This window comes from Chiloscyllium plagiosum, unplaced genomic scaffold (genome assembly GCF_037043375.1).
Source record: "Chiloscyllium plagiosum isolate Xiang-an unplaced genomic scaffold, Cpla_swu_hap1 HiC_scaffold_39, whole genome shotgun sequence".
Lineage (NCBI taxonomy): Eukaryota > Metazoa > Chordata > Chondrichthyes > Orectolobiformes > Hemiscylliidae > Chiloscyllium > Chiloscyllium plagiosum.
This window is the reverse complement of record NW_028270177.1, coordinates 9087579-9148526: the sequence shown is the minus strand read 5'-3', so window position 1 is coordinate 9148526 and position 60948 is coordinate 9087579. Positions and strand designations below refer to the sequence as shown.

Genomic DNA, 60948 nt, shown 5'->3' with positions numbered 1-60948 from the left:
AGACGGCCATGCCGCGTTGCAGCAGAGAAACTGTTGCGTAGTTACTGGGTTCTGCATTATTTCTGTGCCTCTAGCGCGGCGCTGGAGCTCGGCAGAGAGCGCCTGTGGGCAGTAGGTAAAACCACTTGCTTTATTTGATAATTTGCATCGAGAAGTGAAAGGTTTTGTGTTGTGGAGTTTGCAATTTTTAATGTTTTTTTTCTGAAAGAAATGTTGCGATTAAGATGGCGCCCGGGTGCTCACGTGACCCACTGTTTTTTTTGTTACATTTGTTGTCGGATTCGATGGCCGCTGCGTATGTCCCGCCCGCTGCCCCGCGATGCTGACTGGGCTCTGGCACCTGTCAATCAGTAGACAGACGGGCCCATTGGTTAGCCCAGCTGTCAATCAGATCTCAGCCCTTCTCATTGGTGTGTCGCTCTACTGAGTGTTTCCCGCCCATTAGGTTTTTTTTTGTTTAATTTTCTTTCCCTCTCTCTTTGGGCTTGTAGTTAAAAATTGAGCGTGACGCACATTAAAATTTATAGCATTTCATTTGCTCCTGTGCATATGTTCAAAAGTTGCAAAAATGTGCACACGTACCGTTTTCAATCATTTGAAATGTTCACTCTCTTTTTTAAAAAAAGTATTTTTCACAATGATTGGACAATAAGGTAATTAAATTTTGTGCATGCTAATGAAGAACCATGCGAGAAGGACGTTGACTCTTGTGTGCCTCATGACATGACAATGCCCTTCCATTTTGTTGTGTACAGTAAGCGACTGTTGCTTGGGTGCTATGCTGTGTTATTTAGATGACTTGCATTTAATGTGTAAAGATATATACTAAGCGACTTAATTTGCTCTTGATTTGAGGTTGGATTGATTTTTTTTTTATATTTATTAAACAACGCCACGTGTTGGGTGTTGTGTTTCGGTCCCTTCTACTTACTTTGAAAGAATCAGTGTTAATGATTTTACGAAGCTGTTAACAACGTCTGATTGCTGTCAAGTTTTTAAGAAATTATTTTCGATCCCGTATATTTCTCAATTCGATCAATGTACATTTGCAAAAAGCTGAACTTCTGACAGCGAGGAACTTAGTTGGCTTGACCAGAAGTTGTACTTCTGTACGTGTAAAGTGTTATTATAGAGGGAGAAAGAAACATTGCTTTTTAAATACTCCAGTTTTAACTGAGCTTTTGAGGGGGGATAAGATTTTTCTTCACCCATATTAAAAGACGCCATTTGCCACCATGCTTTTCCCTGTGAAGGGCTATTAAATGCATTGAAAAAGCCTAGCTGCAACCGAACTTAACAGCTTGGAGCTCCCGCCCCGGCCTCTGCTTCCGTCTTTTTATTGGGGGATGTCCTGAGCTGGAGGGATGCTACTCGCGGACCGGTACGTCCGTCAAGGCAGCCTTGTCCCCGCCCCTCTTTGGAGTTAGTTATCAAGTTGGGTTGGCTGGGCGGTGTAGTGGCGTTAGTCTGTATTACAAGTGGATCTTTCTCCCTGTGTGAAACAGCATTTTGGTGACCAGAGCGTTTGTCTTCATATTGTAAATCAGCCTTGGTGGCAAAGATGGATATGCCGAAAAGAATTAATTTAGAGCTACGGAATAGAACGCCTTCAGATGTAAGATTTGTCCAAAAGAAACTTGTAGACTTTTAAAAAATATGTTGTTTAGATTTTTTTTAAGAGGAGAAATAGTTGTTGTGGGGTCCTGTCTGTTTATACATGGAGCAGTTAGCATACCTGCTCTCCCAGGAATCTGGTTGCAAATGTATTAGAATATTCTATTTTTATGTTTGTATATTTATTTATTTGCTCTTTTTAACTGCTAAATTTTGTTAGTATCATCATGGACTGTAACCTCAGTTGGATTGGATGAAATGCACCAAGAGTTTTGCAAGTGTCTTTGAAACTGATTACTTAATATTGCTGGTGCTTGGCAAACTTTCATCTTTTTTTTTAGAAAAAGTGAAACGTTTGAAGTTTGCAAAACGCGTGAAAAGAACTTGAATAATAAAGATACATGGAGATATTCCAGTCGGTGATCAAGGGAGAATGGGGAGCCATATTTGCAACTTCATAGTCATGAACGCGCCCATTCTCGGATATTTTTCTAAATTACAAAGTACTCCAATGATAGACAACAGTCCGAGGTTAACAGGACTGTGCGGTTGAGGTTAATCCCATGCTTGATTTTTCTTGAGGTATTTACGCTTCCCGTTTATTTTAACTTTGGAAATAAAATCTTTAGAATGAGCGAAAGACCTTGTGGGACAAAAATAGTTGCTGTTTGACATGAATCTCTGCATTACGCGCGCATGAGATCTTGGTGTGGATCATTTTGGCTACTGTAAAATATGTTTAAAATGCACAAGAGACGCGGAATTTAAATTTTAAACCTGCAAATTTCGGCTTCCGAAAGATTTTAAACTCGAGTAATCCAGACTGGAACAAAAACTTGGTTTTCTCTCACTTGATCTGGTTATTGAACTCGTTTTTTTTCCCAAAAAAATATCTTAAAGGGGGAGGCTCGTCTATTTAAATTACCGATTGCATTGAAAATATTATCTTTTTCCTAGAATGTTTGCGGGGTAGAAATGATTGCATTTTTCTTAATAGCTTGATCTTTAAATTATCTGCCTGTGGCCGTGATATCCAAGCAGGTTTCCAATGGGAGGGAGGGGGGAGAGAATAGCTGCGCGTTACCTCGTTGATGTTTTTGTAACGTTGGTACACTATCGCCGAAAAAACAGGGCAGGCTGGGTGTAAGAGTTAAGCGGGCAGTTTAAGCGGTATGTATGTTTTTCTAAATTACGAGATTGTTCAACCTTTTTTTATTTGGAGGAGGGGGCAGAGAGGTGAGAGACGGAGCAAGGTAGGGAGAAGTGCTAACGATTTAGGGGGGGAAAAGCCACAATCCTCTTCGGTGTCAGCGACACAGCCTTCTGAGAAATCGGGGCCAACTTTGGAACTTTGTACCGCGTTGGCAGGACCCGAACCAGCATTAAGTAGGACGGCCGCCATTTTATTCAGGGCTTGGAAATAGAAATGAAGAACATAAATACCGCGCTCTTTTTATTTAGAGCTTTCTTTATAAATTTTAACCCGGAGGGTAGAAGCGGAGGGACGACTATAGGGACCGGTGTGTTCGGCTCTCTGTAGGGGCTACGGTGGAGCCCGGCGGAAAAGATAACGAGAGAAAAACGATAACGGCCCCCCCCCCCCAAAAAAAAATGCAAGGACGAAAATACAGTAAGCTTGCGTCATTGGGGAAATTGAGCCCATCATTTTTTTTTCTTTTTTATTAACCCGGCTTGAAGAAAATTAAGATATGGGGAGGGAAAGGGAGAAGATCAACTTTAACTGGGGGCGGGGGAGATAAACATGATCCGGGAGTTGCTGCTTTGTGACCAGAGGAAGAGAAGGCTGGAGGAGAGCTGAGGGTGGTGGCTGTTGTTTTTTTTTTAATTGTAAAAGTCAAAGCTGATGTTTAAAATCATGTGAAATCGCAGTCCCAGGTAAAGTTTGCCTCCTTGCTTTGGCCGGGGTTGCCATTTTGTAATGTAGCAATTGTGTGGAAGGCGATGTAACAATTTGCGGTGTCGAACGTTCCAATTTGGAACTCTGCAACTTCGCAACATTCGGCGTTCTATCAGGAGCAGCCAGCAAGCAAGGTCACCAAGGGTCCTCCCTCCCCTCTCGTCCCCATCCTGTTTTGGAGGAGGTGGGCTCGTTGTATAACCACCTTTTTTAAGTTGCTGTTATGGGGTGGTGCCTTTTCTATTCTAGGCATGTCTGTGTGGATTTTTTGCTCATGTTTAATAATTTGTTTTCTTACCCCCCCCCCCTCCCCAAAACAAAACATTGTGTTGTCAGTGAACGTATCTGCAGATCAGGCTGCTGGGTTGTGCTGTGTGTGTTGTTTTTTTTTTGGAGGCGGTGGTGATTGGTGGCCTGCGTGTTTGATTATAGTTTTTGAGAATTGTGAATCCTCATTCCCTCAGCCTTGGGAAAGGGATGAGACTCGGACACGTGAAGCATGAGCCACGCACGCCCCTGTGAGGTGTCTCCTTCCGAGTTTGTGGTGTTTCGTTTAGTTCCGAATTTTAATCCCACATTACAATAGGTCAATTATCCATATGTTCGGATGCTATAATGCATATTTTAAACCAAGAACAGGCCGTATTGCCTGCAATTTGGCACGCTGGTTACATAACTCAGCTCCTACATTCAGATTTTTCGCGTTTTGTGTTTTTTTTTAATTTGTATTCTGTTTAATTTTGTGGTCGCTAAATTGTTGGCAATTTGTCATGGGATGTTTAGTGTACCCACTCCAACGTCACCTAAGTGTGAATTACTGTTGCTGATGTAGACAGTATGAGGAGTCAACTTCGTACATTGGGTTTAGGATGCAAATATAAAACACAGGATGTACATAGCGCATCATTCTACATCTGGAGAGAAAAGACTAGTTTGAGATTTTGGCTAGTGTCCGTTTTATTCTGCAGTAACTTGCCACTAACTGGAATGGAGAAAGTAATTTCAGAACAGTTTGTGGTGATCAGATGTACTGCTCAAATTGTGATCTTACTGAGATTTTTTTTCTGCTGAGATTACCCCACCTTAATTTTTATTTAAAAGTAGTGTCAATGCTGGGAAAATGCTTTTATATATTTAAATACATTAGCATTCAGCACTCTATTATGGATCAAGGTTTATGTGCCTGTCATTACTTTCTGTCCAATAGAGTCCATCCTCAGATGGACTTTCATGGGAGTAGTGGTAAGTTTTTTTTTGAGTTGTTTCGGACAGTGCTGTTGATACCAGACACACTGTACTGGGGCCATTTCAAATAGGGTTGCCTTTAAAATGTTGGGGTTGTGATCTGAGACACTCATTTGGCCTCTGTAGAGCTCCAGCAGCAATTGTAACTTGGTTTTCTCCTCTTCTCCATGCTCTCTCTCCATCCCACTCCCCCATCCACATGAGTCTCACGGAGGTATCAACAAATTGGGATCTCTGTTACAATATTGGATTTCAGTGAACCCATGTGTTGCTATAATCAGTGCATTACAAACTGATGTCTTAAAAAAAATCAATGGGATAGAATTGTATACCATTAAATTCAGAAGTGTTGAAAGTTAGAATAGTTATGTTTTTGGAGGCAAGATCAAGCCTTTGTATATTATTGTTGCATCTTTTTATTACATGTTCTAGTAGATCTTTCACATGTAATGTTTTCTCTTTGGTATGATGTGTTACCTAGATCGAGTGTAGCTTGTGTATTGCATTGGCTTGATACTATCGCAGAGACTTGCACCTGGATGTTTAGACTATTATGAAACAGGATGTGGAAGTGTTGGGCCTTGAGTTAGGATATCGATGTACATATCTTGACTTGCCTCCTAATTAACGATTTGATTAGTTGGCCTGTGTGGAAACCATCCTAAAATGATTATATATTTTAAGTTTTTAAATCCCGTGGCCAGTTGGTGGATCTCTTTCCTGATGAGGTTACGATGTTGTGTGGCAGTCTATTCTGAAGCAGCAAACCTGACCTGACTGCAATACGTATACGTTAAAATGAAATGAGGTAATGTAACAGAATATTTGGATGGATTGGTAAAGGTATGTCCTCTGGGAGATGGAACACTTTCCATTTTGGGAACTTGGTGTCAACATTGAGCAGCAACTAACACTGTCTTTTTGCTGCTTAGCTTGGGGTAAAGCCACATTGTTTCAGAAGCACTGACTGTGCACCTGTATTGTGACATTGCCAGTTTCTGGTTCATCCACCACTGTGGTCTTGTTCTCCAAGAGGTCGCTGATTTTTGGTACAGAATTGCATGAAACTAAAGTCAGCCTTTCACCCCCCCCCCCCCCCCCCCCCCCCCCCCAGCTGATCTGTGCTGCAGACACTTGGCAGACTGGGCAGCATCTCTGGAGTGAGAAATGGGGGTCATGATTTCTGGTCAATGATCTTGCATCAGGGACGCTTTTTAAGTATTAGGATATAGCTCCAGAAAGATAGGGACTCATAGTGAAGGGGTGGATGGGGGTTTGCAGGAGGGAGTGTTGATGTCCATGAGTCTGAAGTTTGTGATCCTTCTCTTTTGAAAGGAAGATCAAGTTTGTATCTTAAAAACAAGGAAAAACAAAATGTAAACGTGCAACAGGGCAACTTTGAGGTTGGATCAGTTGGCATGCCTGAGGGAGATGAGATTGTTTAATCACATGCGTGCACAAAATGTTGGACTGCACCAGGAACAATAGACCTCTTTCTAGGAGAGAACCCTCTGACCATGCAAAGAAGTGGCAGAAGTCTAGGTTTGAATCCAATAGGAATTTGTTGAAGCCAGTGACAATTGCCTGTGAAAGAACTGTCGCTGTAAAAACAGCTGGTTTTTGGATTATCATGTCATCACATAAACCGGGAAATGGAACACAGTGAACAAGGTGGAAGAACCAAATGCAGTCCCATCAGAAAGAAAAGTGATGGTGAATTAAACCAAAAGCAAGATGCCATGGATGCTGGAAATTGGAAAGGAGACCAGAAACTGATATCCTTATGTGAGACGCCTCCCATTCTGCTTGACCTAACCCTATGGCCCAACCTTAAAGGTATTGCCTAATGGCTTGTTTCCATGCTGTAGGGAGTCTAATCTAACTCTTTTTGCCTAACTCCATTTGCCTATCTCATTTCCTTTTTAAATGTGAAAAGAATCTTCGAAATAACTTGAGTATATTTGTGATTGACTGACTCTGTCAAAGTATATTTTGATCACTCTGATGTGAAGTTCTTGTAGATGCTTCATTTTGTTTTAAAGATACCATACAAATACTGGTGTTGTTGTAATGTGAGCTTGTTGACCTTAACTTGAACCTATCCCAAGCAATGCATGTGGACTTGGTACTCAACAAGTTTTGAATTCACACACTGTCTGTGTGAGGTTTGTTTTTGATTTGAAGGGCGCTGGTAAAGGCTATTCAATATTAGAGTCTAATATTAGAGTCATTAACGTAGTTTTGATACAGCCATTTAGAATTGTGCAATCATTTTCCAACTTTCTTTAAAAATCTCTCAAATGCAGAGTTTAATGTCTGGAAAGCAATTTTTTTTGGTCTTGCATTCCAAAGGAGCTATGCTGTAACTGAGAGTGACGTGTTATCCGTTCCTTAGCTGTGTTGTCAGCTTTGAATGGTAGTTTGCATTTACATAGTGCCACCTAACAACATACAACTTAATTCAGAACAATGTTAAGCTGCAAAAGGTGGCAGTTGAAGAGCTGGGCTTTAAAGAGCCTCTTCAGGAAGTGTTCCTGAAGAAGGGCTTATGCCCGAAACGTCGATTCTCCTGTTCCCTGGATGCTGCCTGACCTGCTGCGCTTTTCCAGCAACACATTTCCAGCTCTTCAGGAAGCAAGTAAAGGGAGTGGCAGAGGGGTTAGGGAAAGAATTTCCGAGCTCCAGGCCTAAACAACATGGTCACAAGCAGTGAAGTAATGAAATTTGGAAAGTGTTCAAGACAGGATTTAGATCGGAATTGTGGTGGTGCCTTAGAGTTGGAGCAAAGCTATGGAGAAGGTGAGCGTTTTAAGATCAAGATGTTGTTTGACAGGAAGCCACTGTAGCAATCTGATCCCAGATGGGGATGACTAGGACCCCAGCACCCTCTTGGTGCCAGGCAAGTAGAATAGGTTTGTTTGAAATCTCAAGCTTTTGGAGCACTGCTCCTTCGTCAGAAGGTCCGGACTTCACCTGCCAAAGGAGCACCGCTCTGTAAGCTTGTGATTTCAAGTACACCTGTTGGGCTATCACCTGGTGTTGTGATGTCTGACCTTGTCTACTCCAGTCCAACACTGGCATCTCCACATCACCTGCTAATGCAAGAAGGGGCAAGGGTAATGTTTTATTTCACCCCCTCCCCCACTGAGGCTACTAATAATGAGCAAGTTCAGAAAATGTGCCCTGAGGGTCAACATTTGAGAGGGTTGGATGGGCTCCCCTCAAGATCTGCAAAAGGGAACACTTCAATCAAACCAGCAGATGTATTATGAGTTTGAGTGCAGACCTTGGGTGTCAAGAGTGAACTGTTCAAATGCCATTTTGCCTCTTTTTAAAACAAAAATTCTCATTTTATGTATGTTCTTTGTGCTGCTTGTTGACAGTTCACAGAAGTTATTTTTTAAGCTCCAATCTTGCTGAATTGCTTTTCAATTAATTAAACTATTTACCCTGAATGTATAGTTGTTTCGACCTCCACATAGCATCCACTTGATACTGCTAGCTTGAAGTTTTGTCTCTCCCACATGCTGGATATGATTGGTTGAAACTTTACACTGGGGTGGGGTAGGTGTTTTAGAACCTGATCAAAAATCCAGTGAAGGCAATGGTTGTATTGTGGAAAGGTTACTGAGCAAAAGGATTGCGGTGTAACTTTGGATATTGCAAGGTTTTGCTTTTAACATCTTTTAATTTAATCATCTTCATATCTATCCATGGTCTGGCTGCCACTCCCTATCTATAATTCTCTAAGCCCACAGCCCCTCAGAGATCTCTGCCTCTAATTATAGCCCCTTGTAATTTCCCAAACGTCATTGTTCCACCGTTTGGAGGCCGTGCCTTCAGGTTTAGTCTTACAGTCTCACTGTCCTTTTTTTTTCTTCTGATAAAGACTCTTCCTTTCTAATCTACCTATCCAAGCAAGCTTTTGGCTCTGATCTTTTTAATTTTTTTTATGTACCTCAGTTTCATGTTCTGTAATGCTCGGAGTGTCTTTTAGATTTTTTTCACATTAGTAACACTCGATTATTGGCAAGAAAAAAGATTGTGGAGTGTTACCTCATAGTTTAGAGCTGAGGCAGTAGATGGTGTTTGGAAGATGGGCCAAATGGCCTGATGAATTCTTCTTCTGGTCTGATCAGGAAGTTAATCTTGCAGGGTGGGTGGGGTGGTCATGTCGGCTCTCGATACTTGATTTTTAAAGTACAGAATTAATCCAGTGCCAAATCTTTTGAGCCCTGGGTTCATTTAGTATCTGGACATCCTGATAAAACCACTTCCTCAGGGGAGGTTTCCTTCAGAATAACTGTGTCTTTGCACACTGCTGTGGAAGAGGGTTTGTGTGAATTATACATTGTTTGAAATGAGTGAAATGGTGGATTTTACCCTGCAGCACTTACAAGTTGGAAATGATCTTAGAGAGGGGTTGGGTGATGGGGTTAAGGATCTGCCCATACAGTTGATTACAATCTTAGGGTTTATCAGTTTCCCCTGGCTACTTTTGAGGACTGAAACACTTTTTGGTCTACGTGGTGATTCTCCTAATTGGTCTTTGGAATTTTGCAACTTGATGTGGACTTGAGGATTTAGTATGTCCATTCACTCCGTGACTGCTATCTCAGGCTGTGTTTTAAATCCACTTTGCTGTTAAGGGCTCAGGGTTTTATCAACTTCTGCAGCAGTGCAAGGGCAGGCATGGGTGTATCACTGGGCTGCATTACCCTACAGTTGCTTGAACACACATGCCGACTAACGATCAAAACAGAATTCCTGATGAAGGGCTTTATGCTCCATGTTGATTCTCCTGCTCCTTGGATGCTGCCTGCCTCTTCCAGCACCCCACACTCCGCTCTGATCTCCAGCATCTGCAGTCCTCACTGTCTTAAACAGAGTTGCAGATGTAATCCCTGCGAGAAAATGTTCAAAGTCTTGGAAGATATCAACAAATGAACTAGACCGATCACGGATGTGACAAACTAACACCTAGTGTGGAAGATGATGGTTTGATTTTCAGAGCAAAGAGGGAAACCTTCTTTCTGACAGCTGTTTAATATTGAGTGTAGATTGGCCTGGTCTGTGATAGCAGTAGTGTGCACCATGTAACCAAGTCAAACATCCTGTCGCGATCCTTGAATGTCTTATTGAGCAAAATCTGACAATCTCTCAAAAGCAGGTTAGGAAGTGCTTAGTCAAACAGGTTTTGAGGAACTGGTTAAAAGGTGGGGGGGGGGGGGAGGGAATTATGTCTTTAGATGGTCAATAAGCGACAAAGATGATGTGGCGATTATACTTCAGACCTCTTGCCTTTTTTCCCCAAAGGGCTGAAGGGGCTTGTGCTGACTTTAGGGAGTGGAGGAGACTGGAGGTGATTTGAAAAGTTGTGATGTTTAAACTACCAGCGTAGTGCATTAGGGTTGGGTAGAATGTACAGTCTGGAGAGACTTCTGAGCCAGCTCTTCTGCTTGTTTTTTTTTAATGGCCAACCATTTCATTCAGTTTGTTGCGTGGCCATTTGCTGGGGCGCGTGTTTACCTAAAAAATGCTGTGTCTCTGCTGTTCAGATTATAAAACAAAATCTTGTAAACTCTGCCAAGTAAGTTTGACGGAGTGCTTTGTTTTGAATGTGCTGAGCCTGGGTATGAATCTGACCCAGACAGAGTCTCTTGCCCGTGCTGCTGTTGGGAGCAAGGGTCCTTTGAATCCAGACCGCCCAGAAATTCACCGTTCTTGGGCATGTGCCAGAGTTTAGGCATTTTAGGGGAAATTGTGGGAGAGGTGGAAAAACCATCTCCGGAATGTTGGTTCCAGCAAAGCCGGTGTTGTGGAAAATTATTTATCTCAAACTCTGCAAATGCAGCTGTCTCTCTCTGTTGCTGTAGTTGAAATGATCAGGTGGGAAGCTCCCTTCTTTACAAAAGGTTGTGATGTTCAGTTGCCAAATACCACACTTTTTTTTAAACTTTGCCCACAAACACACACTCCCAAATATTTTTAGTTTCCACTTGTTTGATTCTTTCCATATGTAATAGTCAGAACAAGGAGTTCTGGAGATGGGGTTTTGAAAAAAGTGCTGTAATGATCGGCTTCCTTTGTTACAAAAATGGGAGTAAAAACCTCGTGGGAGTCACTTCACCCATTGATGAAATTTTGAGAGAGTCAAATTATCTGTGGTTTGTAAATATGGCATAAAAGATTGTGTACCTGACAGCTTTTACAGGGATTTAAAAGCTGTTTTTCCAAACCCGTCTCTATCGTTTGGCCTGTACTGTCTTGGAGCCAGTGGGGTTGAGTCCCTAATTACTGTTAACAAGCTAGAATTCTGTGTATACAGTTTTAAATATGTCATTTTGGCAGATAAATTAATACAGGCCATTAGGTTTCAGTTTGAATGTTTATTGCTGTTCAGCCTTTTTGAAAGTTTAGTCTAGAAGTGTAGGTATTTGGCAATTGAAACATTGAGCTACTTGGTTGCCTGGATTGGTTTTGTGTAATATAACATCTCTGAGCAGGTTGATTTTAAGAAAATTTGTAATGGGGCTCTTGTGGCACAGTGGTAGTGCCTGTGCCTCTGGATTATGAGGACTGGGTTTAAATGCCCCCTCCAGAGGTGTGAGATAATACATCTCTGGGTTGATCTTCAGAAAATATCTTCAGGATCAGCTGCAGGATCAAGTCATGTGATCCAACTGGGCAGTAATGCTGTTCAAACCTCATTAAAGCCTCTCGTTCTCCTCTGTACCTTGTCTAACCCCAGTAGTATGCATTACTTAACATCAAAATACAGAAAACCGATAGTGATCCTTTATGAAAACAAAAATGGTTAGGCTCTCTACAAAGCTTCTGCATGGAGCTTTGTGATGTGGGTCTGCTTGGTGGTATCTCACGAGTAGTGATAAACGGCTCCCTTTCGGAATGGCAGGCAGTGACCAGTGGGTACTGCAGGGATCAGTGCTGGGACCACAGCTTTTTACAATATATATTAATGATATAGAAGATGGTATTAATAGTAACATCAGCAAATTTGCTGATGATACAAAGCTGGGTGGCAGGGTGAAATGTGAGGAGGATGTTAGGAGATTACAGGGTGACCTGGACTGGTTAGGTGAGTGGACAGATGCAGTTTAATGTGGATAAATGTATGGTTAGCCACTTTGGCAAGAACAGGAAGGCAGAGTATTACCTAAATGGAGTCAAGTCAGGGCAGTACAAAGAGATCTGGGTGTTCTTGTGCACCAGTCAATGAAGGCAAGCATGCAGGTACAGCAGGTAGTGAAGAAGGCTAATAGCATGCTGGCCTTCATAACAAGAGGGATTGAGTATAGAAGTGAAGAGGTTCTTCTGTACAGGGCCCTGGTGAGACCACACCTGGAGTACTGTGTGCAGTTCTGGTCTCCAAATTTGAGGAAAGACATTCTGGCTATTGAGGGAGTGCAGCGTAGGTTCACGAGGTCAATTCCTGGAATGGCAGGACTATCTTATGTTGAAAGATTGGAACTACTGGGCTTGTGTACCCTTGAATTTAGAAGACTGAGAGGGGATCTGATTGAGACGTATGAGATATTAAAGGATTGGACATTCTGGAGGCAGGAAACCTGTTTCTGCTGATGGGTGAGTCCTGAACCAGAGGACACAGCTTAAAATAAGGGGTAGGCCACTTAGGACAGAGATGAGGAGAAACTTCTTCACCCAGAGAGTGGTGGCTGTGTGGAATGCTCTGCCCCAGAGGGCAGTGGAAGCCCAGTCTCTGGATTCATTTAAGAAAGAGTTGGATAGAGCTCTCAAGGATAGTGGAATCAAGGGTTATGGAGATAAGGCAGGAACAGGATACTGATTAAGGATGACCAGCCATGATCATATTGAATGGTGGTGCAGGCTCGAGGGGCAGAATGGCCTACTCCTGCACCTATTGTGCTGGTTTACAGTCTCTGGGACAGGAGGCCACCTTGCTTGAGTTCAGAGATTTATGGGTTGAAGTTGTGATTTAACCCAGATTGATGCTCCTGGTGCTGTACAGAGGGAGTTGGGGAATATGATATTAAACTGAGGGTCTCCTTGAGTGAACGTAAATCATTCACGGTGCTATTTGCCTAAAATTAGGGACGTTCCCTGCCCCAGACAATACTCATCCGTTGACTGATGCCTGAAAGCAAAATGCCAAGCTCTGACCATGTTCAGAGAAGCCTTGCTGTGCTTGCATCACAATAATAACTGAGCTTCAGAAAGACTCTTTGGCCTTCTCTATCTCTGTCACTGACCGGTCTTCTCTCAAATCAGTAGGCAAAATGTATTTTTAAAGCACATTCTGAAGGAAGGTGCTGAGCTTTATCCTGCATCTGACCAAACATTTGAAGGTAATATGGAAGGGCTTATGAAAAGTTCTGGTAAAGGGGAGTGTTCCAAATTAAAAGTCTCCCTACTAAGTTGGGATGAGGGGACCAGAGTTGCATCCTGTAAACTCCCAGTTGCTGTAACCTGGTGCTAATTGTTGGCGACGTGGATCCCATCTACCTAACTGTTCATGGGTGACCTGTGAATTCTCCAATGCCTGCAGTCAGCTGCTCCAAAATTAGTGTTTGAGTTGACAGTCAAACTTCCGCAATCCGCATGGCGAGCAATTGGGAAGTGGGAAATGCTATTTTGTTTGGGATAGGAAGAGCTTGTTATTGCTCTGCCTGTTGTAGTATTACTGAGCCTCTGAAGCAGTTTCTGTTAAATCAATACATTCTGTTCTATGTCTTGATGCTCATGTAAACAGATCATAGGACTGAGCTGCCCCAATAACTCATCTGCATTTCCAAACCTGACTAAGGAAGTTTAAATGAGTAAATAATAGACCATGCAAATGACGACATCACCCCTACTTTTAATGTGACCACCTCCAACAGGTGCTCTACAGAACATTACCAAATATGATTTGGTAAATGAGCCACTTAGAGACAGGTTAGGGCCAAAATGGATGTATATGGTAGCCTTTTCAGAGACACAAAACGAATTTAAGCAACTAAGGGGTACACTGAGAAGCAGCAGAGTGGTTACAATCTACGATCTGTAAGAGGCCAGGTGTTGTTTGTTAGCATGCTCGGGTGAGGTGAGGTCATTCAGTGATCGGAGTCCCAGAATGGGAGGTTCCTGGCTGAGCACTGAAATAACATTAAAACTAATAAGATGTAGAAAATCTGGAGTAGGTCATTCAGCCCTTTTTTTTTCATATTGAAATGTGGAGCAGGCTCTATCGCACTCAGCTTGTTCCCCCTCCCCTCTGATCCCTTTTAACCTCTAGTGCTATATCCAACTCCTGGGTGAAACCCTACCATGTTTCTGATCCTGTTTTCTGTAGTAAGAAGTTCCACAGAGCTCTCTCTCTCTCTCTCTCTCTCTCTCTCTCTCTCTCTCTCTCTCTCTCTCTCTCTCTCTCTCTCTCTCTCTCTCTCTCTCTCTCTCTCTCTCTCTCTCTCTCTCTCTCTGGGTGATGAATTAATTTTGAGGGCAATCCCAGTGATGTAGTAACTTAGAAAAATAAACTAATCCACTCATTCAGAAATATTATTACACCACCTCCTGAAGTGGGTGGGACTTGAACCCAGACCACCTGGTCTATGGGTAGGGACACTACACGAGGGATGTAGTATGCATCATGAAGGTAGACCAGTCACTGGGATAGAAAACCAAGGCAGGATGATTTAAGGACTGTCACATCAGCCATGATCTCATTGAATGAAGCAGGTGGGCGGCACGGTGGCACAGTGGTTAGCACTGCTGCCTCACAGCGCTAGAGACCTGGGTTGAATTCCCGCCTCAGGCGACACGTGATGTGGAGTTTGCACATTTTCCCCGTGTCTGCGTGGGTTTCCTCCGGGAGCTCCGGTTTCCTCCCACAATCCAAAAATGTGCAGGTTAGGTGAATTGGCCATGCTAAATTGCCCGTAGTTTTAGATGTAGGGGAATGGGTCTGGGTGGGTTATGCTGCGGCGGGTCGGTGTGGACTTGTTGGGCCGAAGGGCCTGTTTCCATACTGTAATGTAATCTAGGTTTGATGGGCTGAATGGCCTACTGCTATGTCTTATGGTAGGTGGAGGAGTGAGGATGAACTGCCAGCTTTCACCCCCATTGGGGGGTGGGTGTGTGTGTGTACACAATGGGTATCAAATGAGGCTGGGGAGCCATGCCTGTAGTGTGTGGGTCCATCCTCCCCTCCCTGGGTCACAGAAGCATGCCTCTGAATATGAAGGTGAATTTTTGAGTACTGCAGTGTCTTTTGTGTGAACTTGTTCCTGGCTGCTGCCTCTGAAAGGTGATGGTGACTCTTACTGAAGTGTGACTTTGTGAACATGGACTTTTAAAGCTTGGGAGGGCAAGGTAATTTTTTATTTGTGTAAAAGCTCTTTTGTGGTTAATACTACTTATTGCAGCCTCTTTTGGTTGGATTTTCTGTTTTAAAGGGAGGCTGGAGATTTTTTGCAAGACTGGCTGTACGGGGAGAAGCCACAGTTTAGAGTGTGGTTGTGTACTGTGCTATCAGGATGTCCATTTCATAATACGTTGGGACATGAAATGTTTCTACATAATCTTGCAAATCGGATTGTTGCAACCTTACACTATTTGACTTTAGTTCCATTTTCTCTATGGCCTTTGCATAACATTCATAACCCACCAGATGCACATCATGCTTGATTGATATATTTTTGTTGTTTTGCAATGCTGAGAGCTAACTGGTTCTATCTCGCCTTCAAGCCTTTAGTCATTTATACTCATGGTTACTCCTCCACAAATAAACCACCTCCATTCCAGAATCTTTGGAATTCTTTTATCCTGTGGATACTCCATTTTGAACAGAGAATCCCTACAGCGTGGAAGTAGGCTCTTTGGCCCATCAAGTCCACACTGATCCTCTGAAGAGCATCCCACCCAGACCTACCCTATCCCTGTAATCCTGCATTTCGCATAGCTAATCCACTCAGCCTGCGTGTCCCTGGATACAATGGCCAATTTTAGCATGGCCAGCCCACCTAACCTGTACATCTTTGAACTATGGGAGGGAACTGGAGCACCCGGAGAACATGTAAACTCCACAGAGTCACCGGATGCTGGTATCGAACCAGAGACCCTGGTGTTGAGAGGCAGCAGTGTTAACCACTGAATCGCTATGCTGGCCAAAGTATGCTTCAAATTGGTTAGTGAAGGGAATGCATGTGAGATCAAATAAGAAAGCCCTGTTTTATCTGGGGGATAAACCATAATCCTACTGGGTGATGGAGTAACCATGAGGGTCTTTTTATATTTGGCTTTTCCCCTCTAGGTGTTAGAGATCAAGAAAATGTTACTTTAGAACATGCTGATAAGAATTTGAGAAGGTATTTCTTGGTTACTCTGTACAGGGTTTCTACTGGGCTATGTTCATAGATTTCCATAAAGTTGATAGTCCTTCTAACACCACTGTTTTCCACCTCTCCCTCTTGATCATTGCTTCTCACATTAATATGGTTTTACCTGTTTATCCTTGAGAAATTTGTTGTTCTTCGTGAGCATCTCCCTGGGCTGTCAAGGTTTGAACAGAGTTCTTCATGGCTGACTTGTCCTTTACTGAAAGTTGGTTTGAACTAATGCATCTTTTAACTATCACTTGTTTGCCTCAGCCACTGCTACGCGCACCCAGTATTGCGTGACTTCTGGTATATTTATGAAAATGCATCCTCGATGTCAGCCGGACCTCCTGCTGGATCACATTCTCCCCTTCACAGTCGATGGGTTGTAGCTTTGAGTCCCGCTTCAACACTTTAGGACTGACACATGACTGCAGACATGAGGACTGCAGATGCTGACAATCAGAGTTTGTGTGTGTGTGTGTTACTGGAAAAGCACAGCAGGTCAGGCAGCATCCCACATTCCTGATGAAGGGCTCCGGGCCAAAACATATGTTTTCCTGCTCCTCTGATGCTGCCTGACCTGCTATGCTTTTCCAACATCTCATTTGCAACACGAGTGCAGTACCAAGTGAGTGCAGCACTGTTGCTAGCTGCATCATTTTTGGATGAGGTGTGAAACCAAGACACTGTTTTCTCCTCTGGGGGGCGTAAAAGATTGCACAGATTCCAGATGAGCAGGAGTTCTCCCTGGTGTACTGACCATGCTGCCATTGGCATCGCTAGATCAGATTATCTGGTCATTAATCGACATTGCAGCTTTTGTGAGCAAATGGACTCCTGTGCTTCCAGCACTAAATAATATTTCCCTGGCTGTAGAAGACTTTGTTTTTTCTTCTTTCCTTTTGATCATTCTATCTACTGAAAGTACCGATCCAGCTAAGTGAGATGATGCACTTGGACAGGACAAAAGGCAAGGGAGAGTATGATGAGCAGTAGGAAGTACTGAGGATCAGAGGGACCTTGGTGTGTATGTCCACTTGTCCCTTAAGGTAAAAGTCGTGGTGAATAAAGTGGTTAAGGCAGATTGGATGCTTACCTTTTATTCACCTAGTTTAAGAGTAGGGAGGTTTCAATCGTTCTGTATAAAAAGATGGCTAGGCCACAGCTAGTGTGATGTGTGTAGTGTTAGAATCCACGTTTGTAGAAGGAACAGGATAGCACTGGAGAAGGTGCAGAAGAGATTTAGGGTGTTGCCTGGGCTGGAGAGTTTTGGTTATGCAGAGATTGGACAGACTGGGGTGGCTTTCCCTGGAGCAGAGAATGCTGAGGGGTGGGGGAGGGTCATAATTTTAAACATTTCATAGTGGGGGGAGAGGACATTGGCAAGAATAGGCTTTTGCCTCTGTTGAAGGGATCAGTGACCAGGGCATAGATTTAGGTAAGGGATAGGGAGTTTAAAGGGGATGTGAGAAAACAGTTTAGTCGCTATCTTGCCTGTAAAATCAGTAGAGTCAGCCACACTCCATAATGTTGAAGAATGATTGGCCGTGCACTTACAGTGCCAAGGCTTTGGGGCTAAGTGCTGGAAAATGGGACTGGGACAATTTAGATCTAAGGAAAGGTCACTCAACCCAAAATGAGTAACTCTGATTTCTCTTCACAGATGCTGCCAGACCCACTGAGCTTTTACAGCAGTTTCAGTTTTTCTTTAGAATAATTAGGTTGTTTTTGATTTGGCACAGTTTTGATGGGCGAAAGGGTGGTTCTGTGCTGTAGACTTCTAACTGGCAGTTTTGGATTATCCAGGATATATAAATCACATTGATCTCACTACAAACATTTAAGTTCCATTTTCAGTTTAAAAATGGTGTACCTTCAACTTGCATGTCAAGAGAATTCAATAAGGAGCAGTGGCAAATGGATTATCAGAAATTCTATTCTGTGTAGGTCCCAAAGTTGGTAAAAGCACCCACCCCAAAATCAGGAAATAATTAATTCACAAAAGTGATTTAAAGATTTCATTTGCAGTACTCTATGATGAAAGCAAAGTAGTGCAGATGCTAAAATCTGAAATGGAGAGCGGGCAGGTTGGGCAGCATCTGTGGAGAAAGGACTGCGTCAATACTCCATGTCAATACAAGTCCTCTTTGCAACCTGAAGAGTTCACACTGGTCCATACTTGCCCTTTCGCTGTCTCTCTGAGCTGCTAGGCCAGCTGAGCTGCTCCACTTTTTTCCACCCTGGAGGAAAAGTATTGGCATAAAATTGACATGCTTCATGTACTGCAGGAAGCCAAATCTCTGTCTGAGGATCTGCCGCGTTCATACTCAGCCAAGGAAGAATTTTTTTTGAATATCTTGAATGTTTTCTATCTTGTCGTCATCAGCTTGTAGTTCACTGCTGGGCGCTTTGACCATTTTGAACTGCCTAGGATTATGAATAGTAGGCAACATTTCTCTTTCTTCCCCCCCCCCCCCCGTGCGCACAATCAAGAATTTGGTGACAAACTCTCTCTGGGTTTGGCTGGCTACCTTGGACAGCAGTCCATGTAGTTCCTTCAATAACAGAATTGCAAACTTCATCTGCTTACTACTTCTGTGTAAACTATGATACTCCTTTTTTTAAATAAGAGAAGGATGTCTATTTAAACTTATGACTGAATCTGATGGAAGTTTCCATTACTGAACCCACAGTGGCAAACGGTCAGGAAAAGGGAACCGCACTGGTGAAGAAAGAAGCTGCTGAAAGTATTTTGTTCTCTTCAATTAATTTGTGGGACAATATTCTCCTTGTCATGTACCAGTGTGTGTCTGGAGTAGGTGGGGATTTGAACCCAGATCTTCTGGCCCAAAGTAAGGGACACTACTGTTGCACCACAAAAGCCCTTGTCCTTTTATCTCCTTACGTTTCTTCCTTACCTTGCACTGCTGTTGTGCTGAGGTTGTAACACCTAGAAACTATAATTATGCAGGGAAAACCATGTAATTGAGCCAGCTGGCTTGCTCCACTTGACATCTGCTTGATTCCACGATGTATACGGTATTACTGGATAGTACCAGATTCTAACTAATCTCTCTCCCCTCTACATTAGTTGGTTCTGGTTTGAGCAAATTATTTTTAAAATTGTACAACAAAGTTACAGATCAGCTATCTTGTGCAGCTCAGAATGGCATTAGTTACCAGCTGCCTGGAATATTGATGACTTCAACTGTGTTTGTGCTCAATGTTTTGCAAACAGGTTACAGGAAGTCCGCAAGATCTGTAGGGTCAAAGAGAAGTGCAAATTTCTGTTGACTTGAAACGTGGGGGCATGTAAAGGGCCACTTCTCTAACCTCAAAGCGTCTTGTGCTGTTCTATCTGAGCATTTGTCAGTAAAATACCTGCTAAAGTCTTTCCTTCTAGGAACTAGAGTTTTTAGTTGAATTCTGCTTCTGTCTTCCCAGGTGAAAGAACTCGTGCTTGACAACTGTCGCTCGAATGAAGGCAAAATTGAGGGCCTGTCAGATGAGTTTGAAGAATTGGAATTTCTTAGCACAATCAACGTAGGCTTATTGTCCGTCGCGAACCTACCAAAGTTAAACAAGCTAAAGAAGGTGGGTAAAAGCCTTCTGGCTGCTTTGATATCTTCTATCTTTATGAATGGCATCATACCTGGCACACCCCAGGGTGATATATTATTGGATGGGTTTTCTTAAAGACTGACACCTGAGACTGTTTGATCACTAAACGTGACCCGTGCCCAATTGATCATTAGATGTGTACGTGGGTAGCCCTGCTAGTCAGTATCCCTGGAGCAGATGTGCGATTCCACTGGTGAAAGTGCGCTGGTTTGCTTGGTTTAAACTTGAACACCGCTGGTTTTTAATCCTCATTTCCAGCAGTCTCTATAACTCATTAAATACTAAATTCAAAGGTGTCTAGCATTCCCCAGTTTGTTTTGTTCTTTTGAAGGTGGGTGTTTTTATTTACCTGTCCATTGTTGTCCTTGAAGGTGCTGGCACGCTGCCTTCCTGAACCGCTGCAGTGCATCTTGTCGATGGTACACACTGCTTGTACTGAGTGTCGGTGGTGGACGGAGTGTTTGTGGATATGGTGCCAATCGAGTGGGCTGTTTTGTCCTGGATGGGGTCACGTTTCTTGTGTTGGGGCTGCACCCATCCAGACAAGTCGGGAGTATTCCATCGCACTTCTACCTTGTAGATGGTAGAATCTTTACTGTTGATCCTGTTTCTCACCCTTCGTACGTCAGTCATGTTAAAGTCTCCATGTTAGGGCTGTGCACTCTGATTTTTGAGATGATGGTTTAACCTGAGTGTTACTATGCCACAGTTCAGGGAGATGTTGAGAAGGAGAATTCTTCATGTTGACCTCAGGAATTGAAACCACGCTGTTGGTGTCACGCTGCATCACAATCCAGCCAACTGAGCAGCTGTGCACATACAGTAGAACATGTTTTTTCCATATTTCCATGAACGTTGTGTTACCAAAGATGTTGTTACTTGCAGATATCAAGAATAGCTAAACTGCTCTATCAGATTTGCTTCTTGTGTACATGGCTAGTCTTGATTTTTATCTTTCTCAATCTCAATCTCCCTATGGTCTGGAACTCTGGTGGCGATAGGTTAAAGCTTTTGTGTTAATTCTGGAGTGCCATGCCAGGATATAATTGATACCATTCGGAGATTCCCGTTTTCCAATGTGCAAGAGAGGTCCAGGATCAAATGTGTAGACGTAGTGTTGAAATGGAATGCCCTTGATGGACTGGACTGAATACACCTCTCCTCCCTTACTCCCTGATTTTGGTTAAAGTACCGATTTCCCCCAGTTTGTTAGGGCTAACTCTGCGTGTTTAATGTTTGCATATAGCTCGAGCTAAGCGATAACAGAATCTCAGGCGGACTAGAAGTTTTGGCAGAAAAATGTCCGAACCTCACACATCTCAACCTCAGCGGCAACAAAATCAAAGATCTCAGCACAATAGAACCTCTGGTGAGTATCCTGCTCCAAGTTTCCAACTGATTTAGAGCTGAAACCTCCATTGTATTCACACACCCATTTACGGTGGGCTGTAGCTATTGATCTGTAAAACTATAAATACTATTGTCACAAACTTGTCAGATTTCTGGTTCTCAATATATTTTAATTCTCACTGGATGTTTCTCCTTTTGATTCATAAATCCCCTTGGGTTATCTAACTGGTAGGGTGAGCTTTTTTTTTAAGAAAGCTGATTTTTATGATTAAGGTAACAGCGCAAAACATTACAGATGAAGACTGTTATAAAGAAACCTATTACAAACATTCAGCTGGTCTTGCAGCATTTGTGAAGAGAGGAACAGTCAATATTTTTGGGGTCTGCATGACTCTTTCAGAAGTCACTTCCCTCTCCATAGTTGCTGCCGGACCTTGAGTTCCTTCAGCATTTTTTGTTTTTATCATTTTTTTTTAGAAAGAGTACCAACCTCCTTTTTTTTTTGTTGTTGTTCTTGTTAAAATCTCTTCTTCAACAAAACAGACTGCATGTTTAGATTAACACTTCTTCCAAAATTAATGTCCTGGAGTTTCAAATTTATAAAATTTGTAGAAGTCTGCTTTGAAAACAGTGCAGCGTTAATAACCATATGTAATGGTTTACTTATGAATGTACAAATTAGGAACAGATATAGGCCATTCGGTCCTTCAAACCTTTTCTGTCGGTCGGTAACAGCGTGGCTGACTAGTTTGTGGTCAGTATTCCGTATTCCATTTTGCCCCTGATAGCCCTTCCATTAGGCAAGGGAATCGTAGAATCTCCACAGTTTGGGCGCAGACCATTTTACCCAACGAGTCCACACTGTCCCTCTGAAAAGCATCCCACCCAGGCCCACCACAGTAAGCTATCAGTATAATTATGTGTTTACCATGGCCCCTCCACCTGACCTGCACATCTTTGACTGTGGGAGGAAACCGGAGCACCTGGAGGAAACCCACACAGACGCGGAGAGACTGTGCAAACGCTACACAGTCGCCCAAGGCTGGAGTCAAACCCAGGTCCCTGCCTCCTGAGGCAGCAGCGCTAACCACTTCGCCTTCCCAGAATCAATCTACATCTGCCTTAAAGATATTCAGTGACTCTTTTCCACTGCCTTCTGAAGCAGATGATTTCAATATCGCGCAACCTTTTTAGGGAGGAAAACTATTTCCTCCCCTCTGTCCTAAATGAGTAACCCCAGGCTTATTTTTGTTAATTGAAACTTTTCTAAGTTGGTGTCCTCCTGCAGAGTTGACTCCATATTCCTTGGAGCTTGCTGTTAACTGGTGGCACCAGCATGTAGCTCAAAGAGCAAGCTGTTGGAGGGAAAGATCAGTTAAGACTGGGGTTCACGCATGTCATGGGATCAGAAGTAGGACATTGGGTCTATTATCCTTGTGCTGGCTCACTGAGTGAGCTAACCATTTGGGTTTGGTGACCTGCAAATTGGTCCATGTTGAGATTATTTCAGTCAGTAGTTTGATCATTTGTTTAGGATTGTGTCATTTGAACCACTCAAGAATTTGGAAGGAAATTTTCATGGGGTCCATGAAGCAGTTTTTCAAACTAACTTTTAACACTGGCTGCCTTACTATTTGAAGGATTTGAACTGTGTGTCTTGTGATCCAGATTCAAACCTAAGCTTTCGTGGGCTTTCTTCCTTTATCCTCTCCCTTTCCTGCCCTCCCCTTTTTGTAACTTACAGAAAAAATTGGATAACCTGAGAAGTCTAGACCTTTTCAATTGTGAGGTGACAAACCTCAACGATTACAGAGAAAACGTCTTCAAGTTTCTCCCGCAACTGACGTACCTAGATGGATACGATCGTGAAGATAAGGAGGCACCGGACTCGGACACTGAAGCGTATGCGGAGGGTGTAGATGACGACGATGATGAGGAAGACGGTACCTCCCAAGATTTCTGTGATTTTAAACTCCTTTCTTCCTTGTTCAGTGTGTTGCTGTGACCTGTCCCCAGTTGTTTTTTCCGCTGAAGGAATTGGCTTGTAATTGGGTGTGACTCCATACCCACCATTGACGGACCGTTTGGAGCAAAGAGGGAAACAGGAAACCTCTATCTGTCCTGTCCAATATCTGATTGTTTGTTTCTCTCTCGCCCACCCAACAGTACCATTGTCGTTGCCCTCCTGTAAGAAGGATATTACTAAATTGGAGAGGGTGCAGGAAAGACTTGTATGGGTATTGCTGGAACTGGAAGGTTTGAGTCATTAGGAGAGGCTGGGACTTTATTTTTCCCTGGAGTGTCGGAGGTTGAGGGTTGACCTTTCAGAAGCTGCTAAAGTCATTAGGGGCATAGGTAGGGTGAATAGTAGAAACCTTTTCCTTGGGGTTGGGGAGTTCAAAACTAGAGAGCAGAACTTTAAAATGAGAGGTGAAAGATTTAAAAGAGACTTGAGGGTCAACTTATACAGAGGATGGTTTGTGTATGGAATGAACTGCCAGAAGTAGTAGATGCAGGAACAGATACAACATTCCAAAGACATTTGTGCAGGTATACGAATAGGGACGGTTTAGAGGGATGTGAACCAAAAGCAGGCAAATGGGATTAGTTTAGTTTGGAAAACTTTATTGCTGTGGATAGTTTGGACTATCCATTCATTGCCACAGAAGCTGGTGGAGACCAGGTCATTGAGTATGTTTCAGACTGAGGCTCTTTAGTAACAAAGGTAATGGGAAGAATGGTGTTGAGAAACGTATCAGCTATGATTGAATGGCGGAGCAGACCTGATGGGCTGAATGGCTTAATTTCTGATGTTGTCTTATGACTGAAGGGTTTGATTCCATCCTCTGACTCTATATTTTAATCTAGGTGCAAAGGTCCCCTCTAACCCTGTAGGCCTTTAGAAAAGCTCCACACATCCAAAGTCCCCTTGAGCCTCTAAATGTTACTTCATATAAGGCTGGAATAGTTTGTGTGCACACACAACTTTGAGGACCAGAGCCTAATTTGCCAGAAATGCTCAGCATGTCTGGCAGCAACTGTGGAGAGAAATCGGCGTTAAATGTTTTGGATAGAGTGGCCCTTCCTTACCACTGGATCCGAAACATTAACTCTGAATTCTCTCTGCAGATGCTGCCTGACCTGCTGAGTTTTTCCAGCAGCTTTTGTTTTTGTTTCTGATTTAAAATGTTCGCAATTCTTTTGGGCTTTTGCTGTTTTTTTTTAACAGGAACTGTTCTTGCCCTGAACAAAAGGTGAGAAGAGCAAAGTTGAAGATGATCTCGACAGTGTAGTTAAACATAAATCAGTAAACATTGAAGGGCCTGTTTCCGCACTGTGTAGGGAATCTATTCTAATAATGTAGGGGAATGGGTTTGGGTGGGTTGCTCTTCAGGGGGTCAGTGTGGATTTGTTGGGCTGAAGGGCCTGTTTCCGCACTGTATGGAATCTAATCTTAAAAAAAAAACCCCAAGCAAACAACCAGTTTTGATTTCCATCCGATATGGAGGCTACCCTATTTTTGTTTAAATGTGGTGCATCAAACAAGCTCCATCCCAATAGCAAAGTGAAACTCTAATGGAGGAGCAAGAGGGGTTTAGTAATATCTCCCTAGACAGCAACATCAAGGAGCACATGGTTGCTATGTCTTCCAGCAACATCCTGTGTCCCGTTATGATGGAGATGGTGGGGGGGGGGGGTTGGCCTCCCCTCTGACCCCAGGGTTTCAGTATCCCATCCTGTTTCCACGGTAACCACTGAAAAATGGAACAAACCCTATTCACTGATTTGCTGCTCCTCTTGTCAGCTGAACATCCATAAGGTCAAACAGATGGCCCAAAGGTTTCAGCCTCTCTCTGGCCCAGTGCGTCTGGATGTCCTGTCAAGCATCTGCTGGCAACTTTTTTTTGTTTTTGTGTGGCTTTGTCAGCGTGAAAACTTGTAATTGGACTGACTGGATTCTGGAATCGATCCTTTGTTTTGGAAAAAAAAAAGACAATGTACAGCCCATTTATTTAATGCCTTTTGGGTAAAATAGCAAGTTGATACAGATCTATTTACACTGGAGAGGACTGCCTGTAATCTGTATCAGAGTCTGATGTTTTGCTTCAATGCTTTTTGAGGTTTTGATTTTGACTAGTAGTGCTCTGTGTTAATCTGCTTGACTACAGTTCCATTGTGTGCTATATGACTATCATTAGACCGGTTAGTGACTGGTTAATACATCAATCATTCTACAGTGTACCGTCAGACAAAATTAAATCTCTTCATATTACAGACAAGTACAGTTTGAATTCCCTCTTGTTGGGAAATTTTCAAATTTAAAACAATCTTGGGAATTGGATGGGGAAGAAAGTGAAAAGGGGTTGCACTGAGCAGGTGATTTTGTGTTTTCTGTTTGTGTAGCAATAATTAAGTTTATCGCAAGTTGCCTGTAAATCTCATTTAATACTTTCATAAATCCTAACCCCCCCCCCTTAGCTTATTGAACCAAACATGCAGTTTTAAAACATAGATGCTATGAAAGCTGCAAATATGTTTAAAGCTGCTGTAATTGCTCAGTTGTCTCCTGGGATCTGACGTTTAAGAAATCTGTTTATTGTTGCATCACTATCCTAGACCAAGCGACAGAGTTTGTCAAATAAACACACCCAGCTTTGGAGTGGTTACAGAAGCAGATTTTTTTTAAAGTATTTGTTGAGAAGCAGTACATTTTGTGTTCTCCCAAGTTGCTGAACTTCCAGCATCTAACAATATGTAAAAACGAATGAGCAGAGGTGTTAAGTTACACAGTTGCCTCTCCTGGGTTCTCCTTTTGTGTTAGTTGGTGTCTGGGGCTTAACCAGTGTTCCAACTGTACACACGACTGGGGAATCTTCACACCAACAAAATATATTTTTTTTCCTTGTTGCATCCAGCTGGCGAATTTTAGCCTTTTTTTTTGTGCAATGATTTGTTTTTGCTGAGAGGTGAACTTGTGTAGGGTCAGTCAGTGACCAGCTACAATATTCAAATCCCACAGTTGGACCACTTTGCGAGAAAAATGAATCGCTTGATGAGACTTGTTTCTCAGTTGTTTGTTCATTTGTAATCTCTGCTCGTTTAGAACTTGCGTTCTGTTGAGCTAAAATGGAAATGAAGTCTCGCAGGTCTTGTTCGAGCGTAGTCTGTTACCACTCCTCAATTGTGTACCAAAGGACAGAACTTGCCTCTCATCTGCATTGTTGGATTCCTGTCTGTGGGCCATTGCAGAGTCTGGGAGGAATCCTGTGGGTGTTAGACTGTCCCATTTGAGAGACATTCCCTGAGCTATAGGCTGGGCTCTTGCAAAAGTGTTGCTGGGGAGATGGTTTTGCAGCTGATTTATTTCACTCTGTCCAACTCTTGGAAAAAAGCCCTCAGCTATGTAAAACAACAGTTCGCTTTTTCGACTGACTGACTGACTTACAGGATGTAGTCCCCCTCTGGAAAGTCCAACATGTATTCCCTGTAGTCGGCTGCCCTTGTAGGTGGCGGTGTGCTGTGCCGGGAGCAGGTTCCAGGAGTTTGACAGTGACTGTGTTTCCCAGTCAGTGTGTGTGGCTTGAAGGGGAGCATGCAGGTTTCTCCCGTTCACCACCTCGTGCTGCATGCATGTTCCTGGTCCCTCCTGTTGAAGGAGGCTTGTCAAGTTGCTGCAGTGAATCTTATCAATGATGCAGGCCTGTCATTGAACTCTGTCCCACAAGCAGTGATATGGTGATTTGGAGAGTGCAGTCTGATAAGTGCCTAGTCTCCGGTCTTGTAATTTCAGACATTTTGTGGCAAGTCACTTGAGGGGAGAAATCTAGAACTGATAGAACATGGAGCACTACAGCGCAGTACAGGGCCTTAGGCCCTCAATGTTGTGCAGCCCTGTCATGTTAATCTGAAGCCCATCCCACCTACGCGGTTGTTTAATCTTCCCCATTAAAACTTGACTGACATGAGCTCAGCTCGAGATTTATTTGTCAATTTGGCTGTCCAGTTGAAACTTTTTTTGGGGAGGTGTCACGTTGGATGTTTCCAAATTGTGTTCTATTTATTTTCTGTCCACAATCTTTCCTAAATGAGGTAAGGGGGAGGAATGTGAGTCTGAGGAATGGTTTTGTTGTCTGGTTCAAGTGCAATGGGCTGAGGAATGACAGATGGAGTTTAATTTAGATAAATGTGAGGTGTTGGATTTTGGAGGGGCAAAGCAAGGCAGAACGTAATGGTAGGGCACTGGAGAGTGTTACTGAACAGAGACCTAGGGATACAGGTGCATGGTTTCTTGAAAATGGAGTCACAGAGCGATGAAGGTGGTGTGTGGCAGGCCTCATTGGTCAGTGCACTGAGTGTACAGGAGGTGGGATGTCATGTCGCAGCTGCACAGGACATTGGTTAGGTCACTTTTGGAACACTGCATTCAGTTCTGGTCTCCCTGCTATCGGCAAGATGTGTTCAACTTTTGAAAGGCTTCAGAAAAGATTTCCAAGGATGTTGCAGTCATTGGAGAGTTTGAGCTATAGGGGGAAGCTGAATAGGCTGGGGATTTTTTTTCTCTCTGGAGCATCGGAGGCTGATGGGTGACCTTTTGAGAGGTTTATAAAATTCACGAGGCCAAGGTCTTTTCTCCTGGGGTCGAGGTGTCCAAAATCAGAGTGCATAGGTTTAGGGTGAGAGGGGAAAGATTTTAAAAGGGGCCTAAGGGGTGGCAACTTAACACAGAGGGTGGTACGTGTATGGAATGGGCTGCCAGAGGAAGTGTGGGGGCTGGTACAATTACAACACTTAAAAGGCATCTGAATGGGTATATGAATAGGAAGGGTTTGGAGGGATATGCTGGCAAATGGACTAAATTAGGTTAAGATATCTGGTCGGCATGGACAAGTTTGACCGATGCTGTATCACTCTGCTGTATGATGTGATTACGGATAGATTTTGAAATCTGCCTTCTGTGTGGACTCACTTGACCATAATCATTATCAATAATTCATTCTGACACAGTGAAGTCTGCAGAACCAGATGCTTGACCCAGTTTTGAGAATTTACGACAGGGTCCCAATTCTCAGTGTCACAGTCGTGACCAATTAGATCATGTGCATAATTTCCCACATTCTAGAAACATTTAGAATATCATAATCTCCATTGTGGATGTATTGTCTTACTTAGAAATTATTGTGTTCCTTTTATGTGTTGCATTTAATTGAATTCCTTTTTTTTCATGTTTTAAAATGTCCAGAAGTTGACGAAGTGGAAGATTATGATGAGGCAGTTCAGTGTGAAGAGGATGAAGATGAAGAAGGGGAGGAGGAAGAGGAAGATGAGGATGAAGAGGAGGAGGATGGGGAAGAGGAGGAAGAGGCGCTCAGTGTAGAGGAAGAGGTATGGTTTGGTTCGAAGAAACCCTGGCAATTGCGTGGCATCAGTGTTTGAGGAATTACCACATCAGTATCTCTCACCTTAAAGGCTCTTTTTGGGATGTAGTTAAGGCGCTATGTAAATGCACTGTCCTGCTTCGGTTTGGATTGGATTGCGTTCATTTTCTGGTTGAGGTGCAATGTTGGGCAAATACAATCCGGTCGGGTTGGGTCACGAATCTGACCAAAGCAAGACCTTGTTTAATCCACCCAAGTCACCTGTCTGTGATGGCAGACCCTCGATACCTGCTGTATTCATCAATGCGCCTGACGTTGTCAGCTTTCAGTGCAGTACCGAGGGAAGGCTGCACTGTTGGATGGAACTTCTTCAGCCTGAGCTGACGTTTGTCCCCTAGGGTCGATTTAAAGTGTGGAGCTGGGAAAAGCGCAGCAGGTCACACAGCATCAGAGGAGCAGGAGAGTTGATGTTTCACGCTGGGATCTTTCATCACATCGACTCTCCTGATCCTCTGCTGTTTGACCTGCTGTGGTTTTTCCAACTCCACACTTCATTTTGTAGATCTGGCAGTCCTCGCTATCTCCAGTCTATCCCCTAGAGTAAATGTAAAAGAAATCCACAGAACAGGGAAGTTTATGCCACTTCTTTGGCAGATAATCCTCAATCTCTATCACTACTGTTTTTTTAAATTTTATTTCATTACTGCTTTGTGGGAGATTGTGTCCAAGTTAGCCAACAAACTGTACTTCGAAAGTACTTCATTGGGTGTAAAATGCTAAGATGATTTCATGAAAGGAGCTATATAAATGCAGGTTATAACTTTATGCATCTTGAGACTTGGAGCAATTTGATAGACAGTAAAGTAATCTTTGACGCTAACTGACTTCTTGAGCTGCAGTGTTCTGCCTTTGTACAGGCTCAGTCCTGATGAATTTCCTTTTAAAAGTAGCTTGTGCCCTAACAGGAAGCTTTACTTGTGTACTCTCGCCAACCCATTGTCCCCTTGATCATCAATGGTCATGCCTGGACTCTCTGACTCCTTTTCATCTCTCTCACTTGGCCTCCGATGTCTCCTCTTTCTCCCTCCCCATGCAGCCTGCTCCCCCTCAAATATTCTCTCAGATTCATAATTTTTTTTTTCTCTGCCTTTCCATCACTCTTTTTTTTATATTTTCCCAAATTCTGTGACATAACTTGGAAGGGATAAAACTATTAAGTTATTTCACACAATTTAGGAAATATTGCCTTGTATGATCATTTTACGTACTAAATCCCTGTGCCCCCAGTTCCCAGATTTCGTGGGGATGTTTTGGCTACACGTTTTTCAGGGCGGCCATGATTGTTTATACCAGTTGGCCAACCATGAATTATCCCAGGATGTAATCTGAAAGTTGATGTCACAGTACTGAGTGTAGATTCTCTGAGGGAGGGCACTTTGGAAAGACAAGCAATATATACATTATTCTTCTTTTTAATAAAAAAATACTTTTACTAAAAGCTCAAGACAAGGAGCTACGCAGCTTGGTGCAATAGATGGCATTCCTTTCAGCCCACAGGCAAATCTGAAACCTCGGCTTGAAGAACGCACTCGTTCTGAGCTGCTGAAACTTAATTCCATGACTACCTGTATTTACATAGCATTTTTAACACTAAAGTGCCCCAATTAGCATGAAGGAGTGAGATCAAACAAAGTTTGGCACGGAGCCATGTGAGCTGACACTGGGGGGAAATATCCTAGAGGTGAAAAGGTTGAAGCAGTCAGTTAAGGAGAGGAGGGGGGGGAGAGAGAGAGAGGCACATTTAGACAGATGAAGGCATAGCCAGCATTGAGCTATGATTATTTGTGATGTACAAGAGGACCAGGTTTCATGGAGCACAGACTTGGTTCTTTGAGGGGAGGCCTGACTACTATGGCCAGCAAAGTGCATCCACTGGATTAAATCTAAAACTGTCATTGAGACTGTGTCTGTCTGTAGTTACCATGACAGCATTGGGCTTCTTTCTAGAAGCTCATAAAGAGACGTTCTGGAATGGAGAATTCTGATCCTCCACTGGCTTTGTGTATGCTTGAGTGGTTGTAAAAGTGCTTGGGGTGAAAGATATAGTTTGTTATAAAGGCTCCGCTTTTCCTAAGCAGTTTGTTTACTATATTGCTATGCTGGAGAAAGTGATTCAACTCTCATTGGGAATAGACCGACAATTTGTAAGAGAGTGGAAATTGTTCTTTGGTGCTATGTAAATATGGCTCTTAGTTTTCAAACTAAGGAGAAAGAATGGTGGTTCAAAAAGCATAGCTTCCCTAGATGAAGACATGCATTTTTCTGAAGTCTACAAATGTTTTCAATACTTTGAATATGTTGAATCACTTTTAAAAGCGCGCATTGCTGTATTCCTGATGAAGGTCTTTTGCCCGAAACGTCAATTTTTCCTGCTCCTCGGATGCTGCCTGAACTGCTGTGCTTTTCCAGCACACTCTAATCCAGTATAGAATCTGCAGCATAGACAAAGGCCCTTGGAGTCTATACCAGTGAGAAACACCCACCTAACTATTCTAATCCCATTTTCCAGCACTTGTCCCATAGCCTTGAATGCTACGCACCGCAGGTATGCACCTAAAATATTACAAAAGTATTGAAGGTTTTTGCCTCTACTACCCTGACTAGGCAGAGTGTTCCAGATTCCCACCATTCTCTGGGTGAAAAATCTTGCTCCGGCATCTCCTCTTAAACCTGCTCCTGGTCATTGATTCCTCTTCCAAGGGTAAAAGGTTCCTTTCTGTGCTGGGACTGAGGGCAGCCATTTTGTGCACAGCAGTGAGGAATCGCCATTTTGGGTGAACATGTTGATGATCCTAGGATCCCTTTTTTACACTCCGTTATACTCCTCCGTTAGAATCCGGTCCAAAGGGGAGAACCTCTCCGGCAGTGCAGTGCATACTTTGGACTGGGTGACCATTGGCTGTGCCTTCCATTGCTTACGCCTTCAAGCTTGGAACTCCTCCTTCCCCCCCCCCCCCCCCCCCCTGAATTTCTCTACTGATTTGAGGGGCATAGAGAAGGTGAATAGCAGTGGTCTTTTCTCCAGGGTGGAGGAGTTCAAAACCAGGGGGCATGTTTTTAAGGCGAGAGAAGAGTGATTTGAAAAGGACATGAGGGACAATTTTTTTTTTTTTAAAACGTGGTTCGTATGTGGAATGAACAAGGACACAGCCTAAATCCAGGCAGGTGGGACATTTTAGTTTGGGAACATGGTCAGCATGGGCTGGTTGGACCAAAGGGTCTGTTTGTATACTGTGTGACTCTTTGTTCCTCCCTTGAGCTGGTCCTTTACAACGGAGTTTCTTCACAATTTGCTGTTCTGAGTATCTCACTCATGTTTGCCACATTTTGTTTGACAGCATTACTGTGAGGCACCTCCGTCGATGTGCTTTGTGTTGCCTAACAGAAATGCATTGTACTGCTTTTTCACCCAGGAATGAGCCTCTGTGTCTCAGCCTTGTTACAGGCAAGAATGTTGCCAATTTCTGGTCAGTTTGAGCAGCATATTCTATGGTCTGTTGTTGCCAATTGACAAGAGGGTTATCTTCCTCTTTATAGGAGGAAGAGGAGGAGGATTTCAACGATGGAGAATTAGACGAGGAGGAGGAGGAGGATGAACAAACAGGTAAGTATCAGGAACTCCTGCTCTGTGTCCTCTGGTTGAGTGTTCCTCAATGCTATGAGGTGTTTTTCCTGATCCATATATTCTAATACTAAGATATACACACTGGTAATGTACTGAACCAGCTTGGGTATCTCCCCTCGTGGTTTTAAAGTAGATTGAGGCATCGTTGATTTTAAAATCAACAAAGGAGCTCATGGTAGTTTAATCTGTGCAGCTAGTTTTACAGTCACTTTATTACACGTGAATCTGACTCCATAACAGGATCGCAATTCATGGTTTTGTCAGACCTTCACATCTAAAGACTTGGTATTATTTACAGGAGGACTCTTGGGGGAGCTGACTGGGTAGGTGTGAAAAAGCTGTTTCTTGTGGCAGCATCTAGGACATCATCTCTGAATAAGAGATTTCTTGCACGTTTTAAGACAACTGAGTCAGATGTGCAGTACGGAAACAGAACCTTTGGTCCAACTTGTCCATGTTGACCAGATATCCTAAATTTAATCCAGTGCCATTTGGTCCATATCCCTCTACACCCTATTCATATACCCATCCAGATGCCTTTTTAAACGTTGTTCGTGTACCAGCCTCCTCCACCACCTCTGGAATCTCATTGCATACACTTACCACTTTCTGCATGAAAAAGTTGCCCCTTAGGTCCCTTTTTTAAATCTTTATCCTCTTGGCTTAAAGGTACGCCCTCTAATTTTGGACTCCTGGGGAAAACATATTGGCTTTTCACCCTATCCATGTCCCTCATGATTTTATAAAATCCTGTAAGGTCACCCCTCAACCTCCTGATGCTCCAGGAAAAATAGCCCCAGCCTGCTCTTCAACTCCCTGGAGTTCAAACCCTCCAATCCTGGCAAATCTCCTCTCCCAGAGGATGGTATATCTGAAATTCTTGACCACACAGGGCTGTCGTTTAAATATATTGAAAGCTGAGAGAGAGACCTCCTAATCATAAAGGGAATCTCGGCGTTATGGGGAAAAGAACGGGAGTTGAGGATAGTCGAGATGAACCAGAATCTTGTTGAATGGTGAAGGTGGGCCTTGAGTTTGAACCTTGAGCTCCGAGCTCAGTGATAGGATATTACCACTGTACCACAAGATCCCTGTCTCCTTCTTGGACTCTTAGATTTTGACTGATTAAAGGAATCAAATATTCAATGACCCTGCTTCCACTGCTGTCTGGAAAAGTGTCCTGTGTACTAACCACCCTCCTGAGGTTGAGGGTGGAGGAAAGAGCCTCCTCTCCCATTTTAAATGGAAGAACCTGTATTTTTAAACTCTGTAGTCCTAGTTTTAGTGTCCCCCACCAGGGGGAGCGACCTGTCCGTATCTGTTTCTGGATTAGTGGTGCTGGAAGAGTGGGATGTCGAAGAGATGCGTTGGAGGGCATCTTTAACCACGTGAAAATGGAAATTGCGGTCTCTAAAGAAGGAGGCCATCTGGTGTGTTCTGTGGTGGAACTGGTCCTCCTGGGAGCAGATACGGCAGAGGCGGAGGAATTGGGAATACGGGATGGCATTTTTGCAAGAGGTAGGGTGGGAAGAGGTGTAATCCAGGTAGCTGTGGGAGTCGGTGGGTTTGTAAAAAATGTCAGTGTCAAGTCGGTCGTCATTAATGGAGATGGAGAGGTGTCAGAGATGGTCCAGGTAAATTTAAGGTCAGGGTGGAATGTGTTGAAGTTGATGAATTGCTCAACCTCCTCGCGGGAGCACGAGGTGGCGCCAGTGCAGTCATCAATGTAGCGGAGGAAGAGGTGGGGAGTGGTGCCGGTGTAATTACGGGAGATCAACTGCTCTACGTAGCCAACAAAGAGACAGGCATAGCTGGGGCCCATACGTGTGCCCATGGCTACCCCTTTGGTCTGGAGGAAGTGGGAGGATTCAAAGGAGAAATTAAGGGTGAGGACCAGTTCGGCCAAACGAATGAGAGTGTCGGTGGAAGGGTACTGTTGGGGACGTCTGGAGAGGAAAAAACGGAGGGCTTGGAGGCCCTGGTCATGGCGGATGGAGGTGTAGAGGGATTGGATATCCATGGTGAAGATGAGGCGTTGGGGGCCGGGGAAACGGAAGTCTCGGAGGAGGTGGAGGGCGTGGGTGGTGTCTCGAACGTATGTGGGGAGTTCCTGGACTAGGGGGGATAGGACAGTGTCGAGGTAGGTAGAGATGAGTTCAGTGGGGCAGGAGCATGCTGAGACAATGGGTCGGCCAGGGTGGTCAGGCTTGTGGATCTTGGGAAGGAGGTAGAACCGGGCAGTGCGGGGTTCCCGGACTGAGTTTGGAAGCTGTGCGTGGGAGATGGATGCTGCCTGAACTGCTGTGCTCTTCCAGCACCACTAATCCAGAATCTGGCTTCCAGCATCTGCAGTCATTGTTTTTACCTTGTCCGTATCTGTTACCAAGTCCTTCAAGACCTTGCATCTTTCAATAAGATTGTATCTCACTCATCCAAACTCCAATGGGGAATGGGACCAATGAGCTTAACCTGTCATCATGGAGGAGACTTCTTCATTCCAGGAATCAGACACTGAGTGAGCATTTTCTCTGCACTGATTCCAATGCAGTTGTGTCCTTCTGTCAAGCAGATCAATGCTAACTGAAAAATCTACCGTGGTCAGTCTGTCACAACCATACAGGCCAAAGGGTCACATGTTCTCCAGTTGAACTATTACTCACACCCCCTCACTGTTGACCTTTTCCGGCATTGAGTTTCCTGAAGTGTTTTCTTGACTGAAGTGGCCTGTGATGTCGAAGCAGTTGTTCAAGGCACTAGACAAACCAAAGTATGAACTACCAAAAGAGGTGGAGGCTGGTACAATAATATTTCAAAGGCTTCTGAATGCGTATGTGAATCGGAAGGATTTAGAGGGATGTGGGCCAAATGGGGCTAAGTCAGAGTCATAGAGATGTACAGCATGGAAACAGACCCTTTGGTCCAACCTGTCTCTGCTGACTAGATATCCCAACCCAATCTAGTCCCACCTGCCAGCACCAGGCCCATATTCCCTCCAAACCCTTCCTATTCATACCCATCCAAATGTCTTTTAAATGTTGCAATTGTACCAGCCTCCACTAATTTCTCTAGCAGCTCATTCCATACACGTACCACCCTGTGTGTGAAAAAGATGCCCCTTAGGTCTCTTTTGTATCTTTCCCCTCTCATCCTAGTTGGGATGTCTGGTCGGCATGGATGAGTTGGACCAAAGCATCTCTTTCCATACTGTATGTCTCTGAACATGTTTTGAACTTGAACCAGATACCTCAGAGGCCAAGGGTGGTAAGGATTGAGAGCACCCAAAGGTCCCTTTGAATAAAATCGTTCATTTCCCCTGGGTTGCCTCCAGATACATAACGGAGCCTGTGTCCTCTCGAGAAAACAACTGATTGGAGGGAGACTAACTAACTGTCTGTCACCTGAATGGGATGTGGATTCAAGAGGTAATCCTGAAAAGGAAGTGGGATATATGTGAAAGACTTTGTTCCTGATCTCTCCTCCTTCCTTCCCCTATTCTCCCCTCAAATAGGGATCAAAGGACAGAAGAGGAAACGAGATCCTGAGGATGAAGGCGAAGAAGATGACTAAATTTTGGATGTTAACCTACTGTGATTTTGTTTTTATCTTTTTTTTTCGCTCCCTCCCTCCCCCACCCCACCCCAAATTCCCTCCTGCCCCAATGTTGCTGTGGGAATGATGAGCTGGAGGAAAACTCCTGTTACTGCTGCTCAGGGATGTTTAATTTTTATTTTTATTTTCGTTGATGTTTGGTATTGGTGAGTTTGGATGAGTTACAAGTATGGGCAAGGCCCAACATTGAGTCATATTGTCTCTTTTTTTTAAACAAAAACTGCAATGATTTTGGGTGGGTGGAGCAGCCATTAAAAATTCATATCCGACATCATTGCCACAGCAACATGTACCAAATGGCACATTTGAAATGCAACAACAGAAGAGGGGGTGTGTGTGTGTATTTACTGTGCTGTAAATGGCTGCCACTTTTGGAAGTGAAGCTGATTTAATTTTCTCCCTTTTTTGTGAAATGCCTCCTTCCTCCCCATCACTCTGTTTCCCATCTTGTTTCTCTCCCCTGCCCCCAGAATCCTTCTCTCAGACCCCATTGGTGTGAATCCATGTTTTTTTTTCTAAATGGTGACCAAATATCATTCATCTTGCCCACATCCCATGTCCTACACACCCATATTCCTCATCTTGTCGCTCCCCTCCACCCCCCCCCATTCCCCATCCTGTCTTTCCTCTTTCTCAGCACCATTCCCCATCATGTCACTCCTCTCCAACCCAGTTCCCCGGTCCTGTCCCTGCTTTCCCTACTCACACCCAGTTTCCCATCCTAACCTACAGCTTGCCTTCTGAAAATGGCACCCATTTGAGTTATAGTCCTAATCAATGATTGGTAGTGTAATACAGTTGTAATAAACAAAAATTACATTTGAAACTCTGTAACCCAGCAACTGTGTACTATTTTTTTTTTGGGTCTGTAAAATATAACCTGATACCATAAAGGAGGATTTATTTCCTCCTTGAGCTGTACACTTTGACTTTTTTTACCAGCCTCATTATGCAGAAGAATAAATCTAGCACGTAGTGTTGAATGGGCATGTTTTCATACATTCGAGGGCATCTTACTAATACAGAATTGTATTTTCTTATCTTGGTGAAGTCAGTAAAATTGACTTGGGGTGGGAAAAATGCCTAGTGAATGTACAGAGTTTTACTTTCATATTTGGGGTGACTGTATTCCTAGTCAATATTTCATCTGTACAAAAGATCACCACAGTTTTTTCTCAGCAAAGCCAAACCTTTAGTTTTGTGTCTGTTTTTTGTCATTCAACAGTTTCAATAAATCCTTTTTTTATATACAATTTTTGTGACTTCTTTTGAATACTAGGGCTGCCATCACCAAAGGCTAGATTTCAACTTTCTCCTCCAAGGTTCAAGTGTTCAGAGACCAAAATTGTGTGGGTAGGGTGTGGTTTTTTTTTGTTTAAAAACAGCAATTTGGAATGTATGGTCCTAACTGGGCTCGAAGTGAGTTCAACAGGTAACACCAAAAGGGAAGTGGGATAAATGCTGGAAGTTGGACTAAAAATGAAGGATAATGGGCAGAGCTTGGGAAGGGTAAACAGTGTCTGTGGATGATTGGAAGAGCCCCCCCCCCCCCAATAGATGTACAATGGACAGAATGCCCTCCTTTTATATTGCATGCTTGAGATATTGCACTAATGACCTCTTTCCAACATCAGGAACACCGCGTAGCCTGAGTGATGTTGGTAAATATGGAAACGTTCTATTACTTTCAATCTGAGTTAGATGTGAGTGACAAATTCTTCATCCAACACCTTACGCTTAGCCATCCTCAATCTCATCTGCCGCACTAAGTTCACCTACCTCCATCGACACATGATTTTCTTTTTTAAAGAAAAAAAGTGATTTATTTGAGATAAAGGTGCACGACACTAGTACAATGCACTTACTGACCATCTATGATGATCTCTTGTTAAGTGATCAGTAACGGGTGAAGCAGTTTTAGGTTTGGATCATATTTGTTTTATCTCTGATAGTAACTTGCACCCAATCGACCAGGCACCTACCTGGGGCTGAGCAAAGATAATTTTGTTTTGAGGAAAATAGAGATCAGGAACTAGAGCTGACAGTCACGTTCGAGGGCGCTAAGGCTTGCATGAATTTGGTTAGGTGCCTTTAAGAATATTGTGAATTAGGATATTGCCACATTATAAATCAAATTTTGAGGACTCTATGGCACAGTAGTAGTATCCCTGGTTCTGGATCGGGAGACCTGGAATCAAGCAACTTCAGACAAGTACGGTAATTGACCCAGGTGTATACAAAGATAAAAGGTGCAGATTTGTGAGAGAGATCACGCCTGAGAGAATTCATTTTTTTCAGTAGTTGGAGGGTTGTGGGTATCACTGGCTGGGCCAGCATTTATTGCCCATCCCTTTGTTCTCCTTGAAGGTATGGTGAGCTACCGTCTTTGACTGCAACATATTGAACAGCTCGTCCTGTAGAAAGACTCAAAATGCTGTTCAGGAGCGAATTCCAGGATTTTGATTCAGAACAGCAATTATATTTCCAAGTCAGGAAGGTGAATGGCTCTGAGGGGAACTTGCAGGTGGTGATCTTCCCATGTATCTAGAAGGACAAGGGCAATAGATGGAAGTGGTCATGGGTTTGGAAGGTGTTGTCTAAGGATTTTGTAAATAGTGTACACAGCAGTTAGTGTTGGTGGATGGTGTGGGTAAAGTGACAATCAAGCAAGTTGCTTTGTCTTGGATGGTGTCAAGTTTGAATGTTGCCTGGATGGGTGTAGCTGCAGCAAGTGCAGAGTAATCTATCACACTCTCGACTTCTCTTGTAGATGAACAAGTTTTGGGCAGTCAGGGCGTGAGTTACCTGCTGCAGGATTCCTAGCCTCTGACCTGCTCTTGTAGCTGCTTTATGTGGCAAATCCAGTTGAGTTTCTGTTTAATGGTAACCCTAGGATGTTGATAGTGGGGGTGTTTAGTGATAGTCACACAACCAAATGACTAGGGCAATGGTTACACTATCCGTTGAAATGATCTTCACCTGGTATTTGTGTGGTGTAAATGTTACTTGCCACATATCAGCCCAAGCCTGAATGTTGTCCAGATCTCTTATTTAAATGTGAACAGTTGATATCTGAGGAGTTGCAAATGGTGCCAAATATTGTGCAATCATTGGCGAGCATCTCCACTTCAGACCTTATGATGGAGGGCATGTCATTGAAGCAGGTGATGATAGTTGGGCCTAGGACACTACCCTGAGGACCTCCTGCAGAGATGCCCTGGAGTTGAAATGATTGACCTCCCAACAACCGCAACCATCTTCCAATGTGCTAGGTATGACTCCCACCAATGGGAGAATTTGCCTCCTAATACCATTAATTCCAGTTTTGGTGTCACACTGTCAAATGTGGCTTTGATGTAGAGAGCTATTTCTCTCACTTCACCATTAGAATTCAGCTCCTTTTGTCTGAGTGAGCCAAGGCTGTAATGCGGTCAGGAGCTGAGTGGCCCTTGTGGAACCCAAACTGGGTGTCACTGAGCAGGTGCTGCTTGATGTTGATGACACCTTCCATCATTTTGTTTGAGAATAGACCAATGAGGTGGTAATTGGCTGGTTAGGTTTGTCCTACTTTTTATGCATGGGACATAATTGGGAAATTTTCCATTGCTGGGTAGATGCCAGTGATGTAACTACTGGAATAGTTTGGTGAGGGCGGTGGCAAGTTCTGGAGCACATATCTTCAGTCCTGTTGGTGGAATGTTCTCGGGGTCCATTTCCTTTGCAGTATCTAGTGCTTCCAACAGTTTCTTGATATCGCATGGAGTGAATCAAATTGGCTGGAGACTGGTATCTGTAACATTGGGGACCACTGGAGGAGGCCCAGATGGATCATCCACTTGAAACATCTGACTGAAGATTGCCACGAAAGCTTAAGTCTTATGTTTCGCAATGATGTGCTGGGCTCTTCCATTATTGAGGATGGGGATATTTTGTGGAGCTCCTCCTCCTCCAGTGAGTTGTTTAATCATCCACCACCATTGACAACCGGATGTGGCAGCACTGCAGAGCTTAGGTATGGTTAGTTGGTTGTGGGATCGCTTAGCTCTGTCTATCACTTGTTGCTTATGCTGTTTGGTAACTTCAGGTTGGCACCTCATCTTCAGGTATGTGTAGTGCTGCTCCTGGCGTGCCCTCCTGCACTCTCCATTGAACCAGGGTTGATCCCCTGACTTGATGGTAATGGTTGAGTGAGGGATATGTTGGACCAGGAGGTTACAGATTGTTTTTGAGTACAATCCTACTGCTGCTGTTAGCCCACAGTGCATCATGGATGCCCAGTCTTGAGTTGCTAGACCTGTTCAGTTTGTCTCATTTTACATGGTGCCACACAACATGATGGAGGTTATTCTCGATGTGAAGGTGGGAATTCATCTCCACACGGACACTGCGGTGGTCACTTTTACCAATACTGTCATGGACAGGTACATCAGCTAGCAGTTTGGTGAGGATGAGGTAAAGCATGTTTTCCAAGTTGGTTCCCTCAATACCAGCTGTAGATCCAGGATAGCAATTATGTCCCTTTATGACCTGACCAGACCAGCCCAATCTATGGGACTGCTGCCGAGCATTGAAATCCCCCAGCCAGAGTAAATTTCATGCCTTGGCCATCCTCAGGGCTTCCTCCAAGTGTTGTCCAGCACAGAGGTGTACTGATTCATCAGGCAAGGGAGGACCGTACATGGTAATCAGCAGGATATTACAGGCAGCATGGTGGCTCAGTGGTTAGCACTGCTGCCTCACAGCACCAGTGTCCTAGGTTTAATTCCAGCCTCAGGCGACTGTGTGGAGTTTACACATTCTCAGTGCTCCAGTTTTCTCCCACAGTCCAAAGATGTGCAGGTCAGGTGAATTGGCCATGCTAAATTGCCCATAGTGTGAGCATTAGTCAGAAGGGAAATGGGTGAGGGTGGGGGTGGACTGGATGGGCCGAAGGACCTGTTTCCACATTGTAAGGAATCAAAAATAATCTTTAAAAAAAAATCCTTGCCCATGTTTAACCTAAAGCCATGAGTCTTCAAGGGATCTACAGTCAAGTTTGAGGACTCCCAGAGCAACTCCCTCCTGAATGTATCCCACTGTGCCACCACCTCTGCTGGGTCTGTCCTATCGGTGTGGCAGGACATATCCAGGGATGGTAATGGTGGTGTCTGGGACATTGTATGGTATGATTCCGTGAGCATGACTGTCAGGCTGTTGCTTAACTAGTCTGAGAGGCAACTCTCTCAGTTTTGGCACTAGCCTCCAAATGTTAGTCAGGAGGACTTTGCAGGGTTAACAGGGCTGTTTCTGCCTTTTTCTTCTCTGGTGCTGAGAGCTCATAGCAATTAATATGACTGAATAGGCTGCTACAGAGGACAATTGAGAGTCAACTACATTGCTGTGGGTCTGAAGCCAGACCGAGGTAAGGATGGATGATTTCCTGTACCGAAGGGCTTTGGTGAAACAGATGCGTTTTTTCCAAAAATTATGGTTGTCAGATTAATTCCAAATTTTAATTCTACCATCTGCAATAGCAGGATTTGAACCTTGGTCCGTCCTCCCATCCACTGCCTCCAACCTCATAGTCCCACAACCCCGCACCGCCTGTTTCTACCTCCTGCCCAAAATCCACAAACCTGACTGCCTGGCCGACCCATTGTCTCAGCCTGCTCCTGCCCCACCGAACCCATCTCTGCATACCTCGACACGGTCCTGTCCCCCTTAGTCCAAGAACTCCCCACCTACGTTCGGGACACCACCCACGCCCTCCACCTCCTCCATGATTTTCGCTTCCCCAGTCCCCAACACCTTATCTTCACCATGGACATCCAGTCCCTGTACACCTCCATCCCCCATCATGAAGGACTCAAAGCCCTCTGCTTCTTCCTTTCCCGCCGTACCAACCAGTACCTTTCCACTGACACCCTCCTTCGACTGACTGAACTGGTCCTCACTCTGAACAACTTCTCTTTCCAATCCTCCCAATTTCTCCAAACCAAAGGAGTAGCCATAGGCACCCGCATGGGCCCCAGCTATGCCTGCCTCTTCATAGGATATGTGGAACAGTCCATCTTCCGCAGCTACACTGGCACCACCCCCCACCTTTTCCTCCGCTACATCGATGACTGTATCGCCGCTGCCTCGTGCTCCCACGAGGAGGTTGAACAGTTCATCCTCTTTACCAACACCTTCCACCCCGACCTCAAGTTCACCTGGACCATCTCCGACTCCTCCCTCCCCTTCCTAGACCTTTCCATTTCTATCTCCGGCGACCGAATCAACACGGACATTTACTATAAACCGACCGACTCCCACAGCTACCTAGACTACACCTCCTCTCACCCTGTCCCCTGTAAAAACGCCATCCCATATTCCCAATTCCTTCGTCTCTGCCGCATCTGCTCCCAGGAGGACCAATTCCAAAACCGTACAACCCAGATGGCCTCCTTCTTCAAAGACCGCAATTTCCCCCCCGACGTGGTCGACGATGCCCTCCACCGCATCTCCTCCACTTCCCGCTCCTCTGCCCTTGAGCCCCGCCCCTCCAACCGCCACCAGGACAGAACCCCACTGGTCCTCACCTACCACCCCACCAAACTCCATATAAAGTGTATCATCCGCCGTCATTTCCGCCACCTCCAAACAGACCCCACCACCAAGGATATATTTCCCTCCCCTCCCCTATCAGCGTTCCGAAAAGACCACTCCCTCTGTGACTCCCTCGTCAGGTCCACACCCCCCACCAACCCAACCTCCACTCCCGGCACCTTCCCCTGCAACTGCAAGAAATGCAAAACTTGTGCCCACACCTCCCCCCTTACTTCCCTCCAAGGCCCCAAGGGATCCTTCCATATCTGCCACAAATTCACCTGCACCTCCACACACATCATTTATTGCATCCACTGCACCCGATGTGGCCGCCTCTATATTGGGGAGACAGGCCGCCTACTTGCGGAACGTTTCAGAGAACACCTCTGGGACACCTGGACCAACCAACCCAACCACCCCGTGGCTCAACACTTCAACTCCCCCTCCCACTCCACCAAGGACATGCAGGTCCTTGGACTCCTCCATCGCCAGACCATAGCAACACGACGGTTGGAGGAAGAGCGCCTCATCTTCCGCCTAGGAACCCTCCAACCCTCCAACTCTGATTTCTCCAGTTTCCTCATTTCCCCTCCCCCCACCTTGTCTCAGTCAAATCCCTCGAACTCAGCACCGCCTTCCTAACCTGCAATCTTCTTCCTGACCTCTCCGCCCCCACCCCCACTCCGGCCTATCACCCTCACCTTGACCTCCTTCCACCTATTGTATTTCCAACGCCCCTCCCCCAAGTCCCTCCTCCCTACCTTTTATCTTAGCCTGCTGGACACACTTTCCTCATTCCTGAAGAAGGGCGTATGCCCGAAACGTCGATTCTCCTGTTCGTTGGATGCTGCCTGACCTGCTGCGCTTTTCCAGCAACACATTTTCAGCTCCGCAAAAGATCAGCAGAGTTACTAGACTCATATTCTAGTGATTAATACCACCAGGCCATTGCCTCGCCTAGTCCAACATCTCTCTCTCTCTCAGGCCTGCTGCAGTGTTCCAGTGAAGCTCAACACAAGCTGGCGAAAGTGCACCTCATCTTCCATGGAGGTATTGTACAGCCCTCAGGACTACCCGGCGAGCTTAACAATTTGAGAGCATGAACATCTCATTCTTCTATCACCTCCCACAAGCCCAGCTCCTGTGACAACATAATATGTTCCCTTGCTCGCAAGTTTATGAAGAGCCATCTAGACTCAAAATATTAACTTGCTGCCTCTCCACGAATGCTGTCTGACTCGCTGTGAGCCCCAGCATTTGTTGTTTCCAGTTCAGATTCCAGCATCTGCAGGAACTTGCTGCTATGTATAAGTACACTGTGCCTATTTCAACTCCACAGAATAGGTGACAACTTCTTCCTGATCGATTTCCCTGAAAAATGAGCCAACCAGAGTTAGCCTACCAGGTTTGAAATCAAACAAATCTTGGCACTGGTCAGTATTACCAGCTATTGCATGTTCCATGGCAACGGCTCTATCAATCAAGAGTTCAATTGCCAACCAATCAGCATCTCCTCCCATACATGTTATTTCTTGCATACATTGTTCTGGTTGGTGTAAAATGAAAAGTTCTGATACCTTGGGGAGCTCTTGATAAGTTGAATAGGGAGAATTTTTTTTCTTGTTAGAGGGCAATCCAGAGCTGAGTCATTGTTTAAAAAAAATGTGGTTACATCTCTAACACAGGCAATATGATTTCTCACTGTAGGCTGACAGTCTTTGAGATTCTCTTCCTCAAAAGGAAATAGAAGCAGAGAGACTGTGAATATTACGTAAGGCAGAGCTTGATGGATTCTTGATAATGTCATGACCGTGATGGGATTGGTGTGCTGGAAATCAAATCACACGTTCCAAAACTTTCTCAACTCCAATGTAATCGATATCTTACTGTGATCACCATCAAAGGCAAAGGAAATTCATCAGGCTGCAGGCATGAACGAAAAAACAAAAACCTTATATATATACAACAATCCTGTCATCAAATGTGTGGCAAAAATAGATTATTAGTTACTAATATGCAAGCTTCAAATATGCCTCCTTTAATTGTAACTACGTACGCATTCATTAATTCTCACACAACGGATGAGACGAATAGTGTATTTTCAAGAGTATCATGAGTGGAATATATAAGCAAAAGGCACAAAGTTTGTCACTTGAAGCCCAACCAAAAGAGGTGGATGAGGTGACTTTCTGACCGTTTCCTTTTCTGTGTTTTGGTGAGAATGCTTCGTTGTCAGCTGCGACAATTCTCAATTTAGTGGCCGGACAGTTGAAACCAGGACTTCGCTTGACTTTGAAGATTTTGTTTGCAAATTCTTTTCATGTTATTATTTTCACTTTCAAGGAGAGAGAGTATGCTTTTGCTTGCCAGCATACTTACAGATCTTGAGACGCACTTGATCTCTCTCTCTTCCCAGTTCAGTGACAAACTGCTGCTTACAACCAATGAAGAGCCTGTTTGCTGGGCAGATAGATTTCTCTCCAAAAGACACCAGACCCACGAAAACATCCAGCTTTCAGCCAAGTTACAAGTTCCTGAGTAACTCTTGAATGATCACGATGTTCCACTTTTCCTTTGAATTGCAAAAAAAAAGCAATCACCCTAACTTCTGTTTCTGGTTCCCTTATCCAAATAGAAATATCCGCAGTCTCTATAGTAAATGAGGGTGAGGAGGTAGGAGGGTAAACTATTCAGATCAATCATCATCTTATTGAATGGATGTACAAAGCCTGGGGGGCCCAGAGGCCTAATCCACAAATTTGTAAATTCATGTGGGGTTAATTCTGTGTTATAATATCTCCATTACATTTTTACTTGAGGCCCTCAGCTCCCCCAAAAGACTTGGCTTGGACATGATATTTTCACTCCAGGTTGGGAATCTCAACTGGATTTGGATTGTGTGGTCTGGATATATATGGGTTAATCTCCCCCCTATCCCCGGGGTGTGTGAGTATTATGTGGTCTGGACATATATGGGTTAATCTCCCCCCTATCCCCGGGGTGTGTGAGTATTATTTGGTCTGGATATATATGGGTTAATCTCCCCCCTATCCCCGGGGTGTGTGAGTATTATGTGGTCTGGATATATATGGGTTAATCTCTCACAATCCCTGGGTGTGTGAGTATTATGTGCTCTGGATATATATGGGTTAATCTCCCACTATCCCCGGGGTGTATCAGTATTGTGTGGTCTGGATATATATGGATTAATCTCCCCCTATCCCCGGGGTGTGTGAGTATTATGTGGTCTGGATATGTATGGGTTAATCTCCCCCTATCCCCGGGGTGTGTGAGTATTATGTGGTCTGGACATATATGGGTTAATCTCCCCCTATCCCCGGGGTGTATCAGTATTGTGTGGTCTGGATATGGTCTGGGTTAATCTTCCCCTATCCCCGGGGTGTATCAGTATTATGTGGTCTGGATATATATGGGTTAATCTTCCCCTATCCCCAGGGTATATCAGTATTGTGTGGTCTGGATATGGTCTGGGTTAATCTCCTCCTATCCCCCAGGTGTATCAGTATTATGTGGTCTGGACATATAAGGATTAATCTCCCCCTATCCCCAGGGTGTATCAGTATTGTGTGGTCTGAATACATGGGTTAATCTCCCCCTATCCCCAGGGTGTATCAGTATTGTGTGGTCTGGATATGTATGGGTTAATCTCCCCCTATCCCCAGGGTGTATCAGTATTATGTGGTCTGGATATATATGGGTTAATCTCTCCCTATCCCCGGGGTGTATCAGTATTATGTGGTCTGGACATATATGGATTAATCTCCCCCTATCCCCAGGGTGTATCAGTATTGTGTGGTCTGGATATGTATGGGTTAATCTCCCCCTATCCCCAGGGTGTATCAGTATTGTGTGGTCTGGATACATGGGTTAATCTCCCCCTATCCCCAGGGTGTATCAGTATTATGTGGTCTGAATATGTATGGGTTAATCTCCCCCTATCCCCAGGGTGTATCAGTATGGGTTGGGGCAGCATGGTGGTTCAGTGGTTAGCACTGCTGCCTCACAGCACCACAGTCCCAGGGTCAACTCCAGCCTTGGGTGACTGTCTGTATGGAGTTTGCACATTCTCCTCGTGTCTGCGTGGGTTTCCTCCGGGTGTTCCGGTTTCGTCCCACAGTCACAAAGATGTGCAGGTTAGGTGAATTGGCCATGCAAAATTGCCCATAGTATTAGGTGCATTAGTCAGAGGGAAACGGGTCTGGGTGGGTTACTCTTCAGAGGGCCGGTGTGGACTGGTTGGGCCGAAGGGCCTGTTTCCACACTGTAGGTAATCTAAACTAATCTCCCCTTATCCCCGGGGTGTGTGAGTATTGTGTGGTCTAGATATGTACGGGTTAATCTCCCGTATCCCGGGGGTGTGTGAGTATTATGTGGTCTGGATATGTATGGGTTAATCTCCCCCTATCCCCGGAGTGTGAGAGTATTATGTAGTCTGGATATGTATGGGTTAATCTCCTCCTATCCCCGGGGTGTGTGAGTATTATGCGGTCTGGATATATATGGGTTAATCTCCCCACTATCCCCGGGGTGTGTGAGTATTATGTGGTCTGGACATGTATGGGTTAATCTCCCCCCTATCCCAGGGGTGTGTGAGTATTATGTGGTCTGGACATGTATGGGTTAATCTCCCCCCTATCCCCAGGGTGTGTGAGTATTATGTAGTCTGGATATATATGGGTTAATCTCCCCCCTATCCCCGGGGTGTGTAAGTATTATGAGGTCTGGACATGTATGGGTTAATCTCCCCCCTATCCCAGGGGTGTGTGAGTATTATGTGGTCTGGACATGTATGGGTTAATCTCCCCCCTATCCCCGGGGTGTGTGAGTATTATGTAGTCTGGATATATATGGGTTAATCTCTCCCCTATCCCCGGGGTGTGTAAGTATTATGAGGTCTGGACATGTATGGGTTAATCTCAACCCTATCCCCGGGGTGTGTGAGTATTATGTGGTCTGGACATGTATGGGTTAATCTCCCCCCTATCCCGGGGGTGTGTGAGTATTATGTGGTCTGGACATGTATGGGTTAATCTCCCCCCTATCCCCGGGGTGTGTGAGTATTGTGTGGTCTGGATATATATGGGTTAATCTCCCCCCTATCCCCGGGGTGTGTGAGTATTATGTGGTCTGGATATATATGGGTTAATCTCCCCCCCTATCCCCGGGGTGTGTGAGTATTATGTGGTCTGGATATATATGGGTTAATCTCCCCCCTATCCCCGGGGTGTGTGAGTATTATGTGGTCTGGATATATATGGGTTAATCTCCCCACTATCCCTGGGGTGTGTGAGTATTATGTGGTCTGGACATGTATGGGTTAATCTCCCCCCTATCCCCGGGGTGTGTGAGTATTATGTGGTCTGGACATGTATGGGTTAATCTCCCCCCTATCCCTGGGGTGTGTGAGTATTATGTGGTCTGGACATGTATGGGTTAATCTCCCCCCTATCCCGGGGGTGTGTGAGTATTATGTGGTCTGGATATATATGGATTAATCTCCCCCCTATCCCTGGGGTGTGTGAGTATTATGTGGTCTGGATATATATGGGTTAATCTCCCCCCTATCCCCGGGGTGTGTGAGTATTATGTGGTCTGGATATATATGGGTTAATCTCCCCCCTATCCCCGGGGTGTGTGAGTATTATGTGGTCTGGATATATATGGGTTAATCTCCCCCCTATCCCCGGGGTGTGTGAGTATTATGTGGTCTGGATATATATGGGTTAATCTCCCCCCTATCCCCGGGGTGTGTGAGTATTATGTAGTCTGGATATATATGGGTTAATCTCCACCCTATCCCGGGGTATGTGAGTATTATGTGGTCTGGATATATATGGATTAATCTCCCCCCTATCCCTGGGGTGTGTGAATATTATGTGGTCTGGACATGTATGGGTTAATCTCCCCCCTATCCCCGGGGTGTGTGAGTATTGTGTGGTCTGGATATATATGGGTTAATCCCACCCCTATCCCCGGGGTGTGTGAGTATTATGTGGTCTGGATATATATGGGTTAATCTCTCCCTATCCCTGGGTGTGTGAGTATTATGTGGTCTGGATATATATGGGTTAATCTCCCCCTATCCCCGGGGTGTATCAGTATTATGTGGTCTGGATATATATGGGTTAATCTCCCTCCTATCCCCTGGGTGTGTGAGTATTATGTGGTCTGGATATATATAGGTTAATCTCCCCCTATCCCCGGGGTGTATCAGTATTGTGTGGTCTGGATATATATGGATTAATCTCCCCCTATCCCCGGGGTGTGTGAGTATTATGTGGTCTGGATATGTATGGGTTAATCTCCCCCTATCCCCGGGGTGTGTGAGTATTATGTGGTCTGGACATATATGGGTTAATCTCCCCCTATCCCCGGGGTGTATCAGTATTGTGTGGTCTGGATATGGTCTGGGTTAATCTACTCTTATCCCCAGGGTGTATCAGTATTATGTGGTCTGGATATGTATGGGTTAATCACTCCCTATCCCCAGGGTGTATCAGTATTATGTGGTCTGGATATATATGGGTTAATCTCCCCCCTATCCCCAGGGTGTGTGAGTATTATGTGGTCTGGATATATATGGGTTAATCTCCCCCTATCCCCGGAGTGTATCAGTATTGTGTGGTCTGGATATATATGGGTTAATCTCCCCCCTATCCCTGGGTGTGTGAGTATTATGTGGTCTGGATATATATGGGTTAATCTCCCCCTATCCCCGGGTGTGTGAGTATTATGTGGTCTGGATATGTATGGGTTAATCTCCCCCTATCCCCGGGGTGTGTGAGTATTATGTGGTCTGGACATATATGGGTTAATCTCCCCCTATCCCCGGGGTGTATCAGTATTGTGTGGTCTGGATATGGTCTGGGTTAATCTCCTCTTATCCCCAGGGTGTATCAGTATTATGTGGTCTGGACATATGTGGGTTAATATCCACCTATCCCCAGGGTGTATCAGTATTATGTGGTCTGGATATGTATGGGTTAATCTCTCCCTATCCCCGGGGTGTAACAGTATTATGTGGTCTGGATATATATGGGTTAATCTCCCCCTATCCCCAGGGTGTATCAGTATGGGTTGGGGCAGCATGGTGGTTCAGTGGTTAGCACTGCTGCCTCACAGCACCACGGTCCCAAGGTCAACTCCAGTCTTGGGTGACTGTCTGTGTGGAGTTTGCACATTCTCCTCGTGTCTGCGTGGGTTTCCTCCGGGTGTTCCGGTTTCGTCCCACAGTCACAAAGATGTGCAGGTTAGGTGAATTGGCCATGCTAAATTGCCCATAGTATTAGGTGCATTAGTCAGAGGGAAATGGGTCTGGGTGGGTTACTCTTCAGAGGGCCGGTGTGGACTGGTTGGGCCGAAGGGCCTGTTTCCACACTGTAGGTAATCTAATCTAATCTCCCCTTATCCCCGGGGTGCGTGAGTATTGTGTGGTCTGGATATGTGCGGGCTAATCTCCCGTATCCCGGGGGTGTGTGAGTATTATGTGGTCTGGATATGTATGGGTTAATCTCCCCCCTATCCCCGGGGTGTGTGAGTATTATGTGGTCTGGATATATATGGGTTAATCTCCCCCCTATCCCTGGGGTGTGTGAGTATTATGTGGTCTGGACATGTATGGGTTAATCTCCCCCCTATCCCCGGGGTGTGTGAGTATTGTGTGGTCTGGATATATATGGGTTAATCTTCCCCCTATCCCCGGGGTGTGTGAGTATTATATGGTCTGGATATATATGGGTTATTCTCCCCCCTATCCCCGGGGTGTGTGAGTATTATGTAGTCTGGATATATATTTGGTTAATCTCCCCCCTATCCCCGGGGTGTGTGAGTATTATGTGGTCTGGATATATATGGGTTAATCTCCCCCCTATCCCCGGGGTGTGTTAGTATTATGTAGTCTGGACATGTATGGGTTAATCTCCCCCCTATCTCCGGGGTATGTGAGTATTATGTGGTCTGGATATATATGGATTAATCTCCCCCCTATCCCTGGGGTGTGTGAGTATTATGTGGTCTGGACATGTATGGGTTAATCTCCCCCCTATCCCCGGGGTGTGTGAGTATTATGTGGTCTGGATATATATGGGTTAATGTCCCCCCTATCCCCGGGGCGTGTGAGTATTATGTGGTCTGGATATATATGGGTTAATCTCTCCCTATCCCCGGGGTGTGTGAGTATTATGTGGTCTGGACATGTATGGTTTAATCTCCCCCCTATCCCCGGGGTGTGTGAGTATTGTGTCTTGAGCTTGAGTTTTGCTCTTCGTCCTTTTCAATGATTTTGAAAATGTGATGAAAAATTACCAAGACTTTATTGAGGTGATATTTACTTGGAAGTCACAATCACACCTATTGTGACTTCTGTTCTGTTTTCTAAACTCTATTGAGTATTGTTGAAAGATATATAGATTCTGTCCAAATTTTTCACCTTGCACTGAATGAGACAGTTCCCAAGAATATCAATACCAGGGGAAATCAGTGTTGAGTCTGAGTGAGAGAAGAGTTGGTAAGTGGGCTGTTGCCAACCAATTGGCATTGTCGTCTCATTGAGGAATCAAGTCTATGTTTTACGATTTGAATGCATCTGTGTGAGAACCTAGGACTGAAGATCAAGGTTAGGCCATTTGGCCCATCAGGAATGCTCTGCTATCCAATAAGATCATGACTGATCTGCTTGTGATGTAAACTCTGTTTTCCCGTTCCTATCCTCTCATTCTTCCCACTCACACAGACACACACGGTTGTGTCTCCTTTGATCAGGCTCCACTATTTTTTTGGAAAACAGAATTCCTCCAACCAACGATACTTTGACAAATAACATTTCTCCTCATCTCTCAATTTTAATCCTAATGCAGTTCAAGCAGTTCGGTAACAAAGGAAAGTATTATTATCATTGTAATCTGATTTTGGAAAAAGTTGTATGCTGAGAACAAGTACGATTTTGTGGAAAATGGGATGGGAATAGGGCTAGATATTGGTTGAAAGCAATAGATTTTATTCTTATAGAGTCATAGGGTCATAGAGATGTACAGCATGGAAACAGACCCTTTGGTTCAACCCGTCCATGCCAACCAAATATCCCAATCCAATTTAGTCCCACGTGCTAGCACCCGACCCATATCCCTTCAAACCCTTCCTATTCATATAACCATCCAGATGCCTCTTAAATGTTGCAATTGTACCAGCCTCCACCACATCCTCTGGCAGCTCATTCCATACATGTACCACCCTCTGCGTGAAAACATTGCCCCGTAGGTCTCTTTTATATCTTTCCTCTCTCATCCTAAACCTATGCCCTCTAGTTCTAGACTCCCTGACCCCAAGGAAAATACTTTGCCTATTTACCCTATCCATGCCCCTCATAATTTTGTAAACCTCTATGAGGTCACCCCTCAGCCTCCGATGCTCCAGGGAAAACAGCCCCAGCCTGTTCAGCCTCTACCTATAGCTCAAATCCTCCAACCCTGGCAACTTCCTTGTAAATCTTTTCTGAAACCTTTTAAGTTTTACAACATCTTTCCGATAGGAAGGAGATCAGAATTGCATGCAATATTCCAACAGTGGCCTAACCAATGTCCTATACAGATGCAACATGACCTCCCAACTCCTGTACTCAATACTCTGACCAATAAAGGAAAGCATATCAAACGCCTTCTTCACTATCCTATCTACCTGCGACTCCACTTTCAAGGAGCTATGAACCTGCACTCCAAGGTCTCTTTCTTCAGCAACTCTCCCTAGGACCTTACCATTAAGTGTATAAGTCATGCTAAGATTTGGTTTGCCAAAATGCAGCACCTCATATTTATCTGAATTAAACTCCATCTGCCACCTCTCAGCCCATTGGCCCATCTGGTCAAGATCCTGTTAGAATCTGAGGTAACCCTCTTCGCTGTCCACTACACCTCCAATTTTAGTGTCATCTGCAAACTTACCAACAGTACCCCTTATGCTCACATCCAAATCATTTATATAACAAAAAGTATAGGACCCAGCACCGATCCTTGTGGGATTCCACTGGTCACAGGCCTCCAGTCTGTAAAACAACCCTCCGCCACCTCCCTCTGTCTTTTATCTTTGAGCCAGTTCTGTATCCAAATGGCTAGTTCTCCCTGTATTCCGTGAGATCTAACCTTGCCAATCAGTCTCCCATGGGGAACCTTGTTGAACATCTTACTGAAGTCATATAGATCACATCTACCGCACTGCCCTCATCAATCTTCTTTGTTACTTCCTCAAAAGACTCAATCGAGTTTGTGAGACATGATTTCCCATGCACAAAGCTATGTTGACCATCCCTAATCAGTCCTTCCCTTTCCAAATACATGTACATCCTGTCCCTCAGGATTCCTTCCAACAACTTGCCCTCCACCAATGTCAGGCTCTCTGGTCTGTAGTTCCCTGGCTTGTCCTTACCACCCTTCTTAAACAGTGGCACCACGTTAGCCAACCTCCAGTCTTCTGGCTCCTCACCTGGGTAACAATTTTGTTTCATTTATTCATGAATGAAGGTGTCACTGGCTCGGCCAACATTTATTGCCCAGAGGGCTGTTAAAATTCAACCAACCTTCTTAACCAAACACTGAAAGTCCAGTTGGGAATTACTGAAAATCCCCAAGATGAGAACACACAGAACAGAGAAAGTGCTGAGAGTGACTCAGCAGACATGTGCATCGCTTACAGTACATAACAGAAATGAATGAATTTATTGGAGCGGATTCGTAGACTTATTCACCTTCTGACAGAGTGACTGGGAGTTACATGGACTGCTTAAAGGTGAGGGCACTGACGTTGAGATATCAATATTGAATGGTGAATCCCAGAACAAGTGCTGAAAATGAATTGCAATGTTTCAAAGGAGTTCTTGTTGACAAGTGAATGAAGGAAGTGTGGGTTTTGTGTTCCAGTAAATGGAGATTGACACAGACTGAACGAGTTGTAACTGTTGCAGTGCAGGACCTCGTCTGGAGGAGAAACTGTCTCTCATGAAAATGGCGGGAATGCGTAAAACAAAGTGGCCAAAGTAGTGGCAATATGACAAGCTCTCCAAGCCTGAACCCTGTGGCCTCATGGTCAGGATTTGGTGCTTTCGCTGCTGGATTTGATTCCTTGTTCGAGAATGATGAGTCACTGCTTTAGGAAATTCCTCCATTTTGGTCTTTTAAATGCTGTAATTGTACCAGCCTTCACCACTTCCCCTGGCAGCTCATTCCATACACGTACCACCCTTTCCGTGAAAAAGGTACCCCTCATATGAATAGGAAGGGTTTAGAGGGATAGGGGCCAAATACTGGCAAATGGGACCAGGTCAGGTTGGGATGTCTGGTAAGTGGGGGAGAGTTGGACCAAAGAGTCTGTTTCCTTGCTGTATGACTCTGTGACACTGCCATTGGTCTACAGTCACATATATGCCAGATCAGGTAAGGATGACAAATTTCCTTCTCTAAAGAACATTTGTGAACTAGAAGGGGTTTTATGACAATCAAAATAGTTTCCATTGGATGAGCTTTGCTTTAGTTCCAAATATTTATTGAATTCAAATTTCACCATCTTCCATGGTGGGATTTGAATCCATATTTTCAGATTGTTAATGTTATGGATTACTAATTCATGAATGAAGGTGTCACTGGCTCGGCCAACATTTATTGCCCAGAGGGCTGTTAAAATTCAACCAACCTTCTTAACCAAACACTGAAAGTCCAGTTGGGAATTACTGAAAATCCCCAAGATGAGAACACACAGAACAGAGAAAGTGCTGAGAGTGACTCAGCAGACATGTGCATCGCTTACATTACATAACAGAAATGAATGAATTTATTGGAGCGGATTCGTAGACTTATTCACCTTCTGACAGAGTGACTGGGAGTTACATGGACTGCTTAAAGGTGAGGGCACTGACGTTGAGATATCAATATTGAATGGTGAATCCCAGAACAAGTGCTGAATTGCCATTTTATTAATGCCTTCTAATTCTCTTGGGCCTAGGACACTAACTATAGACAGTGGCTCAGTGATTAGCACTGATGCTCACAGTGCCAGGGATCCAGATTTGATTCCAGCCTCAAGCTGTGTGGAGTTTGCACATTCTCCCTGTGTCTGTGTGGATTTCCTCCAACAGTCCAAAGGTGTGTAGATTAGGTGGGTTGGCCAAGCTAAATTGCCCATAGTGCTCAGGGATATGTAGGTTGGGTGCATTAGTCAGGAGAAATGTAGAGTATTAGGATAGGGGAATGGGTCTGGGTGGGTTGCTGTTCGGAGGGTCGGTGTAGAGTTGTTGGGTCAAAATGCCTGTTTACACACAGTAGGGATTCTATTCTATATCCCTAGACTACTGTCCAGAATGTCTCAGTGGTGATGGGTGGAACTTGTTTTCTCCAAAACCTCTTGTTACAAAGGTCTCCCAACTCTGACCCAAAAGAGAGAGAGAAAGCAAACAACAGGAGAGAAGAGTATGAAGAGGGGGAGAGACATTTGGGCCTGATAAGCAAGGCCATTTCCTCATACTTGCTGTGTAAAACACCATCAGTGGAGGAATCAATCAGTCGAGACAAATTGAAGCCTGAACATTGTTACAAACGGGGCCTGGAGATTCAGTCAGGCAGAAATATGAATGAATGGATAAAGAAACAAAATTAACTCAAAAAGCAAACAAGCAGTTGGGGAAATTTGTGATGGCAAAAATTCAGGGACAATTAGGCACTGAACAGGAGAGTCAGAAATTTGAGTTAGTTTTTTCCCCATTCTCTTCTGTTTCTGGACTCCTGGGTTCGAGCCCTGGGGTACAAGGCCAAGCTGTCTCTGCAAGTGAAAAGTATGATAATGTCATGTAATGTATGATTTTACAAGTGGTTCTTGCGATCAATGTCTCCAAGGCCCCTCTGTCATCCTCAATTTGAATCGTACACGTCAGTGATAGGGTCTTCACTGCTGAGGACCCATGCTTTGTGATTCCCACCTAAAACCTGCCTCTGGACCACACCTTTTTCCTCCTTGAAGTGTAATGATAGTTCATGAGATATATTGGTTTGATTGAGAAATAAGTAAGTAAGACACGCATACATATTTAAAAAAAGATATTAAGGTAAAGATTCTTATCTGAGTTAACTATTAAAGACACAATCACTGTAAGTAGGAAATGCCAAGTCAACTTTGAAATTATACAATGTCTAGAAAGGGATATGGAAATGGTATAGTTAACTTAATCACCGAAGAAACATGGCAACATTGTACCCGGGTGTGAAACTATTACAGGAGAAATACTGGAACTATCCAACTGACAAGAGGTGGCAAAGATCTTTATCTCATTAATGTCATGAGAAACCAGGATTAAGACAACACTCATGAAGACAAAGAAAAGAAAGATTTTTGTTAATAAACAGTTAATGAAAGGCTTCTTTTAAGGTTGAAAGTATGGATAAAATCTCATTTGTTCTACTATCCGCCTGCAATGAGAGAGACAACTGGTATTGAGTTTAACCTTAGCTGAGGGAGAGAAGTTGAGAAGGAGAGTCCTTCAGGGTAACCTCAGCCGGTGTGGGAATTGAACCCATACTATTGGTATCACTCTGCCTTGCAAACCAGCTAAATGAGGTAAATGACCCCATTGAATGTATAAGGAAGAGTTAAAAGGAATATCCATGTACGAGAATAAAACACCACTAATAAATTGGTGTTTTAAGTCAGAATTTCACAAAGAATACTTTACTGAATAATTAAGGAGTTACTTTAAGTGATATAGCATCGTGTGAAAGTTGGAGAAACCTTTACACAGATGCATTCTCAGATGCATTAGGAACCCTCAGGTATACTTCTCAAAAGATACTTTCTCCCACAAAGAGATGTTTTGCTTGGACCTTTAAGGTAAAACTTTAAATATTGATGGATGTTCTGTTCGTAGGTATTGTTATTTATTCTATTCATGTCCACTCTCAGATATTCCTAACATTCTTCGATAGTCACAGATTTGTACAGCAAGGAAACAGACCCTTGCAGGGCGACAAGGATAGGGCATGGTGGAGTGTGTCTGGGTGGGATGCTCTTTGGAGGGTCAATGTGGGCTTAGAGACATAGTATTATATAGCACAGAAACAGACCCTGTGTCCAATTTGTCCATGTCAACTAGATATCCCAAATTAATCTAGTTCTATTTGCCAGCATTTGGCCCATATCTCTCTAAACCCTTCCTATTCACATAGCCATGTAGATGCCTTTTAAATGCTGTAATTGTACCAGCCTCCACCACTGCCTCTGGCAGCTCATTTCATACATGCGCCACCCTCTGCGTGAAAACATTACCCTTCAGTCCCTTTTAAATCTTTCCCCCTCACATTAAACCTATGCCCTTCAGTTATGGACTCCCCCACCCTTGGGAAAAGACCTTGTCTATTTATCCTATTCATGCCCCTCAGTATTTTATAAACCTCTATAAAGTCATCCCTCAGCTTCTGATACTTCAGAGAAAATAATCCCAGCCTATTCAGCCTGTCCCTATAGTTCAAACCCCCAATTCTGGCAATATCCTTGTCAATCAATAGTTAGAAATTAAATCAAACTGGATTAGATTAGATTTGGTATTACACCTGTTCATGGTTTTCACCATAGCCACAAACGTATCCACTTAAAGTGTATTGCTTGTTCATTTCTGTCAAAGTAACTATGAATTTAGTAAGTTATCACACTTCAGATTTTCTGTTACAATTGAAATGAACCCAACTCTCTACAAACTTCTTAAGTATATTATCTGGAGGGAGAAAGCCAAGCACTTCTAAGATCGAGATATTGACAGTAGAACTAATACTTATTAAAGAGTGTAGGTTTAGGTTGAGAGGTTAACTGCATTCTTTGAGATGAATCCTTATTTTAAGTACATCTGTATCACCAACCACACTCTTATCACCTCCCAAAAAATTGAAAGCAAGATCCCATGTGTGCTGGAGATCTGAAATAAAAACAGAAATGGCTGGAGTAACTCAGCAGGTCTGGCAGCATCTGTGGAGAGAGAAACGAGAGTAAAGGTTTGTGTCTGACGAGACTCCTTCTTGGAGCAGTTTGTCTTTTGCTCTGAAGAAGAATCACATTGGACTTGAAACATTAACTCCGTTTCTCTCTCCACAGATGCTGCCAGGCCTGCTGAGCTTATCCAACACTTCCTATTTATATTTCAGATTTCCAGCATCCACAGTATTTTGCTTTCCCTACAAAGAAGCAACTGATTTGTGAAATTGTGACTTGGTATGTTTTAAATTGACCCGAGGAAGCAGATTGAACCTCAGATTAACATCTCAGTCAAACGTTGGCACTCTCTGTTTTGATTATGTTTGACCTCCATTGTTGTCCAGTCAGTTGAGAACCCATTTCGACCAACTTTCACCAGTAGAGTCATTTCGAGTTTGATTCCTACTCCATCTAACCCACTGTATGAGACTTCTTTCCAAGGGATGGTTCTTGCTTTCACCCAGCAGAGGGCGCAGGCCTGGCCATCTCTCCTTTCAAAGAAGTTTCCTCAGTGAACAGTAGAGGGCACTATCCTCTTTCAATGACGCACAGTCCCATTCCAGACACGAGGACCATTGATGCTTACTGGAGTTGTTCCCTTTTTAATATTTTTTAAAATGGAAGACAGCAATCATATTCTGATCAGGGTCAATATGTACTTTGAACATTCCAAACAGTATTTGAGATAGGCCACAGTCTTACTACATTCATCTCCGTTACCAAAATATGGTGATAATCAGGGTGATCCTAACCCATTGAAGTGCTAACGTGCTCTCAATAGTTGTTCCATAGTCCCTCCAGTATCTTTTCCAATTGCATAATGGGAACCTTGACTGATCTTTCCGTAAACTGAGATCTTATCCCTGATCACCATCTATTGATCACTGTAAGAATGTGTGCCTGTGGGGACAAAGTTCGACGTGATTGGGTTGCCCTGTGTGCTAGGTTGGACCAGTCAAACTTAGTGTCCTAGCTTACCTTTGTGTAAAGGTAAAGTCACCATTGTCCTATCTCTCATTAGAGTGCGAGAACTGGTGGTGAGTTTAACCTGAGGGTCACTACTCCTTAGTTGAAAGGGCAATATTGAGAGGGTGGGAGCCTCATGGTAAGCTCAGCTGGTGTCTGAATTGAACCTGCACTGTTGACAATGATACTGCCTTGTAATCCAGCCATCCAAGTTAACTGAGCTACATTTCTAAAGATCGCTGATGTCCGTGGAACTGTTATTCACATTGAGTGACCATGCATGTGAGAGCAACATCAAGAGAGAAAGTTGGATAAACCATCTTCAAAGCTTGCTCCCTCCACTGCCACTGCATAGCAGCAGCAGTGTGTACCATCTGCATCTCAAGAAAACTTGTTTGACAACAGCTCACAAACACTTGGCCTCTGTCAAGTGAAGCTTGGGCAGAAAATACATGGGAGCACCATCACCACCACCATTCCCCTCTGACTGACATATCGTCCGAACTGGATAGGCACATGGAAGATAGTACAATGAAGGGTATGTAGGTTAGTCTGATCTTAGAGTAGGGTATAATGCGGGCACAACATTGAGGGCTGAAAGACCTGTACTGTGCTGTACTATTCTATGTTCTAACTTGGAAATATATCGTCATTCCTTCACTGTCGCTAGTCAAAATCCTTGAACTACTTCCCTAACAGCACGGTGGGTGTCATACCCACTGAGGGGTACAGTGATATAAGGAAGCAGCTCACTGTCACCATCTTCTCAAGGACCGTTAGACATGAGCAGTCAATGCTAGCCCAGTCAGTGTTACCCACATCCCAAGAAGAGTCTTTGACTTCATATTTTTATTTATATAATTTTTCTATTTTAAGTTGAGAAATTGAAAACGTTCATCCTTCCTGTGATTCCCATGTTGCACTGTCTAACTGCCTGATGAGGTTTGCCTCCACCATGTCACATCCAGTGTCTAAGAGTCATACAGCACGGAAGCAGACCCTTCGGTCCAACCAATCCATGCTGACCATAATCCCACCTGCTGCGCTTAGCCCAAATCCCTCCAGTTTTTATTCCTGTGTTTATCTGAATGTCTTTTAAATGTTAAAACTGTACCCACATCCACCACTTTCTCTGAAGGTTCATCACACGCATACAAACACACACATATTCTCTCTCACACACACAGTCATGCACACACACACTCACAAACCAAAATTGTAGTTCGAGTATAGAAAAGGTTGAGAGTAGGGAGGTCCGAAATCAAGTTTCAGGGATGCAAGAAGGCACTGGCAAACAAGAAGTTGGTTTGAAGTGTGTCTACTTCAAAGCAAGGAGCATCTGGAATAAGGTGGGTGAACTTGCAGCATGGGTTGGTACCTGGGACTTAGATGTTGTGGCCATTTCGGAGACATGGATAGAGCAGGGACAGGAATGGTTGTTGCAGGTTCCAGGATTTAGATGTTTCAGTAAGAACAGAGAAGATGGTAAAAGAGGGGGCAGTGTGGCATTGTTGGTCAAAGACAGTATTACAGTTGCAGAAAGGATGTTTGGGGGACTCGTCAACTGAGGTAGTATGGGCTGAGGTTAGAAACAGGAAAGGAGAGGTCACCCTGTTGGGAGTTTTCTATAGGCCTCCGAATAGTTCCAGAGATGTAGAGGAAAGGATAGCAAAGATGATTCTCGATAGGAGTGAGAGAGACAGGGTAGTTGACATGGGGGACTTCAACTTTCCAAATATTGACTGGGAACAGTATAGTACGAGTACTGTAGATAGGTCAGTTTTTGTCCAGTGTGTGCAGGAGGGCTTCCTGACACAGTATGTAGACAGGCCAACAAGGGGCGAAGCCACATTAGATTTGGTATTGGGTAATGGTACCGGGCAGGTGTTAGACTTGGAAGTAGGTGAGCACTTTGGTGATAGCGATCACAATTCTGTTATGTTTACTTTAGTGATAGAAAGGGATAGGTGTATACCACTGGGCAAGAGTTACAGCTGGGCGAAAGGCAATTACAAAGCGATTAGGTAAGATTTAGGAAGCATAGGATGGGGAAGGAAACTGCAGGGGATAGGCACAATAGAAATGTGGAGCTTATTCAAGGAACAGCTACTGTGTGCTCTTGTTAAGTATGTACCTGTCAGACAGGGAGGAAACTGTAGAGCGCAGGAGCCATAGTTTACGAAGGAAGTGGAATCTCTGGTCAAGAGGAAGAAGAAGGCTTATGTTAGGCTGAGATGTGAAGGCTCAGTTAGGGTGCTTGAGTGTTACAAGGTAGCCAGGAAAGACCTAAAGAGAGAGCTCAGAAGAGCCAGGAGGAGACATGAGAAGTTGTTGGCAGATAGGATCAGGGTAAACCCTAAGGCTTTCCATAGGTATTTAAGGGATAAAAGAATGATGAGAGTAAGATTAGGGCCAATCAAGGATAGTAGTGGGAAGTTGTGTGTGGAGTCAGAGGAGATAGGGGAAGCACTAAATGAATATTTTTCGACAATCTTCACTCTAGAAAACGACAATGTTGTCGAGGAGAATATTGAGATCCAGGCTACTAGACTAGGTGGAATTGAGGTTCACAAGGAAGAGGTATTAGAAATCCTGCAGAGTGTGAAAATAGATAAGTCCCCT

At 44.1% G+C, this 60948-nt stretch overlaps 1 protein-coding gene across 1 annotated transcript; it reads left to right on the top strand.

Moving 5' to 3' along the window:
• Positions 1 to 1459: 1459 nt before the first annotated feature.
• anp32a (acidic nuclear phosphoprotein 32 family member A) lies at positions 1460 to 37031 on the top strand. Its single transcript, XM_087981346.1, has 7 exons — positions 1460 to 1615; positions 19582 to 19731; positions 21005 to 21127; positions 22853 to 23051; positions 28349 to 28491; positions 32082 to 32148; positions 35678 to 37031. Exons 1-7 carry the CDS (start codon positions 1562 to 1564, stop codon positions 35734 to 35736), a joined length of 795 nt encoding a protein of 264 aa, XP_087837472.1. The 5' UTR covers positions 1460 to 1561; the 3' UTR covers positions 35737 to 37031.
• The last annotated feature ends 23917 nt before the right edge of the window (positions 37032 to 60948 follow it).

Excerpts from the sequence above, each read along its gene's own strand:
- anp32a (XM_087981346.1), top strand. The coding sequence starts at position 1,562 with ATGGATATGCCGAAAAGAATTAATTTAGAGCTACGGAATAGAACGCCT. Across the intron at positions 19,732-21,004 it reads AGTTAAACAAGCTAAAGAAG|CTCGAGCTAAGCGATAACAG; the intron begins GTGGGTAAAAGC and ends GTTTGCATATAG. Across the intron at positions 21,128-22,852 it reads TCAGCACAATAGAACCTCTG|AAAAAATTGGATAACCTGAG; the intron begins GTGAGTATCCTG and ends TGTAACTTACAG.